Here is a 72,089-nt window from a genome sequence, read left to right as displayed (position 1 = left end):
ATGGGCACAGTATGCTGGCTGATTATGAATTTTCACCGGAATGGGATCAGTGAAATTCTTGTCGGGATGCTGTATCATGGATGAAGGGTAGCCAGTGCATCGGCGAACTCATTCTGGATTCTGGGAACATGTCGGAATTCCGTCTTCGTGAACCTCTTTCTCAATTCCTGTACATGATGCAGATACGGGAGTATCTTGGAGTTCTTGGTTGCCCATTCTTCTCGTACCTGATGTATAAGTAAGTCTGAATCTCCAATAACTAGCAGCTCTTGAATGTTCATGTCAATGGCTATTTTGAGCCCTAAGATGCAGGCTTCATGCTCGGCCATATTGTTGGTGCGGGGGAACCTGAGTTTGGCAGACACTGGATAATGCTGACCGGTTTCTGATACCAAGACCACTCTTATGCCAACTCCTTTGAAGTTTGCTGCTCCATCGAAAAACATTCTCGAACCGTCATAGGATTCTGCAATGTCTTCTCCTATGAATGATACCTCTTCATCAGGAAAATACGTTTTCAAGGGTTCATATTCTCCATCCACGGGGTTTTCGGCAAGGTGGTCTGCCAGTGCCTGTCCCTTGATTGCTTTCTGAGTTACGTAGACAATGTCGAACTCACTCAACAAGATTTGCCACTTGGCTAGCTTGCCAGTGAGCATGGGCTTCTGAAAGATGTACTTCAAAGGATCCATCCTTGATATGAGGTACGTGGCATAGGCACAGAAGTAATGTCTCAGCTTCTGAGCTACCCAAGTTGAAGCACAACAGATGCGTTCCAATAGGGAATACCGGGCCTCGTACGGGATGAACTTCTTACTGAGATAATAAATGGCCTGCTCTTTCCTCCCTGTTTCATCATGCTGCCCCAGAACGCAACCGAAGGCTCCACCTAACACTGCAAGGTAGAGCAGTAAGGGTCTACCTGGCTCGAGAGGAACTAGGACTGGTGGTGTTGACAGGTACTCCTTGATTCTATCAAAGGCCATTTGGAAGTCATCGGTCCATTTGGTGGCGGCGTCCCTCTTTAACATTTTAAAGATCGGCTCACAGATAACTGTAGACTGCGCTATGAATCGGCTGATGTAGTTCAGCCTTCCTAGGAAACTCATCACATCTTTCTTGTTCTTTGGCGGTGGTAATTCTTGAATGGCTTTGTCCTTCGATGGGTCCAGTTCTATTCCTCGGCGGCTCACAATAAACCCCAGCAACTTTCCAGTAGGGACCCGAAATACATATTTTGCGGGGTTTAGTTTCAGGTTGTACCTCCGTAGTCTGTTGAAAAACTTCTTCAGATCTTCTATGTGGTCAGTGGCCTTCTTGGATTTGACGATAACATCATCCACATATACCTCTATCTCCTTGTGTATCATATCATGGAAAATGGTTGTCATGGCCCTCATGTAGGTGGCTCCTGCATTCTTCAGGCCGAATGGCATCATCTTGTAATAATACATTCCTCATGGCGTTATGAAAGCCGTTTTCTCAGCATCTTCTTCATCCATCCAGATCTGATGATAACCAGCGAAACAATCTACAAATAATTGCAACTCATGTTTGGCGCAATTGTCAATCAGGATGTGTATATTCGGCAAAGGGAAGTCGTCTTTCGGACTGGCCCGGTTGAGATCCCGGTAGTCGACACAAACTCTGACCTTCCGGTCCTTCTTTGGTACTGGAACGATGTTGGCTAACCATGTCGGGTATTCCACTACCCTGAGAACCTTAGCTTTGACTTGCTTAGTGACTTCTTCCTTGATTTTCAGACTCATATCAGGCTTGAACTTTCTGAGCTTTTGCTTTACTGGCGGACATGTCGGATCGGTTGGCAGTTTATGGGCCACAATAGACGTACTCAGACCAGTCATGTAATCATACGACCAGGCGAATATGTCCTCATATTCCTTTAGGAATTCTGTGTATTCCTTCTTTTCTGATGGCGATAAGTGAACGCTGATTTGTGTTTCCTTGACGTTTTCTGCATCTCCCAAGTTAACAATCTCTGTCTCGTCCAGGTTGGACTTTGGTCTGTTCTCAAAGTTCTCAACTTCTTTGACAATATCCTCTGGTATGTCATCCTCTTCTGAATCAAGGTCCGTTTATTGCATCGTCTCATTGCATGTCACAGTCATTGGTTCATCAAGATAAGTAATAGTAATGTTGTGTAAGTAAATAAGGAGAAAATGATAGAAATAAATATTAATTCATTGGAAAAATCAAACATGCCTTGATAAATTGAATAATTGATTTGAACATTGAAGATCTTATTGCGAAAAATTGAAAAATGTGAAAAAGAAAAATCATTCAGTAAATAAAACAGTGAATAGTGCTTGTTTTAGCCTTGCTACCCCGAGGCTCGTCGGACTCTGGTAGTCCTGATGGTCCAATTATTGAGGTATTCCCCTCTACTCATGGCTTGTATGGAAGTACCTTCCTCCCCCTCCTCCTCGAGAATAACACAACAATCCATATCACTGTCCTCTAAAAACAAGTTTTTCACTGCTGCAAGTGTTTCTTCTTCGTCTGTCCCATAGACGACGTCAGCGTGTTGGAAGGTCTGCTCCAAGTGCGGTATCGGATGCTCTAACGGGTAGTAAGGTCCGTGCCATGGTGGCGACCAATTGTTGAACTCTACCCAGGTGTATTCATATCCCAGACCGAAGGTAGTGCCGTGTTTCTTGAGTTTTATAGGTTTAGAGATCCCCTGGAGGTTCTTGTCGAGTCCTTTGCCAGGTTCGTACCCATTCCAATTCAATATACTCTCGATCTTGTTATCCCACCATTTGTCTTTGTCGACAGCATTGACACGCTTGATGTGGTGGTAGGTCTCTCTGCCTAGCTTTCTTCTCCCTCCGATTGCCGGAATGGTCTGACGACTGTATATAGGATTGCTGCCGTCACCGTGAATGATCACTTCCAGGTGATTCCATTCGAATTTTACCGCCTGATGCAGTGTTGAAGCTACAGCCCCAGCAGCATGAATCCAAGGTCGTCCTAGCAGCAGGTTGTAGGACACTGGCACATCTATCACTTGAAAATCAACCTCGAACCAAGTTGGTCCCATTTGCAGACACAGACTAATCTCACCGATGGTGGACCTCTGAGACCCATCAAAATCATTCACATTGATTGCTCCTTCTTTTATCTCATGCAGCCCTTTGCCCAACTTCTTGAGTGTTACCAAAGGACAGATGTTAAGGCTGGAACCCCCATCGATCAGGGTCCTGGTGATGAAATAGTTTTCGCATTGTACGGTGATGTGCAGGGCTTTGTTGTGACCCAACCCTTCAGGTGGCAGCTCGTCCTCATAGAAGGTGATTTTATGGCTTTCTAATACTTGTCCCACCATATTAGCCATTTCCCCGCCAGTGATGTTACTTGGTACGTATGCTTCACTCAGCACCTTCAACAGAGCATTCTTGTGTGTGTCTTGGAATTCTTGTGTGACCGAATACTCCTTGGTTTGTATTTTCCTCCAAAGGCCGTCTGGACCTGTCTCAATGATGGGTGGCCGGTTGGAGGCCTGCTTGCTGGACTCATCTAGGTATTCAGGGGTATAGACTCTCCCAGTTCTTGTCATACCCTGTGCTGCAACGGTCTCTTCGGACCTGACTTTGCCTTTCCTCCTAGCCTCGGCTGTATAATCCCAAGGTATGGCTTTTTTATGGAATGACGGCATGGTGGACATCACCACTGGGATTGGTGCGGCCACCTTTACTTCAAAACTGCAACCTCCAATGGTGCTGGTGCCTTTGTTGATGGCGCTGCTTCAAACTCAAGAGGGATAGACACATCTACCTCAGTGACCTCAGACGGTTGGATCTGGACTATGATGGGGTTGAGAGTAACTGCTAGTTTCTTTGGATCATTGCCTTCTGCGATCAACCCGAAGGATCCCTCGGGATCCCAATAATCCTCTACTTCAATCATGTGAATACCCCCGCCTTTATGGTCTGTTAGAGGGTTGTTGCGGACATTCAGAGCGGCTTCCTTTGCTACAATGACTTTGTTATCAATCAGAGACTGTATCTTGTCTTTTAGAGAGCGGCATTTATCGATGGTGTGTCCCTTCATGCCGGAGTGGTATGCACAAGACTTGTTTGGGTTAACCCACTGAGAAGGATTCTCAGGGGTTGTAGCAGGGATGGGGGTGACATAACCGGCGGCTTTGAGTCTCTCATATAGCTGATCAATGGGTTCAGCGATGGCTGTGTATTGTTTTGGAGGCCTCCGATCAAAATTAGGTCGGGGCCTAGGGAAGTTTTGGCGTACGGGGGGTGATTGGTAATGAGATGGTTGGGCATTGTAAGTTTGGTAGACATGAGCGGGCTGGGGGTATCTGGGTGAGGTAGGCTGATATGTGGGAGGTGGAGGTGACTGATAAGTTGGTGGTGGAGCTTGGTAGGAGGGTGCTTGGTAGTTTCGGGCTGGCTGATATGTGAGTGGAGGTGTTTAGTAGGTTTGGTATTTAAGAGGAGACTTGGTCCTTTGTGCAACTATCACGGCTCCTACGTCCCTCTTCTTAGACACACCACCCGACTGTTAGGCCTTATTTGTAGCTTGCAAGGCCTCGAAGTTTGTAACCATACCGCTCTTGATACCTTCTTCAATTCGTTCCCCCAGCTTGATAATGTCAGAAAAATTATGATTCTCAATCACCATCAATCGTTCATAGTATTGCGGGTCTTGAGCCCGGACAAAGAACTTGTTCATTTGTTCTTCTTCTAAGGCGGGTCTGACCTTAGCAGCTTCAGACCTCCAGCGAGTAGCATACTCGCGAAATGTCTCCGCGGGCTTCTTCTTTAGATTCTGGACATAGAACACGTCTGGCGCGTTCTCTGTGTTAAACCTGAACCTGTCCATAAAATCAGACGCCATACCTACCCAGCTCGACCACTTCATAGGATTTTGGCTGATGTACCAAGATAGTGCATCTCCTTTCAGAATCCTTATGAATAGCTTCATGCGGATCCTTTCGTCTTTTCGTACCCCGACCAGCTTGTCGCAGTATGTTCTCAGATGGACCCTTGGATCACCTGTACCGTCAAACATCTCGAACTTGGGAGGTTTGTACCCCTCCGGTAGTTCGACATCTGGTTGTATGCAGAGATCTTCGTAATTCAATCCTTCGATCCCTTTAGTTCCTTCGACGCCTTGAATTCGGCTGGTCAGTTTCTTAAGTTCTTCAGCCAAGTTTCTGATGAGTAGATCCTTTTCATCGGACTCAGGTGTGCAAGATATAGGTTGGGTGGAGAGCGGCATGGTCTCCACGTAGATGGGATTGTTGTGGTGGCCTGGTATGTGGGTGTGGAAGTGGTCATTTGCGGAGTTTTGCGGTTCGGGGATGAGTAGTGGAACGTTGTTTGGAGTGTGGCAAGTGTTGCATTGGTTCTTTGTTGGAGCAGTGGGATGATTTGGTTGCTTTTGTGGAGGTGTGGGGATTTGACCGTTGGGGAAGATGGTGTCTGGGGTGCTGAGGGAGAAGGATAGGTTGGCCAGATTCCGAACCTGATCAAGCTCTTCTTGAAACTTCAACAATTTCTGCTCAAGTTGTGACACATTTTCATTGGGAACCCGAATACCATGGCCATCAGTGGCCTCTGCTGTTGTGTTCTCCTTTCTGACGTTCAAATCTTCCATTTTGCCTTTGTTCTTGTTCTTAACAGGACTAAGAGGAGGAGTGGGTGGAGGGCCCCTGGATCTCGTGGAATAAGATGATGTTGCCAGAGTGCACGAACTAACCTTTGGGGAGGGGAATAAAAAACAAAAAAAAAATAAAACAAAAAGGTAAACAAGTTAGTGAGGATCATAAAAAGTGTTCAATATTTAAACACATAGTGCAGGAATGTAAATCGTGTCCTAATTTGGGAACCTCGTTGTGCCCGAGGTGGGCCTAGCGACAAGTTGATTTGGAGAACTTGGAATGCTAAATGCCTCATTTCATTGATAAAGATAAGACGAATCCCAAATCGACATTAAATAAACAAGAAATAAAAGTTACTAATGGCCGCTGGCCTTGTTACATTTTAAGCAAAGAAGATAAATTCCTATCTACTTGGTCCCAGAAGGACCTTCCCCAGATTCGGCATCCTTGGCTCCTTCGAACAGCTTCCCCAACTCGCGAAGTCCCAGCAATAGGTATGCTCTGGCTAGATATCCGCCTTCAGCCCCTTTAGCCTCTTGACAATCCTCGACCCTTTTGAGAAACTTTCTTTCCAGTTCTACTATGCCTCGCTCCAAGTATCCCAGTCTTTTGTTGGCGTTGGTAGCCATATCTTTCCATTCCTCGATTAGCTTTTGGTTGGACTCTTGTATTTCGCGATGTTCACTTTCACACTCGCGGATCCTTTTGCGCAACTGGTTGTACTTGACTTGGGCTTCAGCCTTTTCATCTATAATCCTGTGGCCTCGAACAAACCATGGCTGGCCCAAACCATCATGATCGTCTTCCAACCAACCTGAATAGAAAGGAATATAGCTAGCATGATACTTGTTTGGCTCTATGGTGTCTCTTCCCATCACGATCTTGCTATGCCACATGTGATGTGCTTGGAACTTGTAAGGACTACCATCATCTTGGAAATCAGCTTGGGAATGGCTCATCTTGTCAACCCTGGGCACGACTTGCTTCCTACCAGCTTGCCTCATAACTCGAAGAGGGACGTAAGGGTGTGTTCCCCTGAGACCAATTAGTATCAGGAAAGGTGCATCTCTTGATCGGGCGATGAACTCCTCTGCCGGAAACTATTCGAACATCCACTGAACTTGTTCCTCGGTCAGATTATCAAATAGCTCAACCCATCCCTTAGCATCCTCAGGCCGAGCGAACATGTCGGGGATGTAATTCATTCGCTTTGGATGGTGGAAAGCGATGTGATCATCCCAATCCTTACGCTGAATTTCGTGTCGATATTCGCCCTTTTGGAGATGCTCCATGAGCCAAAGTTGAAGTAGCAGATTGCAGCCTTCGAAGTGTTTTGCTCCTTGTTGACACTTCTCTAAGGCTCGGTATATGTCTGCAATAATCATAGGTACAATGCTGAATGCCTGCCCACCAATCCCCTCCATTAGTGTTTTGGTTACCATAGCCAACCTAGTATGAATTCTACCTTTCTTTATTGGAAATACAATCAGACCCAGGAAGCAAAATATGAAGACGAAAACCCTGCGGTGGACGTGTCCCAAGGATGTGATGGAAAACTTGCTAGAGTAGGTGCGGTAAGATTTGCTGTGACCGTACCTTTCATACAAGTAGTCAAAAGGGATGTATGAATCCTTCAAGCATGTCAGTTCCGGATTCTTCTTCAAACCCATCATTTTAAGGAAGCCTCTACCTTTGTGATTCTCAGGCATTAACAAGCCCGGAGTTTCCCATACTAGGCCAGCCAGTCCTCCTATCTCCTCTAGCAAAGGTGTTATTTCAATATCCCCAAAGCAGAATACGGCTCTCTCACAATCCCAAAACAGTTTGGCAGCCTCTATGATCATGTTATTGGGTTGGATTTCCAGGAGGGATGGTAGATTTCCCAGATATTTTCTGACGAGGTTCTGATCACTAGAGTGTAAATCTTTTCACCAGTTTAGCAACCTTGGGTGGATGTTGGTGACCATGCCGAATCTGGGGATTTCATGCCTCATATTTCTGCAAGGCAAATAAGGTTAGACCCTTTCCCCACCGGACTCGACTATTTAATATTAGCAGGAAGCATCTAGTTCTCCAAATAAATGCACAGAACGTGACGACGTCCGTTTTGGGTTTTAGGGAAACCTAGTGGACTTTGGACAAGGCTATCTTAAAGGATCATTATGTGGACAACATAACTGATCCGGCTAGGTTTGACCATGATGCATGCACAATTTAAACGGAGTAAGGTTTCTATGGGGTTTTAGACTGGTACCCTTGAGCGGACAACTCAAGGGGGAAGGCTCGAAACTGTCGACTGCACCGCTGATCGACTAGTTTTACCGCAAATATGCCTTTCCGAATTTAGGGGGTAATGATATAGGAAGAGCCCAACCACTCATTATAAGCGTTGTTATAGGATTTGTTTGGCACGAGTGGAGTATGATGTTGAGCATGATTATGCAATAATTAAAAGCATGTTGACATGTATTTGCACATTAAGAAAGCGATAAATACAGCAGTTTTATAATTTAAAGCAATAAAGGAATGAAAACAAGGAAAATATGTCAGTTTTGCTTTTAAAGAAGAAATCAAATGCTTAAAGGAATTAAACAGATAATTGCACATAGGGAGAGGTACGAATTCACAAGAATAATCTGAAATGGTAAAAGCCTAAAAAGAATTCCCCAGCAGAGTCGCCATGCTGTCGCGCCCCCTTTTTCCTCCGCAAAAATCGATTTTGTGACATTCGATTGGGAAAACTCTTTCCTTTTGGGAAAGGGGTTTGCAATTTTGAAGAGTCGCCACCTAACAATTTTAAGGTGCGTTAGGGCACCTATGGGGTGCAATTATAACTACATTTTTTATAACCAGAGATAGGGTAAGGGCTTGAAATTATCCCAAGGTGAAGGTGTTAGGCACCCCTCAGGATCCACTAGTATGGTTCCCGGCCAGATAATTCTTTGTGAATTTGTGCAATTAACAAGCAAACAAACAAGGCTCAAATAAGAGGGGATTTTAAATACACAAATGTTTGTAAGTGATAGAATAAAACAAAGTTTTTAAAGAGTTATAACTAAACATGCTAATGAATATAAAGGGGGTCCTAAGTTTATTTGTAATATGGATCACATCAATGCAATACCCGGTAATCACTCCTCAAAAGAGGGGCTACATGTGGTATTAGCGCACTTGTCATCATATCCATATCTACCCTTCCCACCCCGTTAAGGTATTAAAGCGCGGATTGGTCTCGACCTCTATTGCATGCTATTACCCGTCCCATTCCTATCAGTCCCGGAGGGACTATTCCTATGAGAGGGAGGATTTTAGGCTGACTCTTGGGTTTTAAAGGTAAAATGACTAAGGCGACATTCAAAACATATAGGACTGCATATTAGGGGAACATGTAAACAACTAGAAGGCTCATATATACCTCCTCAAGTAAAGCACATAAATAACATGACTTAAAACACATTTAGGGCCAGAATTCAAAGTACTAAGACAGGGGAGTTTTAGTTGTTGAAGCAGACCAATTTATTACATAACTCAGATAAGAAGTGCGAATCAGGCCCGCCTGCTGGTTGTAGCAGTTGCTAATTAAACAAATGCGGATTCAATTTTATCGTTGTTACTTAAGGCTTGCCTAGGTGTGTATTAATGATACCCTATAAGCATGATATCTATTACTGATTCAAAAATGGCAAAGCAGTAACAGTTTTACACGAGCAAATTAGATCCTATAGGCATGCTTTCTAGACCGCATTGATGAAAGGAGTAACTAATTTTAACACAGTACGAGTCAAACTGATTTTTAACTAAACTGGTTTCAGCTTTTATGGACATAACCTCTATTGTTGCCGATTTTAATCCCTACAGACATGGTATCTAATATTAAAGGCTGATTTGGTCCTATAGGCATCGTATCTAATGAAGCAGAGTATGCAGGATTTATTTGATCACAGCGAAATTCCTATAGGCATGATTTCTATAAAATATTGATATTAACCTTATGGGCATGACATCTAATTTTGAATCTGATTTTTAACCTTGCAGATGACATCTGGTTATAGCCATTATATCCTATAGGCAGGATATCTAATTGTGGAAGTGAAACAATGCAGAAATTTCTTAGGTAGATCCTATAGGCATGCTATCTAAGTGTAGAGTTAACACATGCAGGACTTTATTAAATAGATCATATAGGCATGTTATCTAAGTGTAGAGTTAACACATGCAAGACTTTATTAAATAGATCCTATAGGCAGGATATCTACCCTTAAAACATGCACAATTACCCCATCCCTTTTTCACCAACCAACCCTAATATTCGTTTACAAATTATTACAGATCAAATACTGAATTACATCAAAAAATGTAAAAAATAAGAAGTTACAACCATAGGAAGCCTGATTCTGACTTCCTCTCTGAATTATGGAACAAACCACCTCAAATGCCACTTGTTTCAGAGCCTTTCTCAGACCTGGGTGTGTTAAAGTTCCCTAAGGGTCTCAAGGGACCCCGGGCAGTGCTTACACCCAGGCTTGCATAACCAGATAGAGATGAGTGCAGTGTGGAAGGGTCAGCTCTTATGTGTCCAAGTTCAGAGGGAGCTTAAGGGTCCCAAGGAAAGGCTCACACAAGAGGGGCAAAACTTAGATTCTAGGAATATAGTGAAAGTGCGGAACATAGAGATTTTAAAACTTGGCTGGGAAATAGTAAGTGATAAGGATGATTTGAAAACAGCAGTAGTAAAATTTAAACTATACAGATTCAGTAGTTGCACAAAGGAGTCAGGGGTTTTGGGAATACATTGCATGAAGCATATGACCCTAGGAGGGGTCAGGTTTAGACATGCACAGCAATAGAGGATGCTGGCATGTTCATAAACCAGCCAGAGAATACAAACATAAAGAGGGGATGTGGGGTTTGGGATTCATATACATAGGAGAGCATTAACTTGAAAAGGGGAAGGGAACACATTTCAACATGCTAGTAATGTAACTTTATTGCAGAAACATAATCAGAAGTGGACAAGCATGAAAGAAGTTGAAACAATTGCACAAACATGTTGTTGTTGATGCTTGAAAATTAACTAGGACATACCAGTAATAAGCAAAGTGCAGAAAGAAAGGTAAGCAAATGTCCACAGCCTAGCCTTGGCTTGCAGCCGGCTACACAAAGCAGTAGCACAAATAGTAACAGAGAAAAGAGAGAGTTTTTGGTGAAGTGTGTGTTCTGAACTTAGATAGTTCTTGTCTTTGAAAGAAGAGGGGTGAAGGGTATTTATAGTTTTTTGAAAACGAGTAAAGGAGAGGTAATAAGTAAATTCTTGGTACAAACATGGAAATAATCACAAGTCAGAATCTGTCACACCTCCTTTTTTCTTACTACACCCGCAGAGGGGTATAATAAAGGAGTTTTTCCAATTAAAGGACAATCGAAACGGGATTTGTTATTAAGATTCAGAGTCGCCACTTGGGAGATTTATGGTGTCCCAAGTCACCGGTTTAGAATCCCTAATGAGGAAAAGAATGACTCTGTTTAACAGTCCGCGAACCAGAAACCCGAGTAAGGAATTCTGTTAACCCGGGAGAAGGTGTTAGGCATTCCCGGGTTCTGTGGTTCTAGCACGGTCGCTCAACTATCATATTCGGCTTAAATTATCTGATTTTAACAATTATGAACCTATGTGCAAAATTTAACTTTTAACTGCTTTTATTATTATTTTTACAGAGAATTGCAACATCATTAAAACACGTCTCGAACCACGTCACATAAATGCACCCGTGATTTTTGACATATTTTAACTTCGTTGGGATTTGGATTTGGGTCACATAAATGCGCACCCGAATTTAAGAAAGTAATATTATTAAACACGCGCCTAAAGCAACTACGCGTTTGCAGTTTGCGAGGGCCATGGAATTTGCTAAATGGCACCCTCGGAATCTAAGGTTGAGTTAAAGCCAATTAAAACGAGGGCCACGCAATTTGTGATTTTATTTGGCGCGGCGCACCTCAATTTCATTTTTAAAAGATATTTGAACTAAAGCTCGGAGAGTCATGAACTATTATTGTCCATTATGATTCACTTCCGTCAACTACAAGGACTCCTGATTTTAAAAAAAAAAACCAAGAAACCATAGTTGAGATGAAAAGGGATTCTAAAATTAAAACTAAGTGAGATCCACCCTATACCCATTCCAGAATTTGCCTTGGCCCAAAGCGAGGCCCAATGTCCCGAAGGAACCACCACAATACACTTCGTTTGGGCCCAAGCGGATGGCTCAGCTCTCTGAGGTACGCCCAAGTCATACGTCCAACAGGTTGCACATTGAACCCATAGAGTAGCAAAAGCAAACATAACTCAAATATGGTGAAAACAGGAATAACGTCACTAATTAGAATAGCACAACGAGGAGGAAAACATCACCTAGAAAAAACTGTAAACAGAAAAGGGAAATGGGGATTTCATGTTTGTAAACCATAACTAATGCTGCCATATGACTGATCGTAATTTCATAAACAATACAAAAGATTAGCAAAATTTAAGAACCCCTCTTAAAATGATCATACACCTTATAGAATTAAAATGGCCCTACTGCCCAAAACGTTTTAAGTCAAACACATTCCAAATGATAACCATTGTGACACACTAATCAAACAATCATGCTTACACCTTAATCTCTAAGCTACCCTTCACAAATAAACATATAGTATTCGAAACTAGCATATTTCTAATCGAATGTGACAACGCAAAGTTCCCACAATTGCAGAACAAAATCCAGACGATATTAGAGCATAACAACTCCTAATTTCAAGCTACAAAACACCAAACTGATGTGCTCAAACGATTCCCCTTTATAACATGTTTAGCAACCCATACACACATCAGATTTCATGTATTATTACAGAGCCAATGTTTCTGAATCCAACCACTTATCCTGAACAGTCACACAGCATTAAACCATTGAATATGAATACATGGATTAATTCACTCGAAAGAAAACCAAATTATTACAGATCAAAAGCATTTAATGATATAAAACTGCAAAATCTAACAACAGCTCATCAATAGCAGATGCTTCTATTAATTTCCAAATCAAATTCTCAAATCTTCACATGACTTCAATCTAGTTCTAATCTGTAACACATCATATGTTAACAATGGTATGGAGAAATACCTGGAATTCACACGAAAAATCAAAATCAGAGGAGGAATGAGTAGCAAGAAACAGCAACAGCAATATGGCCAGATTTCAATACCACAGCCCAGTCCAACCAGATAAAAGGAGTATGAAATAGTCCAAAATAACTCCCAATCAAACAATACTAAGATGAACTTCAAAAACCAGCTTCAGAAAACTAAGTTTAAACCATTCCACCCTCAAATGAGTCAAAATTATTTCACAACTTGAATGAATTAGAAATTACTGGAAAAATTTACTGGAACCGTGATGTGCTCAGCCGTTTGGATTTATATATATTTTTAGCTCTTAAATCTCTTGGATTTTTCTATCTCTAAGGCTCTTGGATCTTTTTTTTTGGGTATCCTCCCTCTCTAGGGCAAGAAAAGGGTGCCTTTATAGGCAAGCAAATAGGGCAACCTTTTAGATTTTATTTTACCCCTTAGGTCCCTGATTTTATGACTTGTTTGCCAAGTTATCATGTGAAATTTAATTATAAGCCCTTGCTAGAAGCTTCTATTCTGTTACCGTGAGACTCCCCCACTTAAACTACCCAAACTACCCTTTTGCCCTCTGAAAATTACTTCAGATACCCACACAAAAATGGGTCAAAGTTGACCCTATGTTGAGTTGATTCAAACCCAACCCAAACCAATGAATCTGAAACCCAAAGGCACAAACTCAAGCCCAAATCAAACCAAATTGACTGAAACAAACATCACTAACAGAGACAATCGGAACAACTTTAAAAGAAATCAATTAATGGCCTGGAATTTATAGAAATTACCAAATAAAAACCAACCTAATTAATCAGACTATGTGATCCTAGAGGTTTAAATTAACATGCATAATAAACGACCCTTAAGAAGCTAAAGAAAAATAGAACAAGACCAGAAGAAGAAAACACACGGAGCAGAAAATATGACAACAATGGAGGAAAACCAAAGAAAATAACAGGGGAATGATGGAAATACCTAAAGCTGTCTCAGATCACAAAAAAACCTTTGATGAATCCCTCATCCTTACGTTTTCGGCTCAAACTGAAACTAATAGCATGTTTTTGCCAAAACATACGACTAGCATCAAAATGAACCCAAAACTTCAAAGAACACCTCAACTAGAAAGAAACGAATTTTTAGGGTTGGACTTGATTCAAGATTCGAAAACTTTCAAGGAGATTCGAGGGAAGTGAGTTAGATATTTGGAATGAGGGGAGGCAGGGGGTCATGGGGTGTTAATTTCGTGGCATTTGGAGGTGGCGCCGCCACCGGTGGTGGAGGATTTGGAGGCGGCGGCGTTAGGGTTCAGGGGTGCCTCTGAGAAGAGAGATGGTGAGGCAGATGAATAACCTAGTACTAGGTTAATTGGGGAATTCGGACAGTTTTAAGAGAATTGGGGGAACTGTGGGAGCCGTTAGATGACACAAAATAAAGGGCCCAGATTTGACTTAGCCCCAACAAACTCTAAACGACGTAGTACTCTGTCCACACTACGTCGTTTCATGTGTCTCAGGGACTGGGGCTTGGACCGGGTAAAATAGGTGGGACACGAACTGGGTCGACCAGATTGGGGTGTTTGGGCTATGGGAATTGGACTGAAGCAGCCCAAAGGGATTTCCTTCTCTTTTTTCTCTTTTCTTTTCATTTCCTTATCCCAATTTCTTTTTAATTTAAAACTAAAAATACATCTAAATTAATTCCTAAAACTCAATTAACCCTAAGAAACTAACTAAACACATATAATAATTATCACAAAACAAATTTAAAAGAAACACTACTCAAAATCAAAATCAGAAATTAAAAATGCAAACTAAACTATTTTTTGTGATTTTCTTTTATGAAACAACTTAATTACCAAATAATTCTAAAACACAAAGTTAAATCCTAAATGCAAAATGCAATATATATTTTGTACTTTTATGATTTAAAATGCACAGATAAAATGCAACCAATTCACATAAAATGCCACAGAAATCCACGAAAATTGTAAATACTAAAAGCAATTATTTTGTTTTGAGTTTATGGGAGTAATTCATATAGGGCAAAAATCACGTGCTCACAGAATCAATTACCCAAGTGATTCCCCTTTAATTAAGGAATCACTGTCTAACGGGTAGCAGCAGGTCTAATTAAGGAAAGAAAATCAGTTTGGAAGCAGACTGATTATTGCCACATAAGGGATAGTAAAAGCATGCAGTGAACAATCGAGTCTAAGTACAAAAATATGCATATTTTGGGAAAGAAATCAGCAAGGTAACACATCACAGTAAAGGGAAAAGAATCAATTAATTTTAAACAGGCGAGTGAAATTAGGATTCATAAAAGGAAAAGTTTTTGAAATCAGTCACTAGATTAAGATCAATCAAGGAAGAATATGCTTCTGCACTTCAGTATATAAACAGAGTGAACAGAAACATCAGACATGCGAGGCCAAGCACATTGGCAAAAGAAACAGCATACAATAGTAGCAGAAATAAGCATAGGATTCAGTAGTGAACAAGGTTAGATAGTCAGGGCTCACACGTATAGCCAAAGTGAAGAAGAGAGTCAAAACAAGTAAAGGTTTTGCAGTAACAAGTGAGGAAACCTTTCGAGAAGTCAGGGTTTCAACCATAGTCGAGTTGAAAGATAGTAAAAAAATCAGATAAGTCACATAAAGAAAAGAGAGTCTGAAATAAGAACTTTCAATCGAGTCAAGTATACATTCAAACAAACAATTTCAGACCCAAAGACCTAGGGTTTTCAACAATAATTGAGTTTAAAAGATGGTAAAACAAATAAGTCAAACAAAGCACTTAATCAAACAAGTACACATCTAACGAACAGCTTCAGAACTCGAATGAGACCCAAAAAGGAATTAGGGTTTTCAACATGCTGACTTAGATAGAAGAACAACATGAGCAAAAATTAGCAGAATCACAAACAACATTAAAAATCGGAGAAGAGATCTTTTGAAAAACTTAAAGGAAAACCTTAACGAAAAGTTGTTTTGAAAGAAAAGTTGAAGAACTTTCGAGAAAAACACTTGACATTCACAGCAATTACAGATCTAAAGTGGATCTGAAAGAAAATCAAAGGATCTTAAAGATTAGGGTTTTGAAAAACCCAGAAAAGGTGAGAAAGTCCTTGAAAGTTACCGATCTAACCAGGAGAGTCAAGGATCTGACTCGAACGGCCATGGCTGGCCGGAGAAAGGTCAGGGATGACCGGAGAAAAGCCATGAACAGTAGTCGAGCAAGGACTGGACCAGATTCCTTCGAGGACTGGCCATGAAACCACAGAAACAAACACCCAAGAGTCTTGGGAGGCCACCACACATCTCGAATGGCCATGGGAGGCCATGGATTAGGCAGGGTTTAGGGTGGATTAGGGTGTAGTTTGATGGCGGCAGCTAGGGTTTGTGTTAGGTTTCAGAGAGAGTTGAGAGAGAAGAGGGATTCAGAGGCGGCAGTTGGTGAGAAATGAAGTAGGGTAAGGGGTCGTTTGGGATTAAAAAGGAAAGGGTGTATAGGAGCCGTTGATCTAAATGATCAACGACTAAGATTAAAGGGGTTAGGTGGGGAGTCCGGGTTGGGCCGTTTAAATGGGTTAGGGGTAGGGTTTAAACAAAATTGGGCTGGGGGGAAATTAGGTCTGATTTGGGGTTCAATTTAGGCTACAATTGAAATGAAATTGGGCTATCATTTGAATAGCCATTTTTCCCCTTTTAAAATTATAAAAAAATAATAGTAAATTAATTTCTGGAACCAAATTAAAAGTACTAAAATAACTTATAGCATATAATTATTAATTTAAAAATACTAGACTTAATTTTCATGAATATAAACGCAATTAAATCCTAAAAGAGGCCAATATTGCAATAATATGCAATTTAGCTTTAAAAAATACTAAATAAATTTGTAAAAATATGCAAAAAATTATCTTAGCTATATTTCAGCATAAATGTGAAAGTCCAATAAATGAATCACCAAAAATAATAATTTTGGAAATCATTATTGGTTTTTTTTTATTGGGTAAAATAGGGAAATGAATTGATTTAAAAACCTTTAAAAAATAATAAAACATTTGGACATACTTATATATGCATACATATGCTATTTTGAAGGTATTTTGCATATTAAAAAATATATAGGGAAAAATTGGGTATCAACACCTATGGTATCAAAAAAGGTAGTAATTTCAACTTAGTGGGATATGATGATGCTGATTATGCAAGTTTTCTTGTGGATAGGAAGAGCACTTCAGGTATGGCACACATTCTTGGCTCATGTCTTGTGTCTTGGGCCACTAAAAAGCAAAATTTTGTGGCCTTGTATACTGCTGAAGCTGAGTATGTGGTTGTTGCCTCATGTTGTGCTCAATTGTTGTGGATCAAACATCAATTAATGGACTTTGGAATTGATGTAGGTTGTATCTCCATCTTTTGTGATAACACTATCACTAGTGCAATTAGTATGACCAAGAATCTGGTTCATCACAAAAGAACTAAGCACATAGATGTTAGGCATCACTTTTTGAGGGACAACTATGAGAAAAAGGTTTATCACTGTGGAATTTTGTGCTACTGACAAGCAAATAGCTGACATCTTCACAAAATTTATAAGTAGAGATCACTTTAAAAGGAACATGTTAGAATTAGGGATGATTAAGATCACCTAAAAGGAACTAATTCTAACTCATTAATTGGCTAGAAATTTTGTGAATTTTTTAAATAATTAGGTTAGATTTTGCTCAGTCTCATATTTTCATTAGTACACTCTTGTTCCATGTGCTAAAATGCCTCATTAATCTCTAATGATATTATCTTTAAGAAAATTCAGACTTACACAAGAGAATTCTCAGTGAAAAACCTGGTTCATCAAGATTACTTTGTATGCACTCTCCACTCCGCATATTCTGAAATAATTGTATTTGGATCATGATAAAAAAGAGAGTTCCATCTAATCCCAATCTACCTCAAGTTTATCCGTTACAAACGAACTAGTTTCACCAAAAGGAATCCTGCGCGCCATAATTGCCCAAATTCTAGGGAAGAGTCCAACGTCCATTCAAACGGACTTTGCTAGTTTGATTAGACTTCTGAACTTCAAAAAGCAATTGTTACCTACTCCAACTCTCCCTCTTTAAATTGATTAGGCTTTAACCATTTCTTCACTTATAATCTTTCTAGCCGCCAAAAATTCTCTCTATCTTCTCTCGTCTCTTCTACACACATATCCTTCGACCACATATTCAACCACACCTATCTCTAAGAAAGGATGATTCAAGATGGTTGCTCGTAAAACAGTTGCTGGCAGTGAACAAATCAAGAAAATAAATGAGCAATTGAAAGCAAGCCAAGTAGAAGAACCCCAAAAATCAGAAGAATTTTTCAAGTCTGCAACTAAGGGGGAAGAAAATGTTTTGTCTAAAACAGAAAATGTAACCTCTGGTTTAAGTATTGCTTCTAAGATAATTTTTGAAGTGGCTGAAAATTTGGAGAATAGAGTTGTTCTGGTTGGTACTATTGTTGGGATAGAGACGATGAAGTCTGGTAGAAATGGTGGTAAAACTAATAAGAAAAAATAAAAAGAGAGTGAGGGTGAGGGTATTCAAGGAGATGTAAGGGGAAAAGGAAAAGAAGGAGTGGTTGAATCTTCACCTACTCCTGGAGAATAGAAAACGTATTCAAGGAGATGGTCATCCCCATTTAACTTGTACGCACTTATTTTTAAAAGTCTAACTGATATAGAATATTTAGGTAACTTTAGATACCGCTTTGTTCCCTGCTGCTGCTTCTTATTTACTGTTGCTTCCTCTCTGCCTGCTTCTTTGTCGTTGCTTGTTCTCTGTCGTTGCTTATTTGCTGCTGCTTCTTCTTCTTCTTCTTCTTCTTCTTCTTCTTCTTTGAACTGAGATTCAAACTTTGAGTTGGTACTTATAAACTGTAGTGGAGAAATCGAAAGCCGCTATTGTTGAACCTAGAGAAAGCTTGCTCGATAATGACCTCGTTGAAATCGATGAAATAAACCTTCTGAGAGATAGAAGAACTTTAGATCCAATTCTTATGTTGCATTGAAGAGATAAAAGAACTTCAGATCCCGGTTCTGAAGTAGCATTGAAGATATAGAAGAACTTGATATCCGATTCTATAGTTGTATTGAGGAGATATAGAATAGCTTCAAATCCGAATACGAATTCCTAAATTTATAACTTCAGATGCGAATTCGAAAGTGACCAGATGCGAAATTTGAAGTGTGTTTCGAAGTGGGTAAATTTTGCAAAATTTTATGCAATACGTGTATGATTTAAATACTGGCCCCAAAACCGGGTATGTATATACTTCCCCCAAATAAAACTCGTCATGGACGTGTTCTGAAGCACACATGGGGGCTAGGGTGCACAAAGACTCTGGTGAGTTTGCCTTCACTGCGCTCTCAGGCTACGCTCTTTGTAAGATGTTGTGTTTTCGCGCAGCACTCAACACTCTCCGGTGCTTGTTTTTCACAATTACAAGACACTAAATATGGTATATTTTGCATGAATCCTCAGAGTGACTCTCCAAGTATCTTCTAGCCAAATGTTGAAAATCATGCATTCGTTGGACACTTTTGGACTTGAAGCGTCTCAATGGTCCACAAGATAATTGAAGAGTATCCACAATGTTCTCCGCTTTACTCAGGCTATCCATGATCATATCATGATTGAATGCAACTTGTTGGCTTGTTGATGAGTATAAACAGAGATTACAAAGCACAACACTCTTAACAACAACAAAAAAATAGACCAATCAACTCATCATTAAAAGATAACACATTATAACTCAATTATTACAGTGGTTTCTTGTAAGCTGCCATAATTTTGAGGAGTATATAATATAAAACCCTTCATCAAGTTGAAATGACAGACAGCCGCATCCAGCAAGTAAACTTATTACATTTGAATATTTGATAAGCAAAATGATTAATGTCGTGGATAAGATAAAAACTAATCTTTCAGTGGTAAATATTTCAAAAAGTAACCATTACAAAACTGCAACGTTTCTTTATCTCTTTGTATGATAATGTTCTCTATTTACTAAGACAGAAATCCAGCTAGCACTGCCATATCTTGAGCTTTCAACTTTATCATTTTGGGATATCAATTCTTAGATCGAGTCCAATGTCCATTCCATTATATTCAATGGGAGAATACATCCATAGATCATCAGAGCTCAAAAGCTGCTTGCAGATGCTCAAACAAAAAGCACGACATTAAGATTAGTTTTAGTACCTTTAGTTGATTTAGCTAGCTATGCCATCATATAACGAGTTTACTTTTGTGCATTGACAATGCATAATTTTTAAAAACCTATCAGGTCAAGATGACCTATAACAAGTAATTGTTTCTAGCAAATCTAATTTGGTAAAATATAAAACTAAAGCAAATAACCTTCTATAAACTTGCTAAAATATACTGATAGTCTAAAAATCTTTAGATAGTCCGCATATATAAGTTAAATAATCCCACCAATATTTTATAAGTTAGTTTTCTACCACCACCTTACTAAGTTATTTCTTTACTAGTTTTAATTTACGTGCGTTGCACGTGTGCACAACGTCAATCAATTAAAAACATATACATTGACGTGAAAATAAAAGACATCATTTGTTTAAATGGTGAAAGACAATGTTATTATATTGATATAATAGTTGAATTTAATACCTTTTGAATATGTAAGGATAATGAAATTAGTTAAATTAGGTGTACATTATTTTATAATTATATTATTTTATAATATAAGATACACATACTTTAAATTGCATCTTACATGATATCTCTTTATGAATACGTTTTGTTTTCTACTATTTCATTCTCATTTCTTCAAGTTTATATTAACTAATTTAATTCTTAACACTATACTATAACTAATTTTATTATATTTTATGAATTCTTCATCGATGATGGTCTTTTATGGAATAAAATTTATTTAGTCTAAGATTTGTTTAAACTCAAAAAGTGATTTTAAAAATATGATGCTAATTGGTTAATTAGAATACTTAATTATTTGTTATAAAATTAAAAGAAATAACTTATGTTTGAGGAACCAAATTCTTAATATTGGCTCATAATTTTCTTTTTTACCACAAATATTTCTATTTTCAAATGGTAAACAAAATCAACCTATTGCACTTTGTTTATGTCGAAGCTTTGGTGTTAACTACTTTTGTCAATCACTTTGCTTTCTCTCTTTCTCTTTTAAATTATTAAAAATATTTTCATAATTATTTGATATAATTGTGTTTTTAAATTATATGAATATTTTTATCTAAGAAAACTACTGATAGAAAAATAAAAAGTAATATCTAGTGGACCTATCTCACATAAATTATGGACAAAAAGAAATGCTTTACCTTTCTTAAATCTTTTATTTATTTAATTTTTTTTACATCACAACCGATTCCCCTAAATTTAGGACACTTATACAATCTTTTTTTTATATAGCTAAAAACGTTCAATTAGAGAAACTTCATATGGCATAAAGATTTGGTGTTATTAATCATAATTCAATTGTAAGATTTCTATAAGGTAAAACTTTAATAAATTTGAAGTTCTAATGTCACGACTCCGAATTCGCACCGTTGGGATTGCGATGGCACCTAACATTTCAATTGCTAGGCAAGCCTAGCCAACGTTAGAAAAATTTATCCATTTTTAATAGTTTCAATTAAATACTAAGAAAGAACTGAAATAATCTAAGGTATAAATACGGAAGCTAAAACTGCCAAACGTCTATTACAAATCCCTGAACCTGCTGTCACAAGTGTCTAGAATAATACATACAAGGGTGTGAAATAAATACAGAGCTGTCTGAATAAAAATACACAGCTAAATAAAGGAAGAGAAGGGAACTCCAGGATCTGCGGGCGCTGAGCAGCTGTACCTCAAGTCTCCGTACCCTGTCTGATCCGAGCTCACAGATAATCGCTACTGGGACCGACTCCAACATCTGCACAAGAAGTGCAGAGTGTAGTATGAGTACAACCGACCTCATGTACTCTGTAAGTGTCGAGCCTAACCTCGACGAAGTAGTGACGAGACTATGTGTAATGACCCGAAATCCAACTAATCGTGATATGTTACACCCCATAGTTTCGTATATGAGAGTACGTCGTAAGTCAATTGATGTAAGCTCTGAAATGAGATCATCTTTGAAAGTACATCAAGTAAGTTAATCATGTTAACTTGGAGGTTACAAATACTAAAGAACATGGACTGCAAGTACTAAGAGGGTTGGGAGGTTTAGAAGTTAAACCATTTGAAGAAAATAAGTTTCGTTGAAAGTTGACAAGTTGGGATTGTTATAACATGTACTTTTAGGGTGAGAATAGGGTGCTTAAAATTATAAGGAGATTATGTTATGAGTTATTTTAGTCGTATGATAGACGTGTGTTATGCTTTGAAGTCAGGTGAATTGTGAAACGAAAGTTGGCAAAGATCATCACAAGTTACTTTCATAAATATGCTGAAATTTAGGTCAAATGTAGCTAAATTTTTCTCCCAATATACTTGGAATTAGGGGATGATTTACCTACCAAATTTATGATCTTTAAGTCTAATTTCTAACACATTAAACCGTTCATCGATACGACATAAGAGTAGATAGATATTTGCAGCTTTGCAAGACTGCGCAGACTGCATAGGTGACAAGTAGGTGTGTCACTACTGTTTGAGCAATACATTTCGTGTGTTATGAGGTCTTTTTGGGACATAATATATACCAGATTGAATGTCTTAGAATTTAGTTTCTAACGCTCTTAGCCGTTCGTTTATATGACATCCGGATAAAAAGATATAAGCGTCTGAAGAAGAGCCAATAATAGGGTGCCAAGCTAGCACCTCTTTGACTTTTCAAAAATGGATATATATAGGCTTTATGTCATCTCTTTCTTCACTTTTTCACACACCACGACCAGAATAAGACCCCTAAAGTTAATCTCAACCTCTCCACAAGTGTTTCCAAGAATATTAACATCCCGGGTACGAAATCAAGAAGCGATAACACTAGAACGATCCCTACGACGTAAGTATCGCTATATCGCCTCTATTTTTCTTTGTAGTTTGAGTTTTGGAAGGTACTTCATAGTTAGGAAAACGTTTAATTTCTGTATTTAAGCTTTAAATATCAAGGAAGGTTGATAAATTTGTTTCCTAATAGTTAGAACTCACGGGACGGTGATCGAAAGTAGTGTGTTCGAGTTATTCGACTTGTAATGGACTGTTTGTGGGTTGTTTCGTGTTGCTTTTGGGCTGTCTATTTTGCTGATTTTTTATGGAGTTTTGGAGTATAAGAGGTGTGTACAAACACCACATAATTACGAATTGGAGGGCTGGTCATTCATCGTTATATTTTTAGGTTGTTTGATACTACTTTTGTTGTCATTTTATGTATAAAGTGATTAGGGTGTGTGGGCCGTTTTATGATATATTATGATGGAGATAAGGCGGGAAAATGATGCATACATGTTGTTATTGTTTTTTTATTGGTGTTGTTGGTATATGGTATTGGACGAGGGCCTTGTTATAGGGGAGGTGCTGTACAAATTTACGTAAATGAGCTATTAGTTTAAGTTGCGAACTTACCTTTTACTCAGCACTGATTTTGAATCTCTTTATGTTGTGGTAGATTGAGTTGAGTATTTTGAAGAATTGCTTGGAAGGTAGGACTCAATAGAATTAAGGTATGTTAAGGATAAACCTTTATTTCATTTTGGCATGATCCAGTAACTACATGTGTTTAATAACAAGACATAAAGAGAAGTTCATATACCTGTATTGACGTACATTTTTCTAGTCTCATAAGTTACTGCATTCTCCCTTATCGGGACTTCATATTCAGTTGAATTTTGTCTTCTGTCAGCCAAGAGAGAAGAGAGTTTATATATACAGTATTACTGTATTTTCACCACATTCGAGCTATAATCGATGGGTAGGCCCCTATTGGGCAACCTCTAATCAAATGGTAAGTTATCTACCGAGCCTACTGTTGTCGAGCGCCTATGAGCGAGCCCAAAATGGCTGAGATACAGAGCCTAGCATGTCCGAGCGCCTATGAGCGAGCCTACTACGGCAGAGCAGTTACACATACCGAGCCTTATAAGGCCGGACAGCTATTTTACTTACTATGTTGAGAGACTCGAGTCAGTATCAGCAGGTAAGCATATCTTCAGATTATCTTTGACTCCAGTTACTTTTAGTTATGATATTATTAGTTCAGTTTCAGCTTTCAGTTATTCTATTGCCTTACATACTCGGTACATTATTTCGTACTGACCTCCTTTTTGACGGGGACGATGCATTTCATGCCTGCAGGTCCTCATTAACAGTTGTACAGACCCTCCCAGCATACAAAGATAAACATCAGCTTGGTTGTTAAGCTCCACTTCCTCGGAGTTACCAGGTCTAGACCTTGGAATCCATTTTATATATACATATTTAATGGGTGGGTCGAGCCCCTGTCCCGACCATTGTACAGTTCAATTATCTCTAGAGGCTTGTAGACGAGTCCTGTATATTTTGTATATCAGTAGATGTTCATGGCGGCTTCGTCGGCCTGCACAGTTATATATATTAGCTTTTGGGCATGTTTACCCCACAAATGAGAGAGGCGTTATTTTCAGACGATTTAGAATATGGCCTCGTCGGCCTAAGTTGACCCCTTTAGAGTTCACAGTTATAGAGTGGTACGCTCGGACCGAGTATGACACCGGGTGCCGGCCACGCCTCTTCAAGTTTTGGGTGTTATAGAAGGGGAGATAAAAGTGAAAGAATGTTTTGTTGAAGTTTTAAGAATAAGGTAATAAACAGAGATATTAGCAGGAGAATAAGAAGAAAGAATGAAGCATTATGAGTAAGATGTGATAAACGATGGTAATGGTAAATCATAATATGATATGATGACAGAGTCTATAGTCAAGTGAAGGAAAATACAAGAGGTGACAGGCCTTGAGACGATAAAAGAGTATAGGCCAAAAGTCATATCCTCATTTCAAGAAATGAGTTGGTGAGTCTAATGTAATTACTAGAACAAAAATTTAGACCCCCGGAGTAAGAGAAATCAGCATGGGCTAGTGAACAAGATAAACTAAACATCAATTAGGGATCTAATTATGTGATAATAGTCGACATCAAGAGAATTTCAAAGATCACATTCCGGAAATAATAGAATGGACAAGAAAAGAATAACCTTTAAAGTTCATTCAGGAAGACGCTTCCCTAAAGCAAGCACTGTGAGCATAGTTAAGCTTAAGGGACTAAGTTTGCCAGTTACACTAGGTTTCACCCTCGTGTGTAAGGAATTCAGTTATCCCTAGTAGAGAAGGGTTATCGCAAGGTGAGTAAGAGTCAGTGAAGACGCTAAAGATGAAGAGGTAAACCATATACAGGTAAATCTTCATAGCATTAAATGCTAGTACTCCCCTAAAGGGGGAATATAGTGTGATATGATAGTAAGTCGGAGTTATGTAGTTCAAGTAACTATGAAATCATAAAGGAAAAATGCAGTAAAAAGGCAAAAGGAATGAGATTGCATTTATTCAGATCCTAAATATATGTTACGACTCCAGAACATTATTCAAGCACGATGTCGGGAGAGGCAGTAAGGGTTTCCACACCAGATGTCATTGATAAATAAGCGCGAGTGAACATTTGATACGTTAGGAGCTAGTGCAAAAGGTAAGTTAGGATAAAAGACATAACCTAAGAGAGGTTACACAGAATATAAATATGAGCATGGACTGACGAGTAGTTAATAGTTGATTCAGAAATAGCTTGGTTATGGCTAAACAAGAAGTATCAGATAAATCAGTAAATCATGCAAGATAAACGTAGTGAAACCCAGCATAGGAAATTCAGTCTCTCAGATACGACATTGTAATCCTTGAGAAATATTCAGATAGGAGTTGGGGTAGTAGAAGGTACAATATAAGTGTTACGGAAATAAAAGAGAGTGCCACTAGGGAGACAACTGAAATTTTAATTCAGAAGCAACCCTACGAGCACAAGGGCGCGGAGGAGTAACTAAGGATAATGATAGGCGAGTAAGAACATCAGAAATTCCGTGGCGTATACAATGTAATAAGCTTGCAGCTTTACATGAGTCAGAGGGTCTTCCCTAAGCACAAAAATGAAAGACTAGCTGAGGAAATAAGGAAGAAGGCTTCAGCATAAGCATAGTGACCTAAAGAAGAAATGGTCTTCTAACAACAGTCTCACTATAATATCGTATGCACTCTATAAGAAAGTGGTACCTATTGTGACTAAAGAACGAGAAGTAAAATACAAAGTAATATTCGAGATCATATGAGTTGCACAAAATTCCAATATATGTGGGCACTAAGATAAGCCAAGTATTCATGCAACAAGTGGCAAAACGACCAAGAAAGGTAATTGCTTACTTTTAACGAAAGCTGAGAAGGCACAAAAAGAATTATTCGATCTATGACCTAGAGTTAGTTACATTATGAACACACTTAAGATTTTGGACTGTTATCCATGCAGCATATATGTTGACAATGATACAGCTATAGGAAACTTCAGTATAAGTTAAAAGAAAGAATAAAGTCCACGTCATAGACAAAAGCTTGAATTGCCAGAAGGTTAGATCATGGATGTTCCATAGCGTCCACGAGGGGATAAAGTAATAACTAATACCCTGAGTCGCAGATCAGAAGATAAAGTAAGCCTACTTAAAGGCTGAGATGGAAGAGGAAACTAAAGAGTTACATCAGCTAAATGAATTAGGAGTCTGATTATTAGACCCCGATGAGTATAGAAATCGTGATTCGAAACATTGTAGAATCACTCTAAATATTAGAGGTACAAAAGAGATAGTACAACGACCATATTCTATAACGGCTCTACGATAAATCTAGTTAGAACAGTACCAACCTCATAAGAAGTCAGTATGAAGCTTTCGCCGAATTGTGTATGCACATGATGTGCAAGTATTATAGTAGAGCTTTAAGGTGTGGATGTGAATTCCACCTTTGTGGAGGGGAGGTTATGAAAGAGATAGAAGATACGATGCAAGATTTAAAGGTAAGTAAGGTACACGTAAAGAAGGTACGAGATGCCCAAGTACAGAAGGATACGAATAATCCAGATATCAGATAGTGGGCTGGAAGCGTCATAATTCTGTATCAAGAAATGATAGTGGTGTCGTTAGTGGTATATTTTCCAGCATGTGGTTCCAGATATAGAGAGGTCTAGTTAAGAGAGTAAAGAAGAGGACGATATGATGTCTCGCTTGAGGTTACAGAATAACATAAGGGAATCTATGGTGCTAGCAAGTTAAAGGAAGGTTGTGAGTAGTATAAATAGATATATGTAGGTCGCAAGCTAAAGTATTGTACAGCAACAACGTTTTAGGTGGACAGGAGTAAGGGTAAGAAGGGGTGATTGAGAAGGTGACGAGAATAGGTAAAGCCTCTGGATTAAGCCCATCAGAAGAAGAGAGCCAATGGTTTCCGTAAGTTATCGAATCCTCTATATAGCCTGAATGAACTCGGAGGAGTTTAAGACTATGAGCATATAGAAGAGATGGAATGCTGCCCTGGTAGGAGAATAAGGGTGTAATTGTGATAAATGTTAAGAGGATGACATTTAGGCTTTCGATTGAGTAATTATTCAAAGAGTGGGGATTTCATGAATTGCATGAGATTAGAATACCCCCATAAGGTGAATCACGTTGGGATGCTATGAAATACGGTTATTGAAGTATAGTATTGACCCTAAGTTGATCAGGCAAATAACTCCAGATGTTCCCAGATGAGACGTGAGCCCTAGTGACAATATAATAGATAAGAGTTTCAAGATATCAGTGGTAGATTATAGATCAACATTAAGGTGAATCAACAATAGTTGGATAAAAGCTCCAAAGTACGAGATGAGATTTTTTTTTTCATTCTTAAGACGAACAGTAATGAGGAAGCATTAAAGGACTTAGATTTATTCATATAGGATAAGCAACGAGAGAGTAACTTGGAGTTTGGTAGCAGACCTCAATAATAATAAATCAAAGTATGTGTTATGGCATAGTATGACCTACCTAGATAAAGTACAACCATAAGAATAGATATCCGAGGCTAGGAAACAAGATATAGCAATAGTCGTAAGTTCGACAAAGTACCAATCGAAGGACTTCAGTACACATATAGATGCCTAAAGGAACAACTTGTCATAGTTCTGTATAGATTCTCAAAGTGAGGCCTAGAGATTGGCTAAAAGCTGGAGGAAAAAGGATAGAAGAGTCGCATAGGCGCACATACAAGGACAAAGTCGTACAGGATGCATGACAGAAGGTTGCAATAGTTACAAGATTGGAAGAATTCTGACAACAAGTCGTGGTGTGAGAAAGAGGCCTAAAGGGGGGAGGGAATGCCCTGGCCTTTGAATTTATTCACAAAGCATTTGCCTAGATGACAAGGACAGTACTAAATTATTCGTAAGAACTATAGGTTATGAAACTAATAAGCGCATCAGTCAACATTCGAGGACGAATGTTCCAAAGAGGAGGAATGATGTTACACCCCATAGTTTCGTATGTGAGAGTACGTCGTAAGTCAATTGATGTAAGCTCTGAAATGAGATAATCTTTGAAAGTACATAAATTAAGTTAATCATGTTAACTTGGAGGTTACAAATACTTAAGATCATGGACTGCAAGTACCAAGAGGGTTGGAAGGCGTAGAAGCTAAACCAATTGAAGAAAATAAGTTTCGTCGAAAGTCGACAAGTTGGGATTTTTATAACATGTACTTTTGGGGTGAGAATAGGGTGCATAAAATTATAAGGAGATTATTTATGAGTTATTTTAGACATATTATAGACGTGCGTTATGTTTTGAAGTCAGGTGAGTTGTGAAACAAAAGTTGGCAAAGATCATCACAAGTTACATTCATAAATATGTTGAAATTTAGGTCTAATGTAGCTGAGTTTTCTCCCAATATACATGGAATTAGGGGATGATCTACCGACCAAATTGATTATCTTCGAGTCTATTTTCTAACACATTAAACCGTTCATCGATACGACATAAGAGTAGATAGATATTTGCAGTTTTGCGAGACCGCACAGACTGCATAGGTGACAAGTAGGTGTGTCACTAAAGCTTTTTGAGCAATAAATTTCGTGTGTTATATGAAGTCTTTTTGGGATATATTATATACCAAATTGAAGGTCTTGGAATTTAGTTTCTAATTCTTTTAACCATTAATTCATACGACATCCGCAAAAAAAGATATAAGCGGTTGAAGAAGAGCCAATAATAGGGTGCCAAGCTAGCACCTCTTTGACTTTTCAAAAATGGATATATATATATATATATATAGGCTTTATGTCGTCTCTTTCTTCACTTTTTCACATACCACGACCAGAATAAGACCCCTAAACTTTTTCTCAAGCTATCCACAAGGGTTTCCAAGAATATTATCATCCCGAGTACGAAATCAAGAAGCGATAACACCAGAACGATCCCTACGACGTAAGTATCGCTATATCGCCTCTGTTTTTCTTTGTATTTTGAGTTTTGGAAGGTACTTCATAGTTAAGAAAACGTCTACTTTCTGTATTTAAGTTTTAAATATCAAAGAAGGTTGATAAATTCGTTTCCTAATAGTTAGAACTCATGGGACGGTGATCGAAAGCCGTGAGTTCGAGTTATTCGACTTGTAGTGGACTGTTTTGTGGCTGTTTCGTGTTGCTTTTGGGCTGTCTATTTTTCTGATATTTTATGGAGTTTTGGAGGGTAAAAGGTGTGGAGAAACACCAAATAATGGCGGAATGATGGGCCGGTCATTCATCGTTATATTTTAAGGTTGTTTGACACTACTTTTGTTGTTGTTTTATGTATGAAGTGATTAGGGTGTGTGGGTTGTTTTCTGATATATTGTAATGGAGATAAGACTGGAAAATGATGCATACATGTTGTTATTATTTTGTTCTCTGTTTTGTTTGTATATGGTATTGGAGGAGGGCCTTGTTACAGGGGAGGTGCTACCCAAATTTACGTAAATGAGCTACTAGTTGCGAACTTACCCTTTATTCAGCACTGATTTTGAATCTCCTTATGTTGTGGTAGATTGAGTTAAGTTGTTTGAAGAATTTCTTGGAAGGTATTAAGGGATCAATAGAATTAAGGTATGTTAAGGCTAACCCTTTATTTCATTTTGGCATGATCCAATAACTACATGTGTTTGATAACGAGACGTAAAGAGAAGTTCATATTCCTGAATTTATGTACATTTTCCTATTCTCGTAAGTTACTACATTCTCCCTTATCGGGACTTCATTCAGTTTAATTTTGTCTTCTGTTAGCCAAGAGAGCAGAGAGTGTGTGTGTGTGTATATATATATATATATAGTATTACAGTATTTTCACCACCATCGAGCTATAATCGATGGGTAGGCCCCTATTAAGCAACCTCTGATCAGATGGTGAGTTATATACCGAGCCTACTGTGATCGACCGCCGACGAGCGAGCCCAGAATGGCCGAGATACAGAGCCTAGTATGGCCGAGCGCTTACGAGCAAACCTACTACGGCATAGCATTTACACATATCGAGCCTTATAAGGCCGGAAAACTATTTTACTTATTATATTGAGAGAGTCGAGTCAGTATCAGCAGGTAAGCATATCTTCAGATTATCTTTGACTCCCAGTTACTTTCAGTTATTATATTATTAGTTCAGTATCAGCTTTCAATTATTCTGTTGCCTTACATACTCGGTACATTATTTCGTACAAGTCTCCCTTTTGACGAGGACGATGCATTTTATGCTTGCAGGTCCTCATTGACAGTTGGACAAACCCTCCCAGCAGACAGATTCAAACATCAGCTTGGTTGGTAAGCTCCACTTCCTCGGAGTTACCAGGTCTAGACCTTGGAGTCCATTTTATATATACAGGTTTGATAGGTAGGTCGAGGCCTTATCCCGACCATGGTACAGTTCAATTATATCTAGAGGCTTGTAGATGAGTCCTGTATATTTTGTATATCAGTAGATGTTCATGGCGGCTTTTTCAGCCTGCACAGTTACATATATCAGCTTTTGGGTACGTTTACCCCACATATGAGATAGGCGTTATTTTTAGACGATTCAGAATATGGCCTCATCGGCCTAAGTTGAGGGTTACCCCTCTAAAGTTCACAGTTACAGAGTGGTACGCTCGGGCCAAGTATGGCACCGGGTGCCGGCCATGCCTCTTCAGGTTTGGGGTGTGACATGATGGAACCTAACCCAACTCGCTAAGTAAGCCAATTAACAATATTCAATTACAATAACTATTTAATAAGGCAATTAAATAAAGAAATATATGAATCTGATACATTCCCCAAAGACTGGAAGTACAAAGCATGAGCTCCTAAGAATAGAGTTTCCAAAGTTGATATGAAGTAAATACGTCTTCTATTTGAAAGGTACATAAATAGAGTTTTATAAATCTAAGACTACTATGAACAAGAGGCAGCTACAACAAGGATGCAGGTACATCTTCAAATCCAGCTCCCATCGAACACAACAACAACAACAACCAACTTTTGCACGCAAGGTGCAGAAGTATAGTATGAGTACAACCGATCCCATGTACTCAATAAGTAACAAACCTAACCTTAGGTTGAAAGTAGTGACGAGCTGGAACATAGGTCGGGTCCAACACCAATAACCAACAGCAGTTCATAACAATGTAAAGCAAATAACAAAAGAAATAACTCGGAATTTAACTTCTCAGCCTTTTGATAATTACCGAAAATAGTTCCGCTTTTCTAGTATATCATGAAAACCCAAATTCTTTACCGAAATCGTCGAAAAATATGAGATAGTTGAAAACTGTAATTTTTCTAAAAATCATTTCCATAATAAATAAGATGTTTCATTTTCTTTCCAGGTAGTAAAATATCTCTCTATGCTCATATACCAACATGTGTGAGAAGTAATGAATGACGTGATACCGTATAACATGAAGAAAAATGCATCTCTATGCCTGTATTTCATATGTGCATGTCAATGCCATGTATCTCAGAGATGAATTATGTACTCACACTCTCAGAGTATTCAATCTCACTGTCTATCATTTCTCTCTTTCCGTGCTCCATACTCAGCACACTCAATCACTCAGCACTGTCCAATACCCGTTACGGTGTGCAACACAATCCACATATATATATCCATAAGGCTTGTTGCGGCGTGCAACCCGATCCATATACATATAGTCATAAGGCTCGTTGCGGCATGCAACCCGCAGACTCCGTAAGGGCTCCTTCAGCCCAAGCGCTATATCGTTGCGGCATGCAGTCCGATCCCAAAAGATGTAATCAATATAACATGATGCGGCGTGCAGCTCGATCCCATAATATCACTCTCACTCAGGCCCTCGGCCTCACTCAGTCGTCAAACTCTCCAGTCTCACTCACGAGCTCATAATGTCATTAAACTAGCCCGACAACAATGATATGATGTATGAATAAACAACAACTAAAACTGAGATATGATATGAATGCATGAGACTGAGTACGAAATATCAAAGAAACCAGTGAGATGACAGCAAGAAACGACCACTATTGTTCCTAACAATATTAGCATAAAGCCTAAACATGATATCTAGCATGACTGACAGCTCAGTTACTTTATCACATGGTGAACACACAGATATCAACAAAATAGGGCCACTAAACATTGCCATGAAAACAACGGAGTTACAATTCACAGGGTGCACGCAGACACGCCCGTCACCTAGCATGTGTGTCACCTCATCATCAATCACATAGCACGAAATTCGGGGTTTCATACTCTCAGCCCTAAATTTAGAAGAGTTACTTATCTCTAGCAAGCAAATTCCAATATCGAGCAAGCCAAGAGATGCTCCAAAAATGCCATCTCGCGTGTGCTGGCCTCCAAAAGGCTCAAAACTAGCCAAAAGCAACTCAAATACATCAAATAAAGCCCTAGGAAATAATTCCAAATGATAAAGATCGAATCCTTAATCAAAAACCAAAACCGGCCAAAAATCACACCCGAGCTCATGCCTCGGAACCCGAGAAAACTCACAAAATCCGACAACCCATTCAATTACGAGTCCAATCATACTAGTTTCACTCAAATCCGACTCTGAATCGATGTTCAAAACTCAAAAATTCACATTATGAAACTTTAGGCCAAAACCCCCAATTTCCTCCTTAAAATTCATCAACCAAAAGGTAAAATCGAAGATAGATTCATGGAATATAACCAAAACTGAGTAGAGAACACTTACCCCAATCCTTGTGATGAAATTTGCTCCAAATAGTGCTCCATTCCGAAGTCCATAGCTCAATATGTAATAAACATGACCAACCCTCGAACTTATAACAGTCTGCCCAGCAATTTCGCATATGCAGTTAAAGTGTCGCATCTGCGACCTCCGCTTCTGCGGATGAAATCTCGCATCTACGAAGCCCATGGAGATCGGCCCATGCTCACCTGCGGATATTCTTCGCCTCTCCGCATAGGTGCGCCAACAAACTTTCGCTTTTGCGCCACTTCTGCGGCTCCACTATCGCTTCTGCGACCATCGCACCTGCGCAAAACAGCCGCAGGTGCGGTCACACCAGAACCAGCAGCAACCAGCCTTCGCCAAGATTTCCAAAATGCTCCGAAATTAGTTCGAAACACGCATGAGCCCCTCGGGACCACGTTAAAACATACCAACTAGTTCCATAACATAACACGAACCTACTCGAGGCCTCAAAACACACATAACAACATCGAAACGACGAATCACACCTTAATTCAAAATCAATGAACTTTGAAATTCAAACTTCCACAACCGATGCCGAAACCTATCAAATCACGTCCGATTGACCTCAACTTTTGCACACAAGTCACATCTGATATTACGGACATGCTCCAACTTTCGGAACTGAAATCCAACCCCGATATCAAAAGGTCCACTCCCGGTCAAACTTTCTAAAAATCCAACTTTTCGCCATTTCGAGCCAAATTCAACTACGGGCCTCCAAATCACAATCCGGACGCGCTCCTAAGTCCAAAATCACCCAACGGAGCTAACGGAACCATCAAAAATCCAATTCGAGCTCAAATACTAAAAATTCAAACTTGATCAACTCATTCAAATTTAAAGCTCCACAGTTGAGAATCATTCTTCCAAATAAATTCCGAATAACCTGAAAACCAAAAAGATTCACATAAGTCATAATACATCATACGGAGCTACTCATGCCCTCAAACCACCGAGCGAAGTGCAAACGCTCAAAACGAACGGTCGGGTCATTACATAAGGCGGGTCACCTACACTACAACCTATACGCAGTATATAATAATGACAGAAAATGAAAATACGGAACATGATAAAATAGTCAACTAAAACTATTAACTACAACTTCAAGAAGTGAACCAGTATCGTCCAGAATTACCAATCCTTAGCATTTCAAATGAGAATACCTAAAACCAAACACAGCTAAGAAATGGAAACACATAGGTTGTTGCGGCGCGCAATCCGATCCCACCGTACAACATAAAATCCTCCCTTATTTCACCGTAAACATCAACAACAGAGATAATATATAAATATGTTGCGGCACGCAACCTGATTTCACCATATATCAATATCAGTATCATAATTCACCCTTATTTCACCATATCAATCCACCCTTATTCCACATGTTGCGGCGTGCAACCCGATCCTACCATATAGTACAAATTCACCCTTATTCCACCAAATCAATCCACCCTTATTACACCTGCTGCGGCGTGCATCCCGATCCCACCATATCAGTACCAAATACTCAATGTGCACAGTTAAATCAACATTTCAAGCCATAAAAACCTTTACGATCAATAAATACCAAACTGAACCAAAAGAGGAAACCTTGTACAGTATAGGAATCTACACAAGTAAAACTACACAGGACCAATCCAGTAATTGACAATTAGAAGGTGCAAATAAGTCAATTTAAGCTAATAGCAGGGAGTCATGAAACTGTGAAAAGAGCTAACATCATTAGCAGGAGAAGATATTGATTAGCAGGTAGCAGTTAAGCATGGAAAGCATTTAGAGCATATAACAGTTAAGGCGGGGAAGGAAATAATCAAAGAAAAGCGAAAAATCAAGGAAAACAGATTATTCGGCGACGTATAAGCACTCGTCACCTCGCATATACGCCGCTCACGTGAGAATCACATAGTACATAGTTCGGGGGTTCCTAATTCCCTCAAGTCAAGGTTAGACACAACACTTACCTCGCTCCAAAGATCACTCAAAACTCAACCATAGCTTTGCCTTTCAAACAAGCCTCCGAACCAACATATCTAGCAAATTACCAACCAAACTATTCAAAATAAGCCTTAGGAATCACCCACGATTGCAAAAGATTCAATTTAGGTCACTATTGAAAAAGTCAACTCCCGGGCCCACTTGGTCCAAACCCGAAATTCGGACCAAAATTCGATTATCCATTCACCGCCGAGCCTGGTTATGTTATTTGTTTTGGAATCCGACCTCAATTTGAGGTCTAAATCCCCATTTTACAAAAATACCTAATTCTACCCAAACCCCCAATTTCCTCCGTGAAAACACTAGATTTTAGGCTGAAATCTTAGAAGTCTTAATTATTATATTAGCATAAGTAGTAAACGTTTTCAACTAGGGATACAAACAAACCTTACAAATTCCTACGCCAGCGTGCCGATACTAGTGGAAATGCAAGGAAAGATTGAAAGAAAATGGGTTAGAATCACTTGCTAATGATTTAGGTATGAAAGGGTCTTGGAAAAATTGCCTCTAGGGTTCTAGGTTTTGAAAATTTGATGAATGAGAGAAAAACCACATCTAACTCAAGTTTTACACAGCTGCAGATGTCGCAATTGCGACCTGGGGTTCGCAATTGTGAATCCCGCAAATGCGAGAAACACTTCGCAATTGTGAAGCCTCAACATTTTTGCTACCATCGCAAATGCGGACAATCAGTTTGCAAATGCGAACCTGAGGGGATTGCAATTGCGACCCCTGTTTTCGCAAATGCAAAAAGTTCCACCCAGCCCACTACTCGCAAATGCGATGGTCACTTCGCAAATGCGAGGCTCGCATTTGCGAGCCAGACCTCACAATGCGAAGTTTGTAGATCTGATACACCAGCTTTGATTTTTCTAAGCTCAATCTATTCCGTAGCCTATCTGAAACTCACCTGAGCCCTCGAGGCTCCAAACTAAACATGCACACAAGTCCTAAAATATCATACGAACCTGCTCGCGCGATCAAATCGCCAAATAACACCTAGAACTACGAATTGAGCACCAAATCGAATGAAATTTTCAAGAAAACTTTGAAAATTCTATTTTCACTACCAGGCGTCCGAACGTCAAACCAACTCCGCTTCTCACCAAATATCACAAACAAGTCATAAATATAATAATGGACCTGTACCAAGCTCCGAAACCAAAATATGGACCCGGTATCAACAAGACCAAACATTAGTCAATTCTTAAAAATCAATAAACTTTCAATTTTCAATAAAAATTAATAACTCGATCTAGGGACCTTCGAATTCGATTCCGGACATACGCCCAGGTCCCAAATTCCATACGGACGCACCGGGACCGTCAAAACACGGATCCGGGTCCATTTGCTCAAAACATTGACCGAAGTCAACTCAAATGAATTTTTAAGGCAAAATTCTTATTTTTATCAGTTTTTAACATATAAGCCTTCCGGAAAAATACCCGGACCGCTCACCCAGATCGAGGAAGGCTAAAATAAGATATTTAAGGCTTCGAAACATAAATTTTGGCTCTAAAACATGAGATGACCTATCGGGTCATCACATCTGAATATAAGGTTTTCTAACTTAGTTCAAATAAGGAAAGATTTAAAATGTAAAATTTGGGTTAATTTTAAACTCCTAAATATTAAAAAAATCAAATGACTATTTTATCTAGCGTGAACTCTATTTTAAAAGGGTAAAAAAGATGAACGTCATTTCACTAAGGGCTTTCGTGCTTTTAATATAGTATAGATTACCACTCTTATAAGTGAAGATTATCCAAAATGTTCTCCGCTTTACCCAGGCTATGATGATCATACATAATTGAATGCAACTTGTTGGCTTGTTGATGAGTATCAACAGAGATGACAAAACACAACACTCTAAGCAAAAAAATTAGACCAATCAACTCATCATTAAAAGAAAATACATTACAACTCAATTATTACAGTGGTTTCTTGTAAACTGCCATAATTTTGAGACGTATATAATATAAAACCCTTTATCAAGTTGAAATGACAGCCAGCCGCAGCTAGCAAGTAAACTTATTACATTTGAATATTTGATAAGCAGAATGATTAGAGTCGTGGATAAGATAAAAACTAATCTTTCAGTAGTAAATATTTCAAAAAGTAACCATTACAAAACTGCAACGTTTCTCTGTATGATAATGCTCTCCATTTACTAAGGCAGAAATCCAGCTAGCACTGCCATGTCTTGATCTTTCAACTTTATCATTTTGGGATATCAATCCTCAAATCGAGCCCAATGTCCATTCCGTTGTATGCAATGGGAGAATACATCCATAGATCATCAGAGCTCAAAAGCTGCTTGCAGATACCCAAACAAAAAGCAGGACATTAAGATCCATCACTTGATTCCAAAGTGAGAAGTAATTAGTCTTAGTACCTTTAGTTAATTAGCTAGCTACGCCATCATATAACAAAATGATAAGATTTTCAAGCTATACTTGTCGTTCTCTCTTTCTTTTGCTATCTCCATGTGCCATGCTCACGCAATAGTTTAAGCCTAATGCATTTTAACACGTGGTGAAGGGAAACTAAATCTTACCTTGATTTGGAGTTGCAAAAATTTGACATACAGGACAGCCTCTTCAAGCATGGTGCTAATATCAACCTGTCAATCGAATATTTTACTTTTTAGGTTCACATTCTCTCGGCAGATAACATGGTCACTAATATATGCAGTTTCACCTACATTCACTTACCTTCGTTCCATTAGGGATGAGAGTCTGCAAGGTCCTCAATCTCTCATTAATTCTCTCTCTTCTTTTCTGCAAAGGAAAAGAAAAGATCCTTTAGACATGTATATACTAGCAAATCTGGAGATCAAGCAACTGACCGTATGCTACTCTGCTAACAATACTCCTTTCATTTAATTTTAAGAGAGTTTGACTGCACACGGAGTCTAAGGAAAAAGAAAGACTTTATGACACTACCCTTAGAAGTTAGAACATATGGCCTTAAACATGTCACAACTAAAATAAAAAGAAAGTTCAAAAAGTTTCAAATATATAAAGGTGTGCTTTTTAAGAAGTTCAAATGGAAGGAGTATCACATAAACTGGAACTGAGGAAGTAATAGGCAGATAGATACCCTTGCATACAAGCTCTGGGGGTCAGTTGCTGAACCCCTGTTGGCTCTGGTTTTCCGGGTTAACACGTGAGAAACATTAGATTCATCTTCTGAGCAGCAACTGATCGTAGAGTTCTGCCTCTGAAGCACAACCTTATTTTTCCCATCCATCTCACCACTCTTTAGATCCTTCTCCAGCTTTGCGCTTCTCTTGTTCTTCGGGACCTATGTCATAGAATCATGAGACAGGGACTACAAGATGAAGCACCATATCTACCATTCTGAAAGAGGTTGACAACTATGTTCTATTAAATCAGATATAGAACGGTTTCAAAGTTCATGAATGATACTTACATGCTCAAGCCCATGCAGCCGTGATCTTTTCTTAGAGCTTTCTGATGGACTATCCATTTTGTCTTCCGAAAATTGTTCATAATCTGTTCTTCCTAGCTGCAAGCCTTTTCCATCAAGAGCAGCTTCAGGCATGTTTTCATCAAACTCCATGCTGTCATTGCTCACATCTTGGTTAAGGAAGTCATCCGCTTCAATTGGATTATTAGTATCCACCAGACCATGTTCCACTGTTATTGAACTATCATTTCTCATCAAGATAGGCCGGTAATGACTTGAATAGTAATTTTCATGACTCGAAGGCGAAAAAAGAAAGCTACTACCATCAATGTACATACTATTGTTAGTTTTATTTGAAGAATACACAGAAACTTCTCTTGCTCCTCCCATGTTCATGTTTGATTCATGACCAGTCCAATATGCGGAGGAGACTCCAAAGTTAGAACTACATGGTAGTTCGTTTGGAAGTGAACAGTTACCAAGTAACTGTGCCATAAAATCAGCCTCGTCAGTTAAACACATTCCGCTGAAGGAGCTCCATTCCCCTGATATTGACGCCACAGGCTCCATACTGTTATTACAACTAGAACCTGAAGGAAATGGAGGAGTTGTGCTATTTAACTATATAATAGAGAAGCTAAATTTCTTGGAAAAAGTGGGAGATAGAGGCACATATTTATACCAGAACAAATACAAGGGAATGTCAGGATGGATTGACTTTGGTTGGTATATCAATATATAAATCCTAGGACTCAGCAACCAAGAATATTTAATAAACAGAATATGCTCCAACCTTTTTAAATAGTACTAGTAATATTTTTTTGTGGAAAATGGGCCAAGTACAACTAAGACAGACTCGGTTCAACTTCAACCAGTTAAGGACAAAATGATGCAACCCTTGAGAGGGTGTATAAAAACACTAGATCTAATTAATTAGGTAAACCTGGCTGATAATGACTAGAGTTTATATACCAATCATTGAGAAAAGGATTAAGTATTATCAGTACTATCAACTGTCCAAACTTATTATTAGGAAAAGGTGGAAGTGATATGGGAAAGGAGATTAAGCATCTTACCTGGAGAACGTGGGAGTCTTTTTCAATACATTAAAATAAAACAAATTAAAAATAGCATATACCTGGGAAACATATCCATCACGGTCGTGAGTTTGACAATCTAAAAAGAGAAAGGATTCAAATTTACTCTTCACTAAGATTAGAAGTTGTCACAAAAATTACACTTGAAAAGGCCATAAGAAGCCATTTCAGGATCCCTCTACTTAGGCACTAAGACAGTCAATTCTCAACACCAGCGCACTACCAACCCAATTGGAGCTCCGTTACATGGACGGAGTTTTAAGATATATTGAGTATAGTTATTATTATTGATAGATCAATTCATTATTGTATTGTGTAACATAACTTCTAGTTAGTAGCCAGCTTAGTGATTAGCCTAGTCAAATTAGTTAATGAGCAATTAGTTTAGTCAATAAGTCAACATGTATATATCATTGTACAATTAGTGAAACAAAATGGGAGTTCACATTTTCAGGAAAATATCTCGGCTCCTCCACTCTCTCTTCTTCCTCTCTTCTCTCAGAATGTTCTAGTAGATTCCATGGGAGCTTCATCCATTTGAGCTCGCATGCACTCTTGTTATGGTATCAGAGCAGGAACATCAGCTCGGATTTCTTCGGCGTCTTCAACTATCGTCCCAAATTTTATTTAGCTTCGTCAATTTCTAGGGCTTTGGCAATTTCCGTCAATTCTGAGAAAATCACCTCACAAATTGAAGATCTTAGATCTAGCTGAAAACTTTATATCCTTCAGACTCATCGAATCAGAATTTTGCATATGGCTGTAGATCAAACTGAAGAGATGACCCCTAGCACGAGCAGAAATGACCATTTGGTCATCGATACAAGTAATCCCCTCTACATTCATCCTTCGGATAGTCTTGGCATGACCTTAGTACCAGTTCCGTTCGACGAAATTGGATATCGTTCCTGGAGGAGAAGCGTATTGCGAGCCTTATCAGTTAAGAACAAATTAGGATTTATTAATGGAGAGTTTAGAAAACCAAGTTCTGATTCGCCTCAATTCCGCCAATGGGAGAGGTGTGATGATATGGTAACCTCGTGGATCCTCAATTCCCTTGCTAAGGAAATCTCTGATAGTGTGGAATATGTAAATGACTCGGTTGAGCTATGGAGAGAATTAGAGGATCGTTATGACGAAACAAATGGGGCAAAATTGTATCAGATCCAGAAAGAAATTAATGATCGTGCACAAGGTTCCTTAGACATAACCACATACTATACGCGAATGAAGAGGCTGTGGGAAGAACTGAACACCTTAAGTGTCAAATCTCAGTGCAGCTACAATTGCACATGTGGAGCAAAAGAAACTATGCATAAAGCAGAACAGGATCGACGGCTTATCCAATTTCTGATGGGATTGAATGAGGTCTATACAATAGTGCGAGGAAGCACTCTTATGATGAAACCTCTACCTTCTATGGCACAAGCTTTCTCCCTACTAATACAAGAGGAAAAACAAAGGGAATTCAAGCCCAATGGTCAACTCAGTCTAGATTCCACTTCACTGCATGCAAATGCAAGTTCACAGAATCAAAGTCCATTTCCATAGAACCAAAGTCCATTTGGGGCCAGAAATTTTAAAACTCACTACACAACTAGCAACAGTAGCAAGGGTCGTCCATTCTGTGATTATTATAAAAGACCAGGTCATACAAGGGAAAAGTGTTACAAGTTACATGGATATCCTCAAGGCAGTTCCTATAGCAACCAAAACTTCAATCGTAATAATGCCAATGTTCAGCCCTATAATCAAGGGAACAACCAGAACCACAAATTCAACAAAGGAAAAGGATCTGTGGCTAATGTACATGGAACTCCATATGACATGATTCATGAGAATGGGAATGAAAAACTACAAAATGATAATCAGAATGTCAATCTGACAAAGGAGCAATATGGGCAGATAATGAACTTGCTACAGCATTTTCAAGTGGGATATGCAGGAGGTTCTCCCAGCAACATCAATGCCACCACTGGCAGTGCCAACTTTGCAGGTATTGTTGTCTGTACTTCTTCTATTGATTTTGACAAACCTTCATGCAAATATTTTAATCAAAGGCTGATCTTCAGATTATAGACTCAGGAGCATCCAACCATATGACTTTTAACAGACATGCACTTACCAATATCACCAAACTACCCTGTCCTTTACTGATAAGCCTACCAAATGGATATAGAGTAAAGGTTCTTGAATTTGGAGACGTGATACTTTCTTCAGACATTGTTCTACATAGGGTCCTTCATATCCCATCATTCAAGTATAACTTGATTCTGTTCACTCCCTTGCAGTACACCTTAGATGTATTGTGTTTTTCAGTGATGCACTTTGTCTGTTGCAGGCCCCTTCAGTGAAGAGGCCTCAGGTGATTGGTAGTAGCAAAGAAGGTATGTACTATCTCTGTTCCAGATGTTTGAAGGGTAAAAGAACTGTCTTACCTTCTGTTGTTTCAACTTCCTATTGCAATTGTATTCCTGATCCTCAATCTGTAAATAGTCATGAGTCTGTAGGTCATACTCATTCACGTCACACTCCTCAATCTGTAAATACTTCCATTTCAAGCAATAAGAATGAGCCTTCATATGTGTTTGATAAGCATGATGTAAATTCTCTATGGCACAATAGGTTTGGTCATGTTTCTTTTGTTAAAATGAGAGGGATATCCTCAATCCCTGTAAAATTTGCACCAAGACAGCCATTTATCTGCTCTGTATGCCCTATGGCAAGACAAACCAGACTCCCATTTCCCCAAAGAACCAGCACTACCTCCAAATTATTTGAACTGGTGCACATAGATATATGGGGCCCTTACCATGTAACCACCCATGATAATTACAAGTATTTTCTCACACTAGTGGATGACTTTAGTAGATCCACTTGGACCCACTTATTGAGCTGCAAGAGTAATGCTCTTCAGACCTTAAAGGCTTTTGTGGCCATGATTGAAAACCAATTTAATACATCCATAAAGACCATCAGATCTGATAATGGCTTGGAATTTACCAGCCATGAAGCCCTTTCATTCTACCAATCTAAAGGGATCATACATCAGAAAACATGTCCGTATACACCACAACAAAATGGTGTAGCGGAGAGAAAACATAAGTATCTTCTTGAAACTGCCAGGGCTCTCATGTTCCAGTCTAAACTCCTAACTAAATATTGGGGAGAATGCATCCTAACAGCCACTTATTTGATAAATAGGCTGCCAACCACTTACCTTAACAACAAATGCTCCTTTGAGCTGTTGTATCAAAAGAAGCCTCATTACTCTCACTTGAGAAGCTTTGGATGCTTATGTTATCCCACTTTACCCAAAATACACAGAGACAAATTTGAACCAAGAACTATCCTCACATCTTTGTAGGATACCCATTTGGGACAAAAGGTTACAAGGTACTAAGCCTGGCCACCAAGAGAATTCACATCTCTAGAGATGTAATCTTCCATGAAAATGTTTTTCCATTCTCCTTAAACTCTGAAAATACTTCCTTTCCTGCTGTTCTTAGAACAGTCTCTTCTCCTAACTATGTTGAAGATAGTAGTCAAGTTCTCCCTATGAAATTAAGACAAAGTCCTGGTAGTGTCACATCTCCAGAGATAGAACACCACTCTGAGGCACCTATCAATTATACACCTTCTCCAAACACCACTAATCTTCCATCCACAAATGATAACAACTTATAGTCTTCACCTACACATGCTCAGTCAGAAGCACCATTTTTAAGAAAATCCAACAGAAGTCATCAAACTCCTGCCTACTTAAGAGATTATGTTTACCAATTACCTAGTAGTTCTGCCCAACATTCCACTGTCACACAACATTTCTCCCCTTCACTAAAAGCCCTATTTTCCAATCATCATCATATCACTCCTGATGTTCTATCTACTGAAAGTCAGCACTTGATGCTAAATGTTTGCCATGATAGTGAGCCATCTTCATATGAAGAGGCAGCTCTCAATCCTGCTTGGCAGGCTGCCATGACACAGGAATTTGAGGAACTTCATGCCAACCATACTTGGGATTTGGTTCCCTTGCAAGCTGGCAAACAAGCAATATGTTGCAAGTGGGTATATAAAATCAAACATAGGGCTGATGGGAGCATTGAAAGGTTCAAAGCTAGGTTGGTAGTGAAGGGTTACACTCAGCAGGCTAGGATTGACTATACAGAAACTTTCTCCCCTGTTGTGAAAATGACAACTGTTAGAGTCCTAGTTACAGTAGCTGTTAAGAAGGGATGGGACATATTCCAATTAGATGTGAACAATGCCTTTCTCCATGGGGACCTACATGAGGAAGTCTATATGGAGGCCCCTCCAGACCTTGTAGTAGATCAGTGCAGTTCAAGTAGAGTGGTGTGCAGACTGAACAAGTCACTGTATGGACTCAAGCAGGCCAGCACACAATGGTACGCCAAATTGACTGAAGCATTGTCCTCAAAAGGGTACCAGCATTCTGAAAATGATCACTCACTCTTTTGCAAGAAAACTCCTTCCTCCATCATTTTTGTGGCTGTCTATGTTGATGATGTTATAATTACTGGAACTGATTCAGCAGAGATTGCAAGTTTGAAAGCTTTCCTGGATCAAATGTTCAAAATAAAGGATCTAGGTATACTTCACTATTTTTTGGGACTAGAAGTCTTGTATAAACCAAATGGCATTCTTATTTCTCAAAGGAAGTTTGCCTTGGACTTGTTGAAAGAGTATCAGTGTTTTGACTACAGCAGTGTTTCTTCACCCTTTGACCCTACCATAATACTACAGGAAGTTAGTGGAAAAGCTCAACTTTCTCACCAATACTAGGTTGGATATAGCTTATAGTGTGCAGCTCCTAAGTCAATTTATGCAAGCTCCAAGAGACACCCACCTGACAGCAGCATTTCACCTTCTCAGATACCTTAAGAAGGATCCTACTCTGGGTGTTTTCTTCTCCAATAATCCTGACTGCTCAATCAAGGCCTTTTGTGACTCAGACTGGGCAGCCTGCCCAGACTCTAGGAGGTCTGTCACTGGGTACATTGTTTTGGTGGGAGATAGCCATATTAGCTGGAAGTCCAAGAAGCAGGAGACTGTTTCCTTATCCTCAGCTGAAGCAGAATATAGATCTCTCAGGAAATAGTTGGGAAACTAGTCTGGTTGAGCAGGTTATTTGCAGAACTTACTGTTGTCCAGTCAAGTCCTATCCAGGTGTTTTGTGATAGTCAATCTGCTATACACATTGCTCATAATCCAGTGTTTCACGAGAGGACCCAGAAAATTGAAGTTGATTGCTATTTTGTTAGGAACAAACTGCAAGAAGGCCTAATCTCTCTTCATCATGTATCCACTCACAATCAATTGGATGATATCCTCACAAAGGCTCTCACAGGGGTCAAACACTCAGCTGTCCTGGGCAAGTTGGCTGTGAGGACCTCACCTCCAACTTGAGGGGGGGTATTGAGTATAGTTATTATTATTGATAGATCAATTCATTATTGTATTGTGTAACATAACTTCTAGTTAGTAGCTAGCTTAGTGATTAGCCTAGTCAAATTAGTTAATGAGCAATTAGTTTAGTCAATAAGTCAACATGTATATATCCTTGTACAATTAGTGAAACAAAATGGGAGTTCACATTTTCAGGAAAATATCTCGGCTCCTCCACTCTCTCTTCTTCCTCTTTTCTCTCAGAATGTTCTAGTAGATTCCATGGGAGCTTCATCCATTTGAGCTCGCATGCACTCTTGTTAAGATAAAATAATGAAATAAATACCAGTATGTCCAGCGGTCATTGAGTGGCAGAGAGAGTTCAGTCGGAATTGGATCGGGAGATTTTTCCGGCTCCAGTTCGCCAGTCCGGTTGGTATCTTTGAGCATTATGCCGCCGGTGAACAAAGCCAAGCTCAAGACCCTAATTTTCACGATAATTTTGAGCGTTTCGCCGTCGGTCTGTGTCGTGGCATTTAGTTGAGTTCCATGAAATTGTGATCCTTTCTATGTATGCAGTTATGATCCTTTACTCCAACCTTCACCTTAACCCTAAATTTTCAAATGCAAAATCACAACGGGTGAATTGGATGAACATGAGAGGGTAAAATGAGTTTTTTCGCATGTTTCATACGTGGCAATTATCAGCATCAGCGTGAATACAAGAATTAGCAATTTGGAGCTCCATTATTAAAAGGAAAAAGAAATTAGTTGAAGGACAAAATTGAACATTTTCATCCTGCTAAGACTTGTATCATAGTAGTTGATATTCCGGCTAAAAAAAATTTTATATTCCGTCTACACCCCGTTTTACCGTTCAAAACCAAACAGATGTATAAGTGGATGAGGTCCATGAGGAAAGAGAAACACCGCTTAATCACTAGTTTTACTCTACGACCGATTAATTTGAAGATATAATAAGCTTACTAGTTATATGTGAACTCCAATATAATAGAACTAAGAATTCACATAAAGGAGTAGTACATTATTAGTTGCTAAGCTACAAACAAACGCGACTGTAGACTGTAGAGCAAAATATGGTTGAACCGCAGTAAATGATAGAATTTTCTTTCAATCTCTATAATATTTTGAATCACACTTATCTTCTAAAAGTTAATAGAAGTTGAATCAGGATTTATCAATATAATGAAAATAATCATTCTGTTCAGTCTTTACAACTTTAGAAATTAGAATCACAACTTTATTTTTTTTTATTGTCCAGTTTCCGCATGAATAGAATTCAGATTAATCGAATTTACGGCACGTAAGTCTCATTAAACGGGAGCGCACTCCCTACCAAAAATAATTTTGTTCCTGAGGCTTCGAATTAACTTGAAGCCTCTGGTTAAGGATAAAGAGATCCTAGCCATATCATCAGAATCTTGGTGATGAATCATACTCAAATATCTCTCGAAATTATAGTAAAAGTTAACTCTATCATCTTTATCAATACATTAAAGTTGTTGTAAGTTTTAAACCAAAACTTCGTTAGCTATGTATATAATTCCATGATCGTGACACTGCGATATTTCACCTTATATAATTGTTGATATTTTCATGATTGATTCTCAAGCTTTGACATATCTCAATTGATTTTGATTCATCATGAGCTTATATATTCTTCCAATCCTTGGTAAAAAAAAACCGCTGATAAACTTACATGTATGGAACATCCACCTACATTTGCCACAACTTTTCAATCCGATCATACATTTGTGATCTAGAGTTAAACAGGAATTTATTCTTTCCAATCAAACGGTGGAAAACTCATCAACACAATTAATTTGAAGAATAAGCAACAGGATATAACTTTGTGTGTGTTATTTGACTTGACAAAGTTTATTCATGTTCGTTCCACGAACAGTCTATAAGAAGGGGACGATCAAGAATATGCGCTCGGATATTCCGTCATTATTCTTTCTCTAAATAGAAAATGTATATCCTTTCTTAAACAACGTAATAAAATATTAGAAAAATGAGTGTGTTTGTTGCACAAACAATAATTAAGTCCTTGGATTATAAAATTCAAAGTCTAACATAATTCTTTATATTAACCTGAAAATCAAAATACCAATTATTCCCCACCCCCCCCTCCCCCCCAAAAAAAAAATACTTGAGCTTAAGACCAACTCTAGAAGAAGAAAATAACTAACCAGAAGATGCTAATTTTGTCTAAATCTACGAAACGAAAGTACACCAACTAAGACTTTTAGTGAGGGGAAATCATAGATTTGTGACCTCTGCTCTGATAGTTGAGCTATGTGTTTTTGCTGACTTAGACAAAGCACCTTCCACGCGAAAATAAATTTATTCAACGAATTATATTCTGAAATAGTAATTAGTACTATATTTGCAGGATTTAGACGTTTCATTATTGTTCACTAAATGACGCTTTATCCGCCAATTAACTTATTTTTTATCCGTATTAAATACGGATCAAATCATATATTTTATCTATTTTTGTGGTATCCCCGCAAGTTTGCTACCCCTAAGTACAACCTTTCTAATAACATGCCCTCACATTATGACCCCTCGTAATCAGGAAAGAATCGAACATAATTTTAAGAATACGCCCTTTTTGTTTAACCTCCATTTTCTGTTTTGATCCCAGAAGAACATTTGCAGCTCAATGTTGAAGTTCTGTAATTGCATATTGTCCGCTTGATAACTACGAATTGCATATTTTCTTATTCTTTTCCCTTGGAGAACATATATAGCTAAATGATTTTTACAATATTTCCTCATCTTATGGATCCTCGTTGCCAGCATGCAAGTTACGATTGATCTACTTTGTGAATGTAGTGTACAAAATTGGTTTGAGATAATCGGAACACTGAACACACTACATCATCCGTCTTCTCCCGTTTAATTACACAATGTCATAGGCATTTTAAAAGAAAAATATCATCTATGCATCTAACTTGATAAGCTCTTTTTTTTTTTTTAAAGAGAGAGTTTAAATTCTATGCACTGACTTTGTAAAAGATAATTTTATCCACGTTTGATGTTCAATACTTCAATGTAACACATGTTTTAAGGATGTCACATTATTATCCATTTCTACTGTTGAATACTTTAGGAAATGCTTCCATAAATATATTATTGCGGAATATCGTGGGTTAACTAGCACACAATCACACACAAAGCAAATAGAGAAGAAAAATCAACTCAAGGATTTAACGAGGTTCGGCTAAGCCTAATCCTCGGGGCAAAAGTAGAGAGAGTTTTTCACTATGAATGAGAAGAAAAGCACAATACAATCTATAGAATCCCCAACTACAACCCCTATATATAGATCCCAAATAGTTCTAAACCCATAAGAGAAAGGTTTCCCAATTTGACAAGGACAATAGCTTTTCCTTTCCCAAATCTATTGGGACAATGTGTTTTCCTAAACCTATAGGGATTATGGGTTTCCTAAAAATACAAGGAAATAATTCAAGCCACAAATAACAAATCTTCCCTTGGCTTGAATTCTCTTCATCAACAGGAACAATGTCTCTCTACCTTGCCCTCAGCCCTTGCAAGGGCTCTACCCATTCCCGCACACATCAACCAAGTTTAGGCAACACCTAAACTTGTTAAGAGACTTAATCTCTTTAGCCATAGCACTAATCCGTCGATTTGGTTCTATACCCGAATAGCTTCTGGATAGCTATAACACTCAAACGCATCAATGGTTTCTGCAACTGCCAAAGCAAATCCCACAGGATTCGTATATCTAAGAAGATTCCCATCAACTACGTTCGCAAACCTTTGCGGCCGGTTGATCACTCTCTTCTCTCTGCCTGTTGCAATGCTATAGGGTTGTTGCGCAGGTGCATTATCATCTTGATCAATATTTTGCACCTCCTCCACTTCCTCTACTTTAGAACTACTGGGCTGAGCTATGGATATTCAATATCTAGCTCTATGCCGTCACTGACACCACGATCTGTTTCTGCTATTGCCTTCTCCCTCTGACTGTCTAGTGAGGTAGAGTCACTGAATGTTACATCCCTACTGATAATTAGCCCTGGAGTCTTTTGATCTGTGCACCACAACCTATAACCTTTCACTCCAGTTGCATACCCTAGAAATATGTACTTCTTTGCCCTCGGCTCAAGTTTTCCATCCCTCACATGAGCATAAGCAGGACAACTAAATATCCTTAAATTTGAATAATCAGCAGGCGAACCGGTCTATACCTCAAAAGGAGTTTTGAACTCAATAGCTCTGGATGGAGATCTGTTGACCAAATAACAAGCTGTATTAATTGCTTCAGTCCAAAAATCTTTGCTAACACGTGAGTGTGAAAGCATGCTTCGTGCCCTATCACAAAGTGTTCTATTCATACGTTCTGCAATACCATTTTGTTGTGGTGTTCCGACACAAGTGCGGCGTCTTACTATGCCCTCCCTGCTGCAGAAATTATCGAACTCAGAATTGCAAAAGTCCAACCCATTGTCAGTTCGAAGACGCTTAAATTTTCTTTCCGTCTGCCTCTCAACCATCGTCTTCCATTTAACAAATGTCGAAAATGTCTCATCTTTTATTTTCAGAAAATACACCCACACCATCCTTGAGTAATCATCAATCAAAGTCATAAAATACTTGGCACCAATCTTGGAGGAAACTCTGTTTGGACCCCACAAGTCAGAGTGTATATAATCTAACTTCTCTCTGGTCTTGTGCTCGGCCTTCTTGATGAACTTTACCCTTGTCTGTTTACCAAACACACAATGCTCACAAAAATTCAAAACTTGATTTTTGTACCCATTCAGCAAATTCTGCTTACTCAACAAAGACAATCCATTATCACTCGTATCGCCAAGTCGCAAGTGCCACAACTGAGACTGATTCAGATTACTTTTCCCAGAAGCTAGAACAACTTCCCCTTCAATTACACTGGCCAAAATATGATACAATTTAGAATGTAGTTTACCCTTCATGGGTACCATGGAGCCTTTACACACTTTATGTATTCATTCTCGGAGTGAAATTTATACCCTTGATCATCCAAAGTCGAGAGAAATCAAATTTCTCTTTATCCGAGGAACATGCCAACACTCAATGTTTCTGATAATTCCGTCGAACATTCTCAATTTGATATTACCAACCCCCTCTACTAGTAATAGATTATCATCTCTCATATTAAACAGTCCCACTCATTTGCTTGTAAGCTGCAAACCAATTCTTGTGTGGACACATGTGAAAAGTAGCACAAGAATCAAGAAACCAAAAATTGTGCCCATGACTAGAACTCACAACACAGACTTCCCCTACATAGTCACTATCATCAAAAGCAGTCCGGTGGTTGAGGTTGATGAAGATGCTGTAGAGGTACCTAGTTCCTTAGTAAAACGATCTACAAAAATCCAGAAGTCTGTGATTGGAGCTTCTGATGAAGCTATTGAAAAACAAAGTGGAACATCCGTGAAGGATAGCAGTATGTCTAAGAAGGTTGTAGTTGAGCAAGCTATGTCTGAAGGAGATACTGTGGGGGTTGCAAACCCGAAAGGGAAGTCTGTTGAAGGTTCTAGAAAACGAAAACGGGAAACTATGGGGGTACCTGGTTCTATGAAGACCATACCTAGTGACAATGGTCTTTGGCAGGAGAGATTGATAACTCATAAAGTCTTGTGGGGTCGTATGTTTGACCCGGCAATCTCAGAGATGGCAGGTATAAGGCAAGTTCTGGAAATGGGTGAATTTCAGCAATAAGATCATTTGTTTCAAGAGGATGTGCCTAAGGTGTACGAAGATGCGGTATAAAACTTCTACGCATCTCTCTTCACTGTTGAGGGGGACCACATCTGTGTGCTAGTAAATGGAGTAGACATTGTGCTTGAGGCTTCAGCATTGGGGAAAGTTCTTCAAGTTCCATGTGAAGGGATGTCCTCAATCAAGGGTGCTTGTGGTGCAAACTTTAGGAGAGCTATTATGAAAGAGCAAGCTATCCAGCAGGGGAAACGGGTGCATAAGAAGGCACTACTTCCTCAGTATCAGCTTCTCTTTGTGCTGGTCAATAAGGTGCTTTGACCTCGTGCTGAGAGGCGGTCTATCGCTTCAAAGTCTGATCTGGTCTTAATGGAGGCTCTTGATGAGTTTGCCCCGATCAATCTGCCAGCAATCATGATAGAACATATGCAAAAGGTGGCAATCACAGGCTTCCATATGGCTTTCTCCTCACTGGAGTGTTTAAGTTCTACAAGGTTCCTTTGGCTAATCCCAAAGTGGGCACCCGCAAGAAAACCTTCTCCAAAACCACTCTGGAAGAATGTGAGTGTGTAGAAAAGGTTGGTGGAAGCACCTCGACCATTTCTTAGCTGATCAATGCTCAAAATGCTGCTACCGAAGAGATCAGGAGGTTGAGGGCTCAGAATGCCATACTGAAAACTCAGGTTAGTCAAGCTGTTGGGGCACCTGGTTCTGTTAATTCTTCCAATGAAGAAGTTTCCCGCTTGACCAAGGAAAATGATGAGCTTTGCGCAAAACTACTTGAAGAGCAGCTGTCTGCAAATGCCCGTATGGACCTAGTTCTCAAAACCCTTGCTGCCTCCTTCTCCAAGTCTCCCTCTTCTAGGGCCCCTTAGAAACCTCTCAGTGACCAGTTGTCTTCTGTTATATTGTTTTGTGGCTGTTATTTTCTTTTTGTTTGCTTTTGTTGTGATGGCATGTTGGATTTCACTATTACTTCTCCTGTTTAATCAGTCCATGTTCATATCAATGAATCAGCTCTTCTTTTTTGCTTGTACAATGTTGTTTTCCTTTTGATTCTCTTTTCTGCCATGTTGTGTGCACATATGTGGCTTGAGCTGGCTATGTTAGACTTCTTTATGCTGTTTGCCTGCTTGTGTATTTTTAATAATGCCAAAAGGGGAAAGTATATAATGGAAAATTGAAACAGGGGATCTGATTAAGGGGGAAGCAAAAAGTCAGGGGGAACTTGTGAAGTTCTTGTTACCTCATCTGGTTATTTCTGCTCTAAATAAATGTTATCAATGTCTAAGCTTGTCATCATCAAAAAGGGGGAAATTGATGGGTTTTCAATATTTTTGCCTTATGTTTTGATGATCTAACAAACTTACTGTGAAGAACCAGATAGGGAACCCGACACACTTGGTACACTTTACAATGAACGAGGTTCAGCCTGAACTCCAGCCAATGTGAACTACTGCAAATAAAGAGAAAAGAGGAACAAGATAGGGACCTGATCCCTGGGTGTTCTCTGACAGAAGTACAAGTCAACTATACAGCTGGAAAGCAACTGCAAAAAGTAACTGTCTGCAACTGTACACGTGACAGTGCAACAGATAGTGCAGCAGTCACTTCCCATTGGGAAGAGGCGTATACCTACCAAGACTTGACATCATCCTCGGGATGTCTTTGGTAGTATAACAACATGGTGCAAGGCACAAGATACTCACTTGAGCATTTAATGATATTCTCTCAAGCATTAAAGATCTGATCCAGCATTGAAGTCACAAGTGTGTCAAGAACAAGAAGACAACTCCACTAAGGATCAGTTCCACAATGAGTCCATGTGTATCCGCCATCTAGTTGGTTGCACCTAAACCTCATAAATATTTTCGATCTCCACACGTGGGGTGTAAGAAATTTCGTCTAGTATAACGGTGATTTATTCATCTAATAGCTTACAATATAGGATCCTACTGTTGTTGTTTTTATTGGTTTTACTCTTGCTTGTGTACACAATGAAAAGAATAAGTTTGTCAATCTTCATCCTAGCTTGGACCTCATTGCGTGCAACTTTTTTGCTTGTTGATGAGTATCAGAAAGATCACAATAATTTTCACAAATAATATTTGGAATCGATCAGCTCATTATTAAAAATAACAAACTATAAATCAATTATTACAGTGATTTCTTGTAGACTGTCAGAATTCAGAATTGTATACAAAATAATCTACATAACGAGAAATTGTTAAAACCCTTCAACAGGTTGATCAGTTCCAGAAAGGAACTTATTGAATTTGAATATTTGATCAACAAAATGGTTAGTTGTCGTGGATAAGATAATAACCAGTCTAGAATGCAGTAAGTATTAATTATAGGAACCATTAAAATTACAATATTTCTTCATGCCCTGTATGATATAACTCTCAATCTACTAATATAGAAATCCAACACCGCTATGTCTTGAACTTTTCAACGTCATCATTTTGGAATGCCAATCCTCAGATCGAGCCCAAGGTCCATTCCGTTGTACGCAATGGGAGCATACATCCATTGGTCATCAGAGCTCAAAAGCTGCAGATCCCAAACAAAAAGCACGACATTAAGATCCATCTCTTGATCTCGATGTGAGAAGCAATTAATCTTGGTAACATTAGTGGAATAGCAAGCTATGCCATTATTTAACAGCGAGTTTAACTTCTGCGCACTGTCTATAATAAGTCTAATTTGGCAATCTAAGCAATAAAGTAAATAACATCATATAACCAGTTGCTCAACCGCGTTGGCCCGGGTGGCCAATTGAATCCCGTAAGTTTTTCATATATATATATATATATATGTATGTGCGCGCGCATGTCTTGATTGTTGGAACTTCATTAAATATGAAAAGCTTCTAGCATCTTGTGAAGGGGGTTCTAAAATGTTTAGGTGTATTGTTTGACTCTTAACGGTGACATTTTAGCATTCTTTGAATCCTCTTATGCGTGTGTATACATATAAGCTAAATAATCAACTATTCTATACATTGGTTTCTTCCCACCCTCACTAAGTTATTTCTTTAATACCACTCATGTCCGCATAAAATGATGAGACTTTCAAGCTATACTTGCTTTTCTCTCTTTCTTTGGCTATCTCTGCACGAATAGGCTAGTGTATGTTCATGCTAGATCAGATCTTGCTTAATTCCTAATGCATTATAATAATTTGTGAAGTGAAAATAAATGTTACCTTGATTTGGAGTTGTAAAAATTTGACATACAGGACAGCCTCTTCAAGCATGGTACTAATGTCAACCTGTCATCAAGTTTTTTGCTTTTTTAGGTGCCAGTCTCTCAGGAGATACCGTGATCACAAATACAGTTTCACTGACATTCACTTACCTTAGTTCCGTTAGGGATGAGACTCTGCAAGGTCTTCAATTTCTCATTAATTCTCTCTCTTCTTTTCTGTTAGAAGGGAAAGAAAGATTCTTAGACATATGCTAGCAGATCTAGAAATGACACAACTGACTACACACCTATATATATATCTAATACAAATACTCCCTCCAATTAACTCTGGAACGGAGTCTGAAAAAAGAAAGACTTTATAACTTACACCCTTAAAACTTGTGGTCTTACTTATATCATAACATTAATTCTTATGGATATAATAGCATGTCATTCAAGGTAAAATAAAAGGTTTAAAGTCAAAATATATAAAATTATCCTTTTCTAATCGGACCAAAAAGGAACTGGAATATCGGAAGTAATAGCTAGGCAGTTACATACCCTGGCATACAAGCTCTGGGGGTCAGTTGCTGAACCCCTGCTGGCTCTGGTTTTTCGGGTTAACTCGTGAGAAGCATTAAAAGATTCATCTTCTGAGCAGCAACTGATCATAGAGTTCTGCCTCTGAAGCACTGCCTTGTTTTTCCCATCCCTCTCTCCAGTCTCAACCTTTGCGCTTCTCTTCTTGTTCGGGACCTACAACAGAAAAGTGAGATCATCAGGGAACCACAAAAACTACTAAATCACGTAGAAATGTCTCAAAGTTCAACGACATGACTTACATGCCCAGGCCCATGCAACCGGCATCTTTTCTTGGAGCTCTCTGATGAACTATCCATTTTATCTTCGGGAAATTGCTCATAATAATCTCTTCTTCCAAGCTGCAAACCATTTCCATCAAGAACAGCATCAGGCATGTTTTCATTGTACTCCATGCTGTCATTGCTCGCATGATCTCGGTTAAGGAAATCATCTGCTTCGATTGGATTGATTTGACCTTCCACAGGACCATATTCCATTGTTATTGAACTATCATTTCTCATCAAGATAGGCCGAGAATGACTTGAGTAGTAACTTTCATGACTCCGAGGGGGAAAACAAGAACCACTACCACCACTATACATACTATTGTTAGTGTCGTTTGAAGAATAAAATGGAACTTCTCTTGCTCCTCCCATGTTCATGGTTGATTCATGACTAGTCCAATAAGTGGATGGTAGTTCATTTGGAAGTGAACAGTTACCAAGTAGATGTGCCATAAAATCAGCCTCCTCAGTTAAGTACATTCCACTGAAGAAGCTCCATTCCCCTGATATTGATGCCACATGCTCCATACTATTATTACAACTAGGGCCTGAAGGAGATCGAGGAGTTCTGCTATATGGAGGAGTTGTGCTATTTAACTGCTTTATAATGGAGAAGCTCAATATTGTGGATGCTTGGAAAAAGTGGGAGATAGAGGCACATATATTTATACCAACAGAAATACAAGGGAATGATAGGATGGATTGACTTTGGTTGGTATATCAATATAAAATATTCAAGGACTCAGCAACCAAGAATATTTAATAAGCAGAATATGCCCCAACCTCTTTTTAAATAGTACTAATTAATAACTTTTGTCCAAAATGGGCCAAGTACAACTAAGACAGACTTTGTTCAACCAGTTATGACCTAACCGATGCAACCCTTCATGGGGTATATAAAAATACAACATCTGATTAGGAACCCTGAGAATGACTAGAGTATATCTACCAATCATTGAGAAAATGATTTAAGTATTACTCAGTTACTATCAGTTGTCGAAACTTATCATTAGGAAAAGGTGGAAGTGAAATCGATGGAGATTGAGAATCATACCATGGAGGACGTGGGGGTCTTTTTCAATACATTAAAGAAATAGCACACACCTGGGAAATATACACATCATGGTGGTCTATTGACATTTACTCTTCAAGTATTAAATAATGCTTAACTATATCCTCTGTTAAAGTTGTAACAAATATTGCACTTGTCGTTACTCAGAGGGTGGCATCTTTTAATCTGCTGAAAATGTACAAAAGGGACTGGGCATAGAACCAGATCCCTGATAGTTGAACTTTAAACAAAAGATTGAATTTGATTGAGGGACTCCCTCTATTTACAATTAAACAATAGTTAAGCTCTCAAAAATCACATAAGAAACCAGTTGAGAATCCCTCTACTTAGCAGTCGCGAAACAAGGAATTTACTCAAGGGTGTTCAAACTTAAAAGAAGTGAAAAAATTCTCCGAGAAAGAGTGTTCAATATATGTTATATACCTCTAAAATCTAATATTTTCTCTATATACGCAGTGTAATTTTCCGATGAAAGGTGGTCTGTTGACCACCCTTTGTAACATGTAGCTTCGCCCGTGCTACTTAGGCACTATAGTTAGTTCACATGGCAGCGTTGACAATGACAGACACAATTCTCAACATCGTCGCTTTTCTATGATGCGAGAATGAAATGTGGAAAGCCACTGCAGTGCTTCAGGAGTAGTACCATCCACTTGCGGAGGAGTGCCTGACCGTTATAGTTAGTTGGAGTCTGATTAAATAGGGAGTTTCAATTGTTACACTTTAGTCCTCTTAAGTTTTTAGTTTATGTTTTATAATATTCGCATTGAGTCTATAATTTCTCTACGATGGGCACTTTTGATCCTCGATAGTACTGTCAACTGAGGAAGGGTACGACCTTATCTCTTAGTAGTGGTCCTAAGGGAATATTCCTCTATATATTTGTAAATTCCCTGCATTTTGGCAGATCATCTATGAAAATATCTTAGTCTAAACCCTAAAATAGCTTTAGCTTAGTTTTTTTATCCCGATTTCCTCCGCCTCTTGTTATTGTTCTATTGCCTTTGGCATCATTTGGTATCATAGCACTTTCTTGAGCTCTGTGGGTGATAACAATGGCAAATATGGATGAGATCAAATCTATATTTGAGAGGATGACAACTGAGATAGCAAACTTCTTAGTTAGGCAAACACAACTTGAGAATCAACATGAAAAAGTTTTTGTTGAGCTGAAAGAGTCCATTGATGATGTGAAGAGGTACAATCAAGGAAAAGGCATAGAAGACATGGATGGAGGGGGTGAGATCTACACCCCTACAGGCAAACCTGCTGCTTGGTACATGGTGATCACAGTGGTCTTGCCACATCCAACTGTTTACCATTTGAGGCTGGGGCCTATGCCTCATTTTCAAGCCCTAACGGGAGCTGCTTCACTTCATAGACCAGCTTTTACAGCTCCTACTCAAGGACATTCTACTGCTGGGAACAATGGGGGTGGCTTTGCTCAAGGACAACCATCAATTGGACAAAATGGGGGTGGTAAATCTGCACCAGCAACCCAAAACTCTGCAGTTGCATCCCCAAGAGGAACAATTCTGACGTGGATGACCAAGCTAGAATTCCCTCGTTTCAATAGCATCAATCTTAGAGCTTGGCTCTGTAAGGTAGAATATTTTTTTCTCATTAGATAAAGTTGGTTATAACCAGAGGGTTAAAGTGGCTTCAATACATTTTTATGACTAATAAGTAGGGATTTTGACTGCTTATTCGCACCTTTTTGCTCTTGTCTTAGTCCGAAAGTATCGAATTGTGTTCCCAATACTAATAAAATTGTGCAAATTGCAAGAATGCTGGAAGTTTGGTCTCCCATGATAAACTTCGACTCAAAAAGGAGCCTTCCAAAGCACAAGGCAATAAAGGACGCAGAAGCATAGATGTGCGGTCCGTAGAAGGAATTCTGCGGCCACAGAAGAAACTGCAGACCGCAGAATTCCATTTGCCGCCGCAACCCAAGCTAAAGAGTCCAACAGGAGTTTCAGCAATGTGCGGACTGCACATGAATTGTGTGACTGCAAAAATAGGCTTTCACTTACAGATTCAAAGTTAAGAGAATATGCAAAAAGACCAAGTCCTGAAGCCCTTGTGAAATGCGGACTACACAAGAATTGTGTGGCCGCAGAAGATTGACTCGCGGCCGCAGTCCAGAAATGTGCGGCCACTGAACTTACCTTCCTACTAGATGAAGAAAATCGCGGACCGCACATGGAATTGTGCCGCCGCAGAACATCACGAGGGGCATTTTTATCTGTGATTTTTGGCCCTTTATAAATAGACGAGTTTCACAAAAATAGGTCAAATTGAACATCCAAAGCAACTGTAGCCGTTTCGTTTTACTATTTTAGGAAGGTTTAGCTTATTTGAGGATTTTAACATTAGATTTCATCATTTTAATCTTCCATTATGAGTTTAATTATATTTTCTTCCTTATTTTCTGCAATTTTCATTATGAGTAGCTAGATTTTTACTAGGGTTGTAACCCAATCCTAGTGTGTAAACCTTATGGGTATTTAATTTAGTGCTTGTTTATGATTGAGTATTAAGCTTAGTTCATGCTTCAATTTTAGAATTAATGGTTGCAAATATTGATTCATGCCTATTTGACTTAGTTTCTACTTAAGAAAAAGGGACCTAGTCTAGGATAACTTAACTAACAAGGAATTGGGTTAATTGAGAGATTGATTAACCTAATTAAAGGGTTCAAACTAGAGATAATAAGAACCCGACTTGAGCTCTTATCAACTGTTTTGGTTGATATCCATTTAGACTTGGGAAAGTCAAATTGGAAAAAATCACTTTCTGACCGTGAGGTAGTGAGTGGGTAATATAGAGTTGAGAGCTATAATACTCCCCAATCAACAAAAAAAGTATTAACGTCTTTATCCTATTAGGCAAACACTTAGGCTATGGTCACAACCCTAGGCCTATTACCCATTTTGGAAAACCTTAAAAACATTCATTTATAGTCTATTCTCTTTAGCCTGCATTCATTAGAGTAACAATAGAAGTAGAAAACAAAACTCTGTTGTGGAAGTGCAAGCTTAGATAACCCATTTTCTCGCTTCAAATATATACTCCTAGCACCTCTTATAACTCCTAGTGGATTCGATCCCGACTCCTAGTTGGGTAATTATTATTGCATACGACCGTATCATATCTCTATTGAGATGTGTTGTGGACGTCATCAATGACATAGCTATTGAGTGGCTTCTTGCCTATGAGAATTAAGAGGCAAAAGGGATTGTGCTTCTTCTGTGATGAGAAGTTCTTTCCCGGTCACAAGTGTAATGGATCCAAACAGCTATAACTATTGGAGGCAGAGGAAGAAGAAACAGTATATTTAGTGGTAGTAGAGGAACATGCATTGATAGCTGAGGAAATAGATGAAGAGGTGAAATGAGAGGTGAGTGAAATATCAGTCAATGCTCTACATGGAGTACCAACATTCCTTAATTTGAGAGTGATTGGTTATTGCCAGAAGAGGCCACTGAGTATATTGGTCGACCCTAGCAGTACACACAACTTCATTGATGATGAAGTGGCAAGAAGCCTGGGAATCATTGCTCTGAGGATTAATCCTCAAACCATCAATGTGGCAGATGGCAACAACAAGCAGACATATGAGATCTGTAAGGACTTGACTTGGCTACTGCAAGGGTCACTTACACATCAGATTTCCTATTGTTACCTCCTTGTGACATGATATTGGGAGTACCGTGGTTGTTCTTGGTCATGTTTACAAGTTGCATAGTATGCCAGAAAACATAATCAGTGATAGGGATCCAATACTTGTCAACAAGGTATGGCAGGATCTTTTTGCCATGCAAGGTGTCAACCTCAGTATTTCCATAGCCTATCATCCCCAAGCAGATGGTCAAACTGAGGTGCTCAACAGGAATGTGGAGACCTATTTATGGTATTTTTGTGATGATAGCCAACAAGATTGGGCCTCCTATTTGCCATTGGCAGAATGGTGGCATAATACCACCTTCCACTCAGCCATTCAAACTACCCCTTATGAAGCTCTTTATGGACAACTACCTCCTATTCATCTACCCTATGTACCAGGTGATGCTACTGATGAGGAAGTGGATCGAAGCCTCACTACTAGGGAACTTAAGGTACAATTATTGAAATCCACATTCACAAGGTACATCGAAGGATGGCATCTTTGACCAATAAGCATAAAGTTGGCAGGAAATTCAATGAGGGGGATTGGGTTTATCTCAAGTTTCAACCTTATCGGTAGATTACACTCTCTAACCACTCATTCTCTAAGCTCTTAGCCAAGTATTATGGTCCATACCAGATCCTACAGAAAATTGGTCATGTTGCTTACAAGCTCTCACTTCCGTCTCATCTTGCTATCCATCCTACTTTTCATGTCTCTCAGCTTAAGCCATGTTATGCCATCCCTAATAGGGTTAATTACCCACCATATATTGATGTTACCAACGCTTACTGTGTGGAACCTCAAGAGATTTTGGACAGAAAGATGATCAACCGATGAAACAAAGAAGTTCCTCAAATTTTGGTTCAGTGGTCACAAATATCAAAAGAGCAAGCTACTTGGGAAGACTATGCAGTGATGAAGATGAAGTTTCCTTCCTTCCTTCCTTGAGGGCAAAGAAGATTTTTAAGGGAAGGACAACGATGCGAAAATGAAATGTGGAAAACCACTGTAGTGCTTCAGGAGTAGTACCATCCGCCTGCAGAGGAGTACCTGACCGTTATAGTTAGTTGGAGTCTAACTAAATAGGGAGTTTTAATTGTTACACTTTGGTCCTCTTAAGCTTACAGTTTATATTTTATAATATTCACATTGAGTCTGTAATTTCTATATGATGGGTAAATTTGGTCCTCGATAGTACTATCAACTGAGGAAGGGTACGACCTTTTCTCTTAGTAGTGGTCCTAGGGGAATATTCCTCTCTATATATTTGTAATTCCCTGCATTTTGGCAGATCATCTACGAAAATATCTTAGTCTAAACCCTAAAATAGCTTAGTCTTGTTACTGTTCTATTGCCTTTGGCATCATTCTAGTTTAATGAAAGTCTTCTTTCCAGGAAAAAAAATGAACTCCAACAGATTTACGGGAATACCAGTATTCCCGCTCCGCTTCTACACTTCGGTCGCTATCTTGCATCTGAAGTTGTTCAAATCTTAGCGGAAAATTAGTCGATGAAAATGATTAATTTAAGACAACTAACTTAATAGAGGTGTGATAATTTACATGTATGCAGTTACCTTTTACTCCAACCCTAACCTTAACCCTAATTTTCAATCAGCATGGATAAAATTAACTCGGATTTTACATTGTAAATCAGAATGGATAAAATGGAGGAAGAAGGGGGAAAGGAGGAAATGAAGAAGGGGGAAGGAAAGCGTAAATTAGACGAAAAGAAGGTAAATACTTGCTTGTACTCTCTTTACATCAAATCAACTAATTATTTAATTTTAGCCATTAATTTAATCTTATTTATTAAAAATAAATATCAATTAATTACGATTAAGTGATAATATATATATATATATATATATATATATATATATATATATATATATATATATATATATAAAATAAAAAGCTTGCATTGTTTAGTTTGACTTAAATACGAAATGCCACTATATTTTTAATCCGAAAATAACTGAGTCTAAGGTAGTGAACTATGATCTTTTTCTTGACTTAATGAAAACAAGCAAGCTGAAAATTTATAAGTTCCGTTGTACGTTAACAAAATCTGTATGAGTACTTAAGAAGGGAGTCTGAGATAATTCTTTCCGTGTCAACTCATTCATAATTCACAATAAAAGGAAAAGCACTAAAGGGGAGGGATTTAAAGTGATAGGGATAAATCCCATCTTAATCCTATTTGGGCAGAATTTTTTGTATAAGAGAATGATTGCGCAGTCCATGCGTTTTGTTGTATAATTTTTGTTTCTCCAATTTGAGTATAGGTTATTACTAAAGAAGCTGGATTTACTACTATTTCTTTTACATACATAAAGAGAAGTGGGAATTAACTTTCCGTCACTAGCAGGGAAAACTTTAATATACTCATTGCAATTTGTGAATCCATTAGAAAAAAATTGAGAGTTATTAGCCTCTGAACAAAGATAGAAATTAAATGAGAGATTGGGGGGGGGGGGGGGTGGAGCACGTAAACCCATGCTCCCTTCCCTAAATCATGTATAGTAATGTTTTATTTTTTTCTAAACTTTTTAAATATATGTGTGCACCCATGCTCAAAGTATTATATGATGTGATGGTTATTGGGTGTACCTTTCTAGGTGAGGTTGTGAGTTCAAATCTTATATTAATCTTGTTGTTTTTTCCTTTTTTTTTTCTAGAACTAGACGCCCACGGGAGATGGGCGTGTCTGGTGTTATTTTTTGCATATTAATTATGTACTTTTTCTTTTTATTTCTTTTTTTTTGTTTGGTTTATTCTTCAAAATTTTCACACATTGAAATTCCTAATCTTCTTTTGTCGTTGTAAAATCTTATGTGATTAAACAAAATATGTATATTGAAACTAGTAGTAGTGTATGATGTATCATATAATCAATGGGTTCAACTGATCCTAATATTTTCAATATGGAAAATAGATATAGATGTAAGAAAATTAGTATTTTAAAAAAAAAAAATTGAACTTATAATTCCAAAAGTGTAATGGGCGCGCAATCGTAAGAACTAAATGTTGAACCCGTAAAATGTATATTCTGGATCTATCTTTTCTTAATAGTGCACCCATCCTGTCAAAATCCCGAATACGCCTCTGAGTCAGAGACCAGGTGTTAAAAAATGAAGTTCTACAAGAGTACATTCTGGAGCAGTTCATATGGTTAATTGTAGGTGTAAACTCTTATGAAGTATTACACTAAGGTGTTAAGGCTTCACTAAATGATCAAAGTTTATGAAAATAGATTGTCGATCTTATTGGAATCTCTTTGTTTCTTAGATATTCTAAAATAGTAAAATGAAGTCATATCTGTATCTCTTAATTTAGTAAAACTGAGATATCACTGATTATACATCCTAAATATCCGGTATCGATTCATGTTTTATCAGTATATTGTATTGCAGTTAATTGGTGTAAGTTTCAAGTCAACACTTTGTTATCTATTAAACCTTTAGAGACGTTATATCTTGATATTTTGTCATACAAAAATCTTGATATTTTTATATAATTGATTCATGCTTCTAATGAGTTTATATATTCTTTTAATCCTTGAGAAAACAGCACGGCTAAATTAACATACAAGATATCCATCTGCATTTGTCATAGCATTTCAATATGATCTAGAGTTCAAGAATAACTTTTTTACAATCAGACGATGGCAAAGTCATCAAAAACTAATCAATTTGATGAATAAACAACGTAATATATACAACTTTGGGTGTTCATTGACTAGATATTAGTATAATTATTTGTTGATGTTCCTCCCACGAAACAGTCTAGTAGATGGGGATCATCAAGAAAATACCTTCGGATATTCCGAGATTATTCTTTGTCCAAATAAAAAATACATAGCCCTTTTCAAATAACGTAATTAAATATAAGCAAACTGACTGTTTAATGCATAAACACTAATAAAGTCTTGGATTATAAATTATAAATATAAATTAAAAAAAAAGTCTACACAACATTTATTAAGCTGAAACCAGAATCCCAGTACCCAAAAAAATTAGAGCCCATATCCCCGCTTAAGTACAGATGATGGAGAATACGTATAACCAACTTGAAAAAAATAATAATTAAGAAGATGCAAATTGTATCTAAATCTACATAACGAAAGTAAACAAATTAATGGCTGATCATGACTAGCACTATGTGATTCCTATAAACTGTCTTGCTTCTCTTAAAGACTTAAAATTATTACTCTAAAAAAAAGTACTTCTCAATATTTAGCAAGTAACAATTTAACTTTAAACTTTTTATTTTAATCTTAATATAATGATTTAAAGCCACAAATTTTTTTATACTTCTTTTAGAACCAGTTTCAATTTTTTTTCTTTATTTCTTAAATTTTATCCACAGTTCAAACATCGTCACATAAATTGAAAAGGGGAGTAATGTTTCCTTAAGTGTCCTCGTGTGAGGTATTCTTTACTATATTTTAGGATCAAATGTAACCACTTTATTTGTTTTCCATTACGAGTGTAGATTTTCTCCCCAACAACCAAGCAGCATTTTTAATTTTAGTAATACTGCTACTTTTCTTCTTTCTTTTTTTAACTTTTGCTCATTGTTTTGATATCACAGTTGGTGAACTGCCCAATGTCTTTGTTCTTTCTTTTTCCTTTACATAAATACTTCAAAGTGTGAAAATAATGTGGTTGCGTGCAATAGAAAATTATAGCTCAATAGTAAATTTTAAATCTCTTAACTTTTTGTTACTTGTATTATTGCTAATATGAAATTTTACAATTTGTATACGGTCAGCATCAGGTATGTCCGATTCCGTAGGCTCGAAGAGTCGCTTCGAGCCTAAGTTCAAAATGGACCGGGCTCGAGCCCGATTGCGGATTACAAGACTTGAAGATCGAAGTGCTCGATGAACACCGAGGCCGAGTATGACCAACCTCGAGATAATACCGTTATGGTTTTATAACAGAAAGAGCGAGATTCCCGCAACGGCCCTAAGATTACGGCGTAAATTCCGGAACGAATTTGTACTAGGCGGTTAGAGAGCTGTCCAATAAGATTCCCTACTAAAAATGAAAATGTACCTTATTTAGGACTCCTCTATTATATAAATGGGAGCTCATCTATATATATTTAAAAGGAAGAAAGTCTAGCCTAGAATTATGACAAGTGGCAATATAGGAAAAAGACATGTGGTAGTTTTAGGATAAAATTAGTTAGATTAGTTATAATAAGTTATTTAGTTATTTTTAAATTCAAAATCAAAATCAGTTATTTTTCCCCTTTTTGATTGCTTATTTATTATTATTTTATTATTATCTTTTTTGTTAATTATTGGCTTTTAAATGTTTACCAACGGAAGGAAATAAGTTTTGTCAACTGTTGTGTTCCAACAATGACGGTTTCCTACGATTTTTTCCTATTTGGTGAAAGTTTTTTCTATTTTGTGCTCTTCCTTTTAATATGTGGAATATTCATATTCATATTCATTCTCTGCCAATTATTTCATATTTGTATCTGCTACATTACATATGAAGGAGTTTAGCTTGATACGTGGACAACACAACATGGAACAATTAGGAACACTATATAACTAATGGTAATTTTGTATTTCCTTGCTTATTTTTTTCCATAGTGATGATATCTCTGAGCTATGACTTACTTGAATATAGCTTATGAAAAATTGCATTTACAACCATCTTTAGAGAATCAATTATCTGCGAAAACATACCCTGACTTCTCCCATGTATCTTTCATTTCTTGCGGTGTTAATAATTTAGTTCTTTATGTTCTTTATTTCGTTCATTTGAAACATCAGCACATACTATGGTTGTTTTTCCATTTTTTTTCTATCAAGTTGGTCTAAATTAATGATTAGTAACTGTATAATTATTCAACGACTGGAAAACTCAAATTAGCTTTGGAAGTTTAATATAATATTTTAAAATATCCATATAATTTATGGAATAATAGTAAATCAAATTTCTGTTTGTAAGTTACGAAAAGTTCAAGCAATCAAGTAAAGAATAAGAGTACAGCGGTTGAAATCTCCGTTGATTTACATTATTTGTAGCGGTTGAAATAATATTTATTTTTTAATAATGAAGCAATTTTGAGTAATAAAATAAGAGTATCGAAATAGTTTAGATTTAAGAAGTAAAAATATTTATTCATATTATATATTTAAAAAGGAGAGATAGGCACGGACATGAGTGAAAAACAAATAAACAATAAAGTACTTAAACATGTAATCACAACAAAAAATATGGAACAAGGATAAGCATATTTGAATTTGGTAGAAATGACACCAAGTAGCCACTTTGAAGGACTGCTATTTAGAAATTAGTCAGTGTATTCTAAATTTCAATTTTTCAGTTTAATTTTTCAAGACAAAAATGTCCTGAGTTGTCCTGAAATTAAGTTTTTTAGTTTAAAATTTCAGGACAAAATAAGTACTGGCTAATTCCTAAATAGCATCCCTGAGAATAGTTATCTGTGCACTTGCCCCTCGAATTTGATATGAGAAAGTCTTTGAATTTCAGAAAAAATATATTGCACAGATACGGCCGTCTAACTGAAATCTTAATAGATATTGAATAAAAATAACTACAATTCAAATTCATATGTTGACAATATCAATAATTAAAACTAAAATTTAATATATCATATTGAAAACAAAATAAAAGTAGTTCAAAATTAATATTTGAATTATAGGCAAAACACTAAATAAAAAATTAAGTAAAAATATTATAGTAAAAAAAATGCATACAAGAGGATGATAGGGATTGTTTGAGTATATTTATGATATTGATTAATTTGTAAAATAAATATAGTAACTAATTAAATAATGCTAAAAATTATGGTTAACAAATTTAGACAATGAACTATGCATTTATATTGTTTTGTCTTTTGTAAGTATAATTATTATAAAATGTCAAGTGTGCCAAATATGCTAGCATTCTCTCATATAAGTTTTACACAATTATTTTATAACAAGCAAAATTTTGAAATTGACCGCGCATCGCGCGGGTAGCTATACTAGTTCATTTGTAACACGATCAATCACTGACAAGAGAATATACATACATCACTTTCTTGCTTACTGCTCATCTGAGTTGCCTTGTAATTTATTATTCTCGCTGACCCACCTCGAGACGGCCATAGCTCAAGATCGAGACTTGCTTGCACACTGGTTTGACTTACTTTATCCTTTAATTTATTCATTTGATTCCTTATTTATCAATTGGTATTGGACTAAATCACATATCTTTAAGACCACAATATAAGTTTAATTGTTACTCGGATTTTAGGGTAAACACAACTATTAAATTTTCTATAATGCATTTATTCTATTTTTAATTCTTACACATCCAAAAGCCTAATTATATTTATTATACTTCATTGAATAATTACTTTATGAATAAAAAGTAATAATTTCAAATGTTAATAGTTTTTTTTTTTTTGGTTGAAAAGATAGTTATATATCTATAATCAAGCTCTTACAAGAGAGAGCTTATAGGAGATATGATATTTGAAATTTCTGAAAACCACCTTAAAATTTAATTCAAAAGGGTCTTTTTTAATTTCATGCAAGAGATGAATATGAGGAATTATTTATTTCTTCATCTCCAAATTTTGGGGCGACTAATGAAATTTATACACTTGTATACACAAATATTATTGGATACTTTAGGTAATTTTTTGTAACTTTTTGAGGAAATTAAAAACGTAATAATCCCGAATTATTGAAGGTCATGTTTACTTTTTAAAAATGAAATTATTAGACCTTAAATATGTAAGAATGACATGAAAATAGAATAAATATTTTACACAAAATTGAATAGTTGTCATTAATTGCGATAACACAAGTTATAAAATGGATCAAGACAATCTGCAGCTCTAAAATAAAATATTCCATGAACAAAAATGACGGTTTGAAAGTCAAAATAAAATACTAAAGGAGAAAAGGAGAGGTATGAAATTTTAATTCTGTATAATATTATTGCTTAAATTTTTCAATTGTTCAAAAAATGTTATAATTCATAAAAAGTAAGGGTCATTTTTTTTACACTTTAAAGACGTAGCTTGTTTCTAGCCGTTGATTTAAGATCAACGAAAGTTATTATCCCATTTAAAAGGTGAAGGAAGTATTCCAAACCTAAAAGGTTAAGAACTTTACTTATATATTCTCCAGCTAAAGAGTAAAACTAAAAAGTATTTTTCTTTGTCCTGATGTACTTGGTTTTATCACATATACATTAACAGTGTGAATGTTTTTTTAACGTATTTTAACTGGTTATAACATGCTTAATTTCTCACTTCAAGTCTTTTTTATTACCAAATTAGAATTACTCAGAAGATAATGTACATAATTTAATTAAACTCAATTTACTTTTGGGATTTGGGTTAAAAATTAAATGTGTCTCTTCGATTCATCAAAAGCTCTTTAAAGTTGAACCATTAGAACCAGAATTTAAAGTAAAAGAGAAAGCACAGCTTATGCAGAAATCGCTTTCAATCCCCTTCAAATTGTTGCATGTTTTAGTGGTCTAAAGAGTATTGTTGGTAGAAAAGCCTATTCTAATCAAGAGGAAATAAAATAAAAATAGAAAGGCCTGTTCTAGAATTATGACTTCTGTTCGCCGCGTTGAACTATGACTTTTCATGACTTAACCATATTTCACTTCAAAATAAAATAACTCCAAGGAGTCTTATATTTATATAGTTATATATTTGCAACATTTATTATTCATAGGGTTTGTCTCAAATGTTCAAATAGAACCTTCTGGAACTATTTTACGGTGTGACCTCACATTAAGATTCCTTCTCAGCAAGGAGGACTCGAATTGTACCCTTTTTAAAACTCTTTATCTATTGACTTACTGTTATAAAAATAGGTAGAAAATTTACAGTTGCAACAAATAGGTAGAATGTTTTCTCGACAAGACCACAGTCTCTTGGAAGAAAATTAGAACACAATGAAAGAAAAGGCTTTATATAAGCAAACACCAAACTGGTTGAAATTAAGCTAGCGTTTGGCCATAGATCCCAAATTTATTTTGAAAAATCTGATTTGGGTGAAGTTTGATTTGAAGATGAAAATGTATTTGGACATAGGTTTTCAAAACATATTTTCCAATTTTATTTTGGAAAAACATGTATATAATTCCCAAGTTTTAGGATTTTGGCCCAAAATGCTGATTTTGGGATTTGGGATTTGGCCAAAATATGGGCAAGATTTATGGCCAAACATGAGTTTTGAAAATAAATCACAAAATTTATTTTGGCAAAACTCATGGCCAAACGGGGCCTAAGGTTCAGTTTTGTTGAAATAGATAGATAGAGATTAGGTTCTCTAGAGATAAATGGGTAAAAATAGCACGGACTAGCCAGTTTTCGGACTCGTCATTTAAAAATAGCCAGCGTTTGCAAAGTCATTAAAAAATATCCACTATTTTGCTGTAGCACCGAAAGTTCCAGCATAATATACTGGAGATCGGTGCACCTGTGTATGAACTTCCAGCATATTATGCTGGAACTCCAACATGCAGAAAGTTCCAGTATAATATACTGGAGATTGGGGCACCGATGCTCCAATCTCCAGTATATTATGTTGGATATACTGGAACTCCAATATATACTCCAATAATATATTGGAGTTCCAATATACTTATGCTCGAACTCTAGTATAATATACTGGAGTATTTTTCCGGATTTTGAACAGTGTTTTTGTTCAGATTTATCTTTACATGAAAAGTGATTAAATTTTAATTACTTTTAAAATTGTGGCTATTTTTGAATGACCACTTGTAAATCTGGTTATTTTTGAATTTCTCCCGATAAATGTTTATACGTTATTTACTGACATACAAATTAGACTAATATTTTACACTGAACAAAATAGGTTTTAATTTTTAGAATGATCATTTAATTATTTTTTTAATATTTAGGATTTCGAAATCGACTAAATTTTGTGTATTAAATTATTGCTTAATTTGAATTATATAATATAATAGATTTTGTTTCATTGGCAAAGGACTTCCACTATTGAAATTTCCTTTTGAACCTATTTTTTTCTTCTTTTTCTCAACTCTATGCGTTTACAGTTTATTTACTAAATTTATCCTTCGTTCCTTTACTTTTTATTTGAGCTTCTTTTTGGTCTATAATCAGGATTGATTGCAAATAAATCTACTATCATAATTTCGTGTTGAAATGCAGATTGAGCGAGAGAGAATTAAGCCCTAACTGATTGAGGAAGAGAGAAGAGAGAAGAGAGAAGAGAGAAGCATCAGAATGAGTGTAACAGTAAAGGAGGAAATGAAAGCTCTACTTTTCATTAGCTGAACAAACTGTATATATACACAGTATTACTAACTAATCTAACTACATTTCTAACCACTCACATACATTGTTAACTAACTAACAATTCACTAATCTGCTATCCCTTAAATATGCTAAGCTACCCTTCACTCAAGTTAAATTATTTTGCCTCAACACTCCCCCTCAAGCTAGGTGGTAGGAAGACATCAAGTACACCTAGCTTGGACATCAAATACTCATGTTGTGCTCGTGGTAGTCCGTTGGTTAGAATGTCTGCTAGTTGCTCCTTTGTAGCTATATATTCTGTTCGTACGAGATTATTCTGTATTTTCTCCCTTATGAAATAAAGGTCTATTACAATATATTTGGTTCGTTCGTGAAATACAGTATTGGCAGCTATTTGAATTGCTGCTTTGCTGTCAGTGTAGATGTTCACAGGAAGATCAACCTTTACACCAATGCCTTTGAATAGACCAAGAATCCATACCAACTCAGCTACAGTTGAAGCAATGCTTCTGTACTTAGATTATGCAGAACTCCTAGAGATGGTGCTTTGTTTATTTGACTTCCAGGATATCAGGGAACTACCATATTTGATGAAGAAGCTTGTTACTGATTTTCTAGTGATAGGGCAGGCTGCACAGTCTGCATCACAATATGCAGTGATAATGTGTCTGCTTGCTAGATAACAGTATGCCTTGACCTGGTTAATTCTTTACATATTTGACCACCCTTTGAGTAGCTTTCAAATGAGATCTTTTGGGTTTCTGCATGAATTGGCTTAGTGTTTGAACACTGTATGCTATGTCTGGTCTTGTGACAGTAAGATATAGTAATTTCCCTAATAACCTTTGATATTGGCTAGTGTCTGTTAGGACTTCATCATCAGTTGTACTAGAGCTGCTGGTATGTTCATCGTATTCTTAGTGGTCAATTTGATGTTGGCTTCAATAGGTGTTGTTGCAGGCTTTTCAACTCCTAGTCCAAGCTCAGAAATCAAATCTAGAGTGTACTTCCTTTTGTGCATCAGTATACCTTTCTGTGACCGGGAAAACTCAATGCCAAGGAAGTATTTAAGTTCCCGTAGATCTTTCATTTTGAATTTCATCTGCAGCTTGGTCTTCATCTCAACTATTAGTGTCAGATTAGGCCCAGTGATTAGCATGTCATCAACATACACTAGGATGATTAAGATATGCTCCCCTGACCCTTTGATATACAATGAGTAATCATGCTGTCTTTGCAGAAAGCCAAATCCCAGAAGTGCCTCAGATAGTTTAGCATTCCACTGTCTGGGTGCCTATTTAAGTCCATACAGGGATTTCAAGAGTCTACAAGCTGGTCGTGTCTCCCCATGACTCTGAAAACCCTGAGGTAAAGTCATATATATCTCATCATAGAGGTCTTCTTGGAGAAAAGCATTGTAGACATCCATTTGATGGATGTGTCAATGCTCAGAGGCAGCTATAGCTAGAATGGTTCTAACTGTGACCATCTTAACAACTGGACTGAATGTTTCTTGGTAGTCAATACTCTCCTGTTGGCTATACCCTTTAGCCACAAGCCTGGCTTTGAACCTCTCCACCTCTCCTGTAGATTTGTACTTCACCTTATAGATCCACTTACAACCAATAGGGACCTTGCCTTCAGGTAGTGACACCACATCCCAGGTGTGATTGGATTCTAGTGCAGCAATCTCAGCTTGCATAGCTTCAAACCACCTAGGATTTGGGCAGCTTGATCAAAAGAAGTAGGTTCTTGTATGGCAGAGAAGGTTGTCAAATAAGCTTGATATTTGGGAGAAATTCTATCATAGGACACATGGTTAGCAATGGTATAGGGAAGAGGTTTGTGTCCAGGTTGTGACACAAAGTCTTTCATCCAAATGGGAGCCTTCCTTGTCCTCAAGGACCTCCTCAGACCATCTGTTGCAGGCTGAAATATAGGAGAAGGAATAGAAGGTAGCACATCTGTTGCAGACTAGCAAAGAAGGAGAAGTAGTAGGCTCATGTCCGGCAACAACAGGAGGAAGTGAAGGCTGCTGCTCTTCACTAGAACTGGGCACTTTAGGAGCCAAAAATAATGGTGTTGATGCATCTGTGATGTCTTTGAAGGGAAATATATCTTCCTTAAAGGATGCATCGCTGTTGATGAAGAAACGCTGAGAGGTGAGATGCAATAGGATATAGGCCTTCTGAG

The 72,089-nt window shown here is 37.8% G+C and overlaps 3 protein-coding genes across 3 annotated transcripts; 1 reads left to right on the top strand and 2 right to left on the bottom strand.

The window, feature by feature from the left end:
- Window positions 1-37,229: 37,229 nt before the first annotated feature.
- LOC109214452 (transcription factor bHLH139-like) lies at window positions 37,230-39,097 on the bottom strand. Its single transcript, XM_019378367.1, has 5 exons — window positions 38,531-39,097; window positions 38,198-38,401; window positions 37,810-37,875; window positions 37,653-37,718; window positions 37,230-37,408 (listed from the first exon to the last, which is right to left on the bottom strand). The coding sequence occupies exons 1-5, from the start codon at window positions 39,095-39,097 to the stop codon at window positions 37,316-37,318; spliced, it is 996 nt and encodes a 331-aa protein (XP_019233912.1). The 3' UTR covers window positions 37,230-37,315.
- Window positions 39,098-40,380: 1,283 nt separating this feature from the next.
- On the top strand, window positions 40,381-45,054 carry LOC109214451. The gene is made up of 6 exons (XM_019378366.1): window positions 40,381-41,161; window positions 41,273-41,620; window positions 41,916-42,334; window positions 43,333-44,394; window positions 44,601-44,771; window positions 44,815-45,054. Exons 1-6 carry the CDS (start codon window positions 40,381-40,383, stop codon window positions 45,052-45,054), a joined length of 3,021 nt encoding a protein of 1,006 aa, XP_019233911.1.
- Window positions 45,055-53,069: 8,015 nt separating this feature from the next.
- LOC109214450 (transcription factor bHLH84-like) lies at window positions 53,070-55,457 on the bottom strand. Its single transcript, XM_019378365.1, has 5 exons — window positions 54,824-55,457; window positions 54,543-54,737; window positions 54,153-54,218; window positions 54,001-54,066; window positions 53,070-53,346 (listed from the first exon to the last, which is right to left on the bottom strand). Exons 1-5 carry the CDS (start codon window positions 55,373-55,375, stop codon window positions 53,254-53,256), a joined length of 972 nt encoding a protein of 323 aa, XP_019233910.1. The 5' UTR covers window positions 55,376-55,457; the 3' UTR covers window positions 53,070-53,253.
- Window positions 55,458-72,089: the final 16,632 nt, after the last annotated feature.

The sequence above is a fragment of the Nicotiana attenuata genome, unplaced genomic scaffold (genome assembly GCF_001879085.1).
Source record: "Nicotiana attenuata strain UT unplaced genomic scaffold, NIATTr2, whole genome shotgun sequence".
NCBI classification, from domain to species: Eukaryota; Viridiplantae; Streptophyta; class Magnoliopsida; order Solanales; family Solanaceae; genus Nicotiana; species Nicotiana attenuata.
The sequence above is the reverse complement of the archived record's forward strand: the minus strand, read 5'-3'. Positions and strand labels throughout refer to the sequence as shown.

Coding starts and splice junctions, on each gene's coding strand:
- LOC109214452 (XM_019378367.1), bottom strand. CDS start 39,097: ATGGAGCCTGTGGCGTCAATATCAGGGGAATGGAGCTCCTTCAGCGGA. Junction 37,876..38,197: donor CCCAGAGCTTGTATGCAAGG/GTATCTATCTGC, acceptor TTTCCTTTGCAG/AAAAGAAGAGAGAGAATTAA. Junction 37,409..37,652: donor TTTTGCAACTCCAAATCAAG/GTAAGATTTAGT, acceptor ATCTGCAAGCAG/CTTTTGAGCTCTGATGATCT.
- LOC109214451 (XM_019378366.1), top strand. CDS start 40,381: ATGGCTGTAGATCAAACTGAAGAGATGACCCCTAGCACGAGCAGAAAT. Junction 41,162..41,272: donor TGCAAGTTCACAGAATCAAA/GTCCATTTCCAT, acceptor ATAAAAGACCAG/GTCATACAAGGGAAAAGTGT. Junction 42,335..43,332: donor GACAGCCATTTATCTGCTCT/GTATGCCCTATG, acceptor ACACATGCTCAG/TCAGAAGCACCATTTTTAAG.
- LOC109214450 (XM_019378365.1), bottom strand. CDS start 55,375: ATGGAGCATGTGGCATCAATATCAGGGGAATGGAGCTTCTTCAGTGGA. Junction 54,738..54,823: donor GGTTGCATGGGCCTGGGCAT/GTAAGTCATGTC, acceptor TTTCTGTTGTAG/GTCCCGAACAAGAAGAGAAG. Junction 54,067..54,152: donor TCATCCCTAACGGAACTAAG/GTAAGTGAATGT, acceptor ACTTGATGACAG/GTTGACATTAGTACCATGCT.